Source organism: Raphanus sativus, chromosome 4 (assembly GCF_000801105.2).
Source record: "Raphanus sativus cultivar WK10039 chromosome 4, ASM80110v3, whole genome shotgun sequence".
Lineage (NCBI taxonomy): Eukaryota > Viridiplantae > Streptophyta > Magnoliopsida > Brassicales > Brassicaceae > Raphanus > Raphanus sativus.
The window spans coordinates 24,445,233-24,517,321 of NC_079514.1; the positions used below are offsets into that span (position 1 = coordinate 24,445,233).

Here is a 72,089-nt window from a genome sequence, read left to right on the forward strand (position 1 = left end):
TCAAAATTATTTTTCGCATAAGTATTATAGGAACATTGATATGGATTTATATTTGATTGTCTGACCACTCTTTAGCACCATTCTAGATTACTGATTGCAGATAGTACTAAAGATGCTAAAGTGGATCAACTTGCCATCTATATTCACTAGCTAAGATTGTTTGAAGGAACCAAAGCTGACATTCAACACTAATACGGACTTATTTTCTTGTCTTGGGGATTGGATATCACTTGATCGGAATCCTCCTACAAGTCTGGAAGGTAAAAAGTCTGTGTGTTTCTGGTTCCCTTCCTTCTCTCTCTTCGGCATCTCGAGATCTAAGTTTATGTTATAAAAGATTGAAATGATTTCTTGAGAGGCAGAGGGGTAGGAGTGATTCCTGCGACCCCAGTATTCTAAATCTCAAGGATGATCACACATTGTGGAAACGAGGGTAGGAGTGATTCCTGCGACCCCATTATTCGCTACACTTTGTCAAAAATGTATGAGTTAGAATGCAAATGTCAATGAGATGGACTAGATGACCTATGTGGCATTGAAACCTGTTGAAATTGAAACTAATAAGAGATTCAGAGAATAGAGAAGAGGGGAGAAAGGAATCAGAGAAGACTACCTGTGTGTTCAGATACTTGTTTGAGTTGAATCCATGTGTCCTTTGATCGATACTCCCAAGGTAAAGCTTACACTTTTATTTTATGCTAAGAAATGAGGTTAGTAGAGGGAACGTCAGATAAGAATTGCTAAGTTTTTGACTAGATGAGTTTGGTTGCTAAATCAGGATAAGGCATGATGAACTTCTGTGATTAGGATGTTTAGACATAAATTGCAAACCCATAGAGTGATGACTTCAATATATTGAATCCTTGAGTTCCTGCTATTTCCAAACCTTTCCAAAAACTACTGTTTTTGCTTGAGGACAAGCAAAGGAGTAAGTCTGGGGGAGTTGATATACCATGAATTTTACCCGTTTTTAACCATGGTATACTAGTATTTTATTATATATTTAATCTGTTTTCTAGCCTGTTAGGTATGTTTTCAGGTTCAGGAGCATTTTGTGAGAAAGTGATGTTTTTGGAGCATTTTGGAGTACAGGAGATGATACACCCGAGTTGACCATTCAAGACTAAGTCGGAAGTCAACAAACATTGCGATTATAATCGATCGATACTCATCCCGAGTTGTCGATCGATGTAGCTGAGAAGATCCGCGTACTAGAAGATTATAATCGATCGATACACGTTCAGTGTTGTTGATCGATATCGAGGACGATATGGTTTAGCCGACTACTTCACCAAGACTTCACCAAATTACAAGATTGCCCCTGACGAGTTTTTAACCTAATGGAAATGCTTAAATACTCCTGCTAAGTGTTTTAGACGGAGGAGTTCGAGACCTTGAAGCTTGAAGCTTTTAACAACCCTCAAAGCAGAGAGTGTGAGAGAGAGACTAGAGTTTTATTTGTTTGAGAGAGATTGGAGAGATTTCTCATCTTCTTTTGTATTTCTACTTTATTCTATCAATGCAATTCTTTCATCTATCTATTGTCATGAATTGCTTAGCTATGTCTGAGTAGTCTACTTGTTAGATCTAGGGTTTAAATATGTTTGTGGGATTAGCCCCAAACTATAATTGCTAAGTTGTGATACTCATCAAATGGATTGTACCCTATGCTTGTTTTAGATTAGCTAACTAGAACATAGATCACTAGGATCTTAGATTATCTTGAATTATCCATTTGAGCGATGCATATTTCCCGTTGAGAAGAACGACAGTTCCTCCTTGAGACCTTGTGGTCATATTCGGCTCGCGCCTAGGCAGATCTAGAAACCGTCGATCGATATCCCGACAGGTGAATCGATCGGCGCCGCGAAAGGTGTATCGCTTGATATCTCAAAAGGATATCGACCGACTCTTTTTCTGTGTCATCATGCGAAAGGTGTGGCCAGAGATCTAGATATTTTAACCAGTGATTCATCACATATGTTAAGCGGCTGAGATCTATAGTATCATGCAAGAAACTTATTAAAGCATTTATAGAGATTATAATCTCCATTCCTGAATAGAAACCCTATGTCTAGCACTCTTTATACCATTTAAACAATCCATCTTATTGTTAGTTAGAGCAACTACCTTGCTCATTTTAGGAATTGTTATTTTCATTTCTATCATATAAACCAACCTTGCCTAGGATTGATTAGTAGATTTTATTTAATTGGTTCCCTAGCTCCTCGTGATTCGATCCCTAAGTACTACAGATGTACCTCTTATTTGAGAGAGTAAGCACTACTGGGTAATTTGAGCACTATCAGCTACGAGAGCTGTCGGCGAGATCCTAGTTCTAATACCCGAAGGTGGCTAAACCTAATTGAGTCGCAGCTCGAAAACAAAAACGGAAAGTTGCCTAAAATGCTCTAAGTGCTAGTTTGCTCTGAAAAAGTGATTCCCTATGCCTCTCGCCTTGAACTCCTTATATACTCCCTCCAAGGTCGGTTTACGCTTCCCCCTTTTGCCCTTAAGTCGTCATAGTCGAAAAATGGAAAAATTCCATTTTTTCCGATCTTCATGATTATCTGCGGAAAGTTTCCATTTATCTGCGGAAACTGATGCTTATCCTCCAAGCATAAACCGTCATAAGGTTTATGGGTTTTTATGAAATCGTAAGTGGGCCTCGAATCAAGTTTAGGACCCCTTGGGCCATCTTTTTGATTTGAGACGTTTTTTACGATTTCTCTGATAAAGTTAAGTTTCCGCGGTTTTATTGTAAACCGAACGGACGATCCCATTTGATCGAGAGATCAAGAAATGGTTAGTCGTGGCTTGCAAAGAGTTGTTATACAGAAAGTCGAGAATGCATAGTTTTACGTCGTATCATCATTTAGGAAGACTTCAGACGTTTGGGAAAATGATCGTTGCACGAATGCTCGGTCGTTATAGCGACCGAGCCTGTTCTTGAGCTCGGTCGCTATAGCGACCGAGGTCTATCCGCAGCTCGGTCGCTATAGCGACCGACCTCTATTTGGAGCTCGGTCGCTATAGCGACCGAGCCTTGCTCGGGCTCGGTCGCTATAGGGACCGAGCTTTGTTCGGAGCTCGGTCGCTATAGCGACCGAGCTTTGTTCGGAGCTCGGTCGCTATAGCGACCGAGCCGTATCCGAGGCTCGGTTGCTATAGCGACTGAGCGTGGTCTCGTGATCCGATCGCTATAGCAACCGAGCTCTTATTCGTGACCCGATCGCCATCGCGACCGGGTTTGTGTCGTGGACTGAACTCCATTGTCCAAGCGTCCGAAACCAATGCGAGACTACGATGCTCTTAAAACGCTTGTTTGCGGATGTTTGGACCTTTGATAACATCATACCGCTGATTTAAGAAATCGTTACTTTCTTAAATCGTTGATTTCTTAAGTCGTTGATTAAGAAACCGTTGATTTCCTAAGTCGTTGATTAAGAAATCGTTAATTTCTTAAATTGTTGATTAAGAAATCGTTGTTTTAGAGGCGAACACGAACATACGAAAGTATACGGAAGTCACGGGAATTGATCTAGGTTTGGACAGGCCGAACGCAAAGGAATCTGCCTTGGGACTTCAAAGAGGCCGTTCTCTCAAACCGTCAAGACCCAGAAAATGATAAAGATATCAAATCGAAGCCCTCGCCGAGACGGGTCTGGTTGCCCGGTCGCTATAGAGCTTGTGTATGAGCTCGGTCGCTATAGCGACCGAGCTTCGTATGGTCCTGCGACTGCCAAGCCCCCATCCTCGTGGTTTGACGATCTTTTGTTACCTCCGATGATCGTGTTTTAACGAAAACGTCGTTTAGTCGCGAAACCTTTTGCAAGGAGATGATTTTTAAGAAATCGTTGATTTAAGAAATCGTTGATTTAAGAAATCGTTGATTTAAGAAATCGTTGAGTTAAGAAATCATTGATTTAAGAAATCGGTTATTTTCTTAAACAAGATTTTTCCGCGAGTTTTTCGTATAAGTTTTTCTTTCTTGAAAACGTAGAAATTCTTACGACGTATATTTTTATCGAATGTTTTGATACTAACTTCGCCGTCAGCACGAACCATTGGAGCTTGTTTCGACGCTGTGGACAAATCTATTCAAGAATTTTATCGTAAAAATTAGTTTAAGTAATTTTTACGAGAATTATTTTTTTCGAGGAATATTTCCGAACGTTAATTTCGTTGTGGCCGTTTTTCACCACAACAGTTAGTCCCCCAGCCCGTTAGAACCGTGGATCGTAGATGCGAGATTCTAGCGTGCGATAAGACAAGTTAGTTAAGTTGGCGGAATTAACGGTTGAAAATATCCGTTGAAAGTTGAACGTTCACTCTAAGAAGAGTGGAATCTTATAAGATTGGGGCTGCGCTTGATGAAAGCTGCCTACGTACCCTTTGTCAAAAGGGATCAAGCCATTCGTAGTTCATCTTGGAGCTTAAGATCTTTACGACCTGTTTTCCAGCAAGACTTTATCGTCTAGTTATTTCGAGCACGTTGCTGTCGATGGTATTTAGTATTGGACCTTTGTCGACCGCAAGAGTAGCCTCGGAGGCTGTTTATTTTTGCCAAGTTTGGCCTGTAAAAAATATTTTGCTCAAATCTATAAAATCGTGGTTTTTATTAATCGAGAGAACTTCTTTTTATCGAAGTTAGAGGGACAGGGTGTGAGTTGTCGTCTCATTCCTGCCTCTCCGATGATCACCTTATCCATCGATTGTACAAAGCGAGATTTTTCGCGGTTTACTGATTTAACGAAGGTTCGTGAAAATGATAGACTTAAGTGAAGAGACAAGTTTTGGGATCTCGTATCGGTGTTGATACTATGTCTGTGAGATGTTAAGTACCAGCAAGGTTGGGTTTAGGGCAAGACCTAGGTTTACTCTGGGACTGAGGCTTTGCGATGACAAATTAGCTTTCGTTTTGCCTGTTTGCGATTTTAACCTGACTCGTACCGTTTTAAAATCCGCGAAGTGTTATTGGCTTATATGATTTGTCTGGGTACGTATCGAAGCTACTTCGTTTACGAAGCGCTTAGACGAAATTTCAGTTTTCTTGTATAGCGCGCTATGTTATCTTTGTCGGATGTAAGAGAGCCTACCCTTAGGTGGCTTGTCTGTTTAGGACGTTTAGAGTTTGTTTGTTGTGATAAGCGACAACGAAATGATGCCGTTTTGAAGGCGCACAAAATTTTGGTCGAAAAATGTTTATTCGAGCATGAAGCGACGTCTCGCAGTGCTGCGACTTTATTTTTCTTACGCCATAAGAAGATTTATGGGCTTTCGCTTACGATTTGATTTATACTTTCGTCAAGTGTAAATGGTAGAATCCGAGTAGTCACTTCAGATTTTGATTTTGTCGCTTGGTCCGTATGCTACTTTTTAGCGAGCGTTTTTAGGTGTAAGCGATGAGAGACATGTGTCTGGATGTGATAATCGTTTTGTGGATATTGGATCCATTGTCGTAGCTAAAAAATATTGGATATTGGATCCATTGTCGTACCTCCGATGATCGTGTTTTAACGAAAACGTCGTTTAGTCGCGAAACCTTTTGCAAGGAGATGATTTTTAAGAAATCGTTGATTTAAGAAATCGTTGATTTAAGAAATCGTTGAGTTAAGAAATCGTTGAGTTAAGAAATCGTTGATTTAAGAAATCGTTGATTTTCTTAAACAAGATTTTTCCGCGAGTTTTTCGTATAAGTTTTTCGTATAAGTTTTTCTTTCTTGAAAACGTAGAAATTCTTACGACGTATATTTTTATCGAATGTTTTGATACTACCTTCGCCGTCAACACGAACCATTGGAGTTTGTTTCGACGCTGCGGAAAAATCTATTCAAGAATTTTATAAAAATTAGTTTAAGTAATTTTTACGAGAATTGTTTTTTTCGAGGAATATTTTCGAACGTTAATTTCGTTGTGACCGTTTTTGACCCCAACAAGCCTTCACCAGAGATCTTCACATTTGTGGATTACACTCAGAAAAGCTCTGGTGGCTTGATCAGAGACCTGGAAGTGCAGATTGGTAATGCCATTGTCCCTGTGGATTTTCATTTCCTGGATATCAAGTTAAATTGGAACTCTTCCCTTCTACTTGGAAGAGCATTTCTGGCTACAGTAGGAGCTGTATGTGACTTGAGCACCAACATGATGTGCCTGATTATGATATATCGAGATATCCACTACGACCCTGTCAGACTTGGCAAATCACAAGCCAAAACCGTGGAACAAGAAAATGATCCTGGTATCATTGCAGTTTGTCATTGTGAAGTAGAGTACGAAACAGAGTACTCGGGATCGATCGACGACCTCACTACATCATCGACCGACATCAGCGAGTGAGAAGAGATCGACACCACCCTTGGCCAATCGATCGACAGAGACACACCAGATGATGAACCTGCTTTACCAGATCATTGCTACCCGAATTTCGCTATCCAACCCAACAGCAAACAAGATGATTACTCAGTAATGAGTTGGGCAGACAGCGGATTTCATGAAAGTTTTGCAGTAGATACAGCTATATCTTCCCACAGTGGGGATAACATAGAGGAATATGATGAAGATTTTTGGGAGAAAAGAGCTTGGGAACACTAAATGGAGAATGATAAGTTTGCAAATCGTTTCCCAAGAACAACTTGCCCAAAATCGATCGACATCCATTGCCCACCATCGATAGATTATCTACCACATCCAGCAAAACGACAGCGTCCATCGATCGACATCGCAAGCATCACATCGGTTGATATTAAGTCAGACGACTTAAGGGACAAGATCGGAATTTTACCGATTATGGCAACAGATGGGTATATAATGTTGTCAACATCCACCACGAAAATTCAAACTTCAAAAACACATACCCTGCAGCCTCCAGCAACTCAAAACATCACCATGGAGACCTGCAACAACAACAGCAATCGATCTAACCATGCAGCCAAACGATCCTCATCGATCGCCATCACCACTGCACCATCGATCGATTCTCTCACCCTACCTCAATCTCGTTTTCATAATTCTAGAGATATCAGGAATGCTTCACTAACACCTGATGAATTTGGTATTTACAGAGATAAAGATGGCTTTGCAAGAGCCATGGACGGAAGGATTCTACACATATCCAGAGAGGACATAGCAGACATCCTTCAAGTTGCCAATGGACCAGATAACCTGTTCACACAGCAACGTGGCCATCCAGATATCCTAGCTCACGTCCCAGACAACCACCACGTCACCATGACAGAGGATACAGTTCCTCCACGTTTCCGTCTGCACAGAAACTCTCCATCGATCGATATTGTTTCATCACCATCGATCGACGTTGAGTTGACAACATCGATCGACAACAAAACAGCCAGATGGACCAACAGACGTATTGAGTTTGGATGAGTGCCTTTAATACCAATGGATCCCGAAAATTCAGTTGGGAAGAGAGGGACGAATTTGGTGTCCACAGAGATGAATTTGGACATGCTAGGGGAGTTGATGGTGATATCATCCCTGTCACCAAAGAGCACCTAAGGAAAATCCTGGAGAGAACATCTCTTTTTAAGAGAAGTTGCTTACGCCTTCCAAAACATGCACGCCCTTACCATGCATACAGACCATCACCAATACCCTACAGCAAGAAGGAGATAGATGATATGGTGACTGGTATTTGGGGAGCTAAAGCAAACCTGTAAGAAGATATCCGCACATTGGTGAATGATACCTACCAGCCATTGAATCGCTGCTATAAAGCTCTTCACAGTGATATGGCAGTGCTAAGGATGGAGATTGAGAGCATTAGGAATATGCTTGAGAAGGAAGCTACGCCACCAGTATCGATCGACACAGTACCTACACCATCGATCGATATCGGCCAGACGACATCCAACACCCTACCAGAATGTTCATCACCTAAAAGAGATGAATGGGAGATAGCTTACATTAACACATGGATTGGAGATGTCTACAGCCCTCTCAACAACAATGTCGAATGGTTAAGCAAAAGGATTGATCTTCTACAGCAAGATTTGGAAAAAATTAGCGAGAAAGGTCAACCTCAGAATCATAACGTGACATCGATCGATACTCATAAATCCAGATCGATCGACATCGAGCAACCACCAGCGCAGACTACTTACACTGCAGCAGAAGTTGATCAAATCAAACAAGAGCTATACGCAGCAATGGATGCTATGGAAGAGAGGTTCAACAAGCGATGTGATGACATTGACGACCCTCTCAATGATATAGTGACCAACCTATGCTTGGCCACTGGTCTACTGAAGAATGAAGTACTCGCAATTCAGAGAATTATCGAGTATCAAGGTCAGCATTTGGCATCGATCGACACATCTACCACTGGATCGACCGACAGAGATCACAGAGAAACGACCGACGCACACATTGTAGCATCGATCGACACCGATTCTTTGACAGACCGAGATCAGCTGATTCATGACAAGATCGACGCCTTGCAGCAGGAACTGAAGGAGCTATCAGAATACGCCTACAACACCATCTACAGGAATGAAGGCAGCATTGAACTACTTGAAAGAGGTCTATGGAACATCACATATGCCACCCTCAAGATGGATGAGAAACAGCTCAGAAGTGATGATACAACAAGAAGCTTCATTGCCACATGGTTCAATAAAAGAAGACATGAAGTTGATGCTTGTTGTCCAACAAGTAGCAGTTTCTGCACCAACGAGCTCACACCACCAAAGTCAAGCTAAATGACTATAACAAAGCGCTGAGTGGGAGGCAACCCACTATTAGGTTTTCTTTCAAAGTTTTCTACATTTTTAATATTTATTTTCGCATTGGTTTTTGCAGATTTTTAGATCCAAGTAGAATGATGATCCCATCAACCGACACAACAAAGTCGCATCGCTCGACACGACACAACAATCACTAACGATCGATACGTGTTTTTATTTTGATTACGCCATCGCGGTCAGGTTTAGTCGTTCTTACTTGTTAAATTGAGTACTTATGATTTATGTCTTAACTTAACTCCGGTTGTGGTACTCTGGGACAGTGTAATTTATGTCTGGGGGGAGGTTTACTGATATGTGTCTTTATTTTGATTTTTACTTAAAAGTGTTTTCAAATTATTTTTCAGATAATTACTAAAATTGGGACATTGATATTGATTTATATTTGATTATCTAACCACTCTCTAGCACCATTCTAGATTTACTGATTACAAATAGTACTAAAGATGCTAAAATTGATCAACCTGTCACCTATACACACTTGCCTAGATTGTTTGAAGGAACGAAAGCTGACCTCTAACACTAATACTGACTTTATTTGCTTGTCTTGTGGCTTGGTATACATTGGATCGAAATCCTCCTACAAGTCTGGAAGGTAAAAAGTCTGGGTGTTTCTGGTTCCCTTCATTCTCTCTCTTCGGCATCTCAAAGATCTAAGTTTAAGTTATAGAAGATTGATATGACTTCTTGAAAGGCAGAGGGGTAGGAGTGTCTCCTGCGACCCCATTATTCTAAATCTCAGGGACGATCACACATTGTGGAAGCGAGGGGTAGGTACATTACCTATGACCCCATTATTTGCCCACACTTTGCCAAAAATGTATGAGTCGCAATTGCAATGTCAATGAGATAAAATAGATGACCTGTGTTGGCATCGAAACCTGTTGAAATTGAAACTAATAAGAGATTCAGAGAAGAGAGATGAGGGGAGAAAGGGATCAGAGAAGAATACCTGTATGTTCAGATACTTGTTTGAGTTGAATCTATGTGTCCTTTGATCGATACTCCCAAGGTAAAGCCTGCACTTTTATTTTATGTTAAGAAATGAGGTTAGTAGAGGGGAATGTCAGATAAGATTTGCTAAGTTGTGAACTAGATGAATTTGGTTGCTAAGCTAGGATATTGCTTCTGTGATTAGGATGTTTAGACATGAATTGCGAATCCATAGAGTGATGACTTCAATGTTTGAATTTTGAGTCTCTACTATTTTCAAACCTTTTCCACAGAGTACTGAGTTTTTCTTGAGGACAAGCAAAAGAGTAAGTCTGTGGGAGTTGATATACCATGTATTTCACCCATTTTCTACTATGGTATAATGATATTTTTATTATTTATATAATATGTTTTCTAGCCTATTAGGTATGTTTTCAGGTTCAGGAGTGTTTCATGATAAAGTGATGCTTTTGGAGCATTTTGGAGCACAAGAGATAATACATCCGAGTTGACCATTCAAGACCAAGTCGGAAGTCAACATTCAAAGACGAATCGATCAATACTCACCTAGAGTTGTCGATCGATGTAGCTGTGAAGACCCGCGTACTTGAAGATTATAATCGATCGATACACCTCAAGTGTTGTCGATCGATAGCGAGGACGAAATAGTTTAGCCGACTACTTCACCAAGGCTTCACCAAATTACGAGATTACCCCTGACAAGTTTTTAATCTAATAGAAATGCTTAAATACCCTGATTAAGTGTCTTTGACGGCAGGCAAGTAGAGAGTGTGAAGGAGATAGCTAGAGTATTTGTTGGGGTCAAAATCGGTCAAGACGAAATCGATGTCCCGAAAGTCTCGGAAAAACATGAAAACTGTTAGAGCAACCTCGAGAGACTAATTGTTAATCGAGAAACCTCAGGAAAAATTAAGTTCGAGATTAATCATCTCGAAATCAACTGCTAGAAACATTTTCTACACAAGGAAAAACCTACGGAAAACTAAAAACGCAAAAAACACGCACACGCCGAAGGAACCGAGCAGCCCACTTCCGGACGTGGCCGTGGCCGCCGGGCGGCTAGCCCCGTGCTGGCCGTGGCCGCCGGCGGCTAGCGCCCGTGCTGGCCGTGGCCGCCGGGCGGCTAGCCCCGTGCTGGCCGTGGCCGCCGGCGGCTAGCGCCCGTGCTGGCCGTGGCCGCCGGCGGCTAGCGCCCGTGCTGGCCGTGGCCGCCGGGCGGCTAGCCCCGTGCTGGCCGTGGCCGCCGGCGGCTAGCGCCCGTGCTGGCCGTGGCCGCCGGCGGCTAGCGCCCGTGCTGGCCGTGGCCGCCGGGCGGCTAGCCTCGTGCTGGCCGTAGCCGCCGGCGGCTAGCACCCGTGCTGGCCGTGGCCGGCGGGCGGCTAGCCCCGTGCTGGCCGTGGCCGCCGGCGGCTAGGGCCCGTGCTGGTCGTGGTCGCCGGCGGCTAGCCCCGTGCTGGCTCGGGTCATCGGACGGCTAGTCTTCGTGTGTAAGTTCCAGGCCTCCGGGTCGCCAGAAATCCGTGTTTTGCGACTTTCCGAGATCCCGCAAACAAAACTCCTTTTCCTGCTCCAAGATTCCAAGGAACCCGTAAGAGTCAACGGACAGGAAGACTTCGTATAAAACGGCGATGGTTATCTTAAAACACCATTCACCTCGGCAATGGATCGAAGATCTTCTGAAAAACTCGACATCCAAGTAGGAGCATCCTTTCAAAGGAATCGTAGAAAAACAGCGGAAGTCCGGAAGACGGCCCGAAAGGGACCAAACCCGATCGAACGACTCATTTACGATTTTCTAAAAGGATAGATGCGACGGTTTACAATTATCTTCGCCTGACGAGATAAATGTTAAACTTCCGAAAAGATAAATGTCAACTTTCCGAAAAGATAAATGTCAACTTTCCCGATAAACGCGAAAGCCGACGAAAATGGAAAAAGTCCAGCCCGCGGCAGACTCAGCCCATCAGGGATAGACCGTCATATGGGAGTATATAAGCAAAGCTAGGAGCAGAGGAAGGGGGATCCGAAATCAGAAGAAAGAAACCACTCCAGAGCAACTTAGAACTTAGGCGCTTATTTCCTTTTTAGCGAGCTGCGACTCGACTAGGTTAGATCTAGGTTTCGAGACTAGCGACGATCGACAGCTCTTGTAGCCGAGATCTCGACCTGTTGTCCAACGCTCTCCGCAGATTTGGAAATAAGATTCTTTCTTTTTGCTCTCTTTATTTTACGCATTTATTTCCGAACTAGACTCGTATTAACTTTGTCGTGCGTGGCCCAGTAGATAGCCGGGATCCTCGGGGGAAACTAGGTCAACTTAGTTTTCCTACGTTTTAACTTAACTAAAATCGACAGTGCGAATTTCGGTTCCCACAGTTTGGCGCTAGAAGGAGGGGGATTCACGGCTTTATCTTTCTCGCAACTACGCACGCCCAGTTAAGCATGTCTGTTGACGCGGAAAAAGATAAGCAAACGCACGACGAATCAGCCGTCGATGCCAACGCTGAGAAGACTCCTTCCGGAAACGTATCGACGGTCACTGCCGAGGCAAACACCGCGATGCTGGACCAGGTGAAGGAACTGTTCGCCACCGCCCAGAAACGGTCGGAAGAACAAGAGAAACTAATGGCTTCACTCGCTAAACAGGTCAATACCTTAACAGCGAAAAGCAAACTCCCGCGCGGATCCACCAAGGTGAGGCGTGTCAGGAGGCTCGACTTCGGAACTCCCGGAGACCAAGAAAAAGATGCCCCGAGAAAATCCCCGGAACTCGTCCCTGACGATGCCACTCCGACGGGGCAGAAGAAAACGACAGGCAACCTTCCACCTCCCGCAAGGGACAACGAAGGAGACGACGTCGAAAGGATCAATCTAGATGTCAGCGATCAATCGGATCCGTCCGACGAAGACGCCGACATCCACCATAGAAGGACCCGAAGTCAGTCAGCTCGACTGGCGGCAGCCTTCGAAAAACCCATGACAGAAGAGGAAGAAGACCTCTACTGGTCGGAGCAAGAAAGGTTGGCTGAGGACCAGACTCGGGCCTATCGCCGCCAACGTAGACTCGGCACCAACGAAATCCACGATTTGCGCGAGTACATCGCCAAAACTGCAGCCGAGGTGAAAGCGGTAAAATCGCAGATTCACCACGCGACCAGCACTGCCCCCGAGATCGACCTGCTCCTCGAGGAGTCGAGAAAAACTCCGTTCACCTCTCGAATCACGGAGGCACGAGTCTCAGATCCTGGGAAAATAAAGCTTCCCACCTACGATGGAACCACAGACCCAAAAGCACATCTGCAGTCTTTCCAGATTGCGATGGCAAGGTCTAAACTTCCGGAGCGGGAAAAGGACGTCGGCTGCTGTCTCCTATTCGTCGAGAACCTCAGAGGTGCTGCGCTCGAGTGGTTCTCCCACTTGAAAAGAAACTCCATCGGAAGTTTCCGCCAACTTGCTTCGGCTTTTCTGAAGCAATTCTCCATGTTCATGGACATGGAAACTTCCGACGTAGACCTTTGGAGTCTAATTCAAAGGAAGACGAACCGCTCCGCGACTACATAAGGAGGTTCAAACTCGTGATGTCCAGGGTAACAGGCCTCAGCGACAGAGTCGCCATCGACGCCCTGAGGAAGAACCTCTGGTACAAATCGAAATTCCGAAAGGATTTCTCTGGAAAGGCCACGCACCATCCAGGACACTCTCCACAAGGCAACGGATTTTATCATCATGGAAGAAGAGATGAAAATCCTAGCGCAAAAGCATGGACCGCCGAAAGCGTCCGGCAAGAAGAAAACCTCTCGTAACGACAAATACGTCCATCACGAAGGGGAAGACGTCCAAAGCGAACATAACTACGCCGTTAATTCCGAACAAGGAGGACCTCCGGAAACACCTGGACGCGGAACTCGTACAAGGACAATTCCAGCTGCGAGTTCCATCAGACGAGAGGTCACTCCACCGCCAACTGCAAAGTCCTCGGCGCTAGACTCATTATGAAGCTGCTCGACGGCAAACTAGCAACGGTCAAGAGCATGAAAGACCTGATCCTAGATTCTGACCGTCCGCCGAGGACCGACGGAGCCAATCCCAATAACGCTCCTGGAACTCAATCGGGCGAAAAACGCGAACGGAGACAAGATGGCGAAGGAAACAACAACAACCGCCAAAGGATCAACATGGTCATCGGAGGATCGCATTTTTACCAGGACTCCGTTTCGTCGATCAAAGCCTACGGACGGAAGGCCGAGACAGCCCCGGATGGTGTCCGGAGGACGACGTTCCCAGTCACGCAATCACCTTCGAGGAACAGGATACGACCGGACTCGATAAACCCCACTACGATCCTCTGGTCATCGACTTGGTGATTCAAGATCTCGAAGTCGGCCGCATCCTCATCGACACAGGAAGCACGGTCAATATCATGTTCCGCGACACTCTGCAGAGGATGAACATACCCCTCGGAGAAGTCATCCCAGACCAAGACCACTAACTGGATTCTCGGGCGTCACATCCATGACCCTCGGAAAATCAGACTCCCGGTCATGGCTAAAGAAGTCACGAAGATCGTCGAATTCGCGGTAGTGGATAACCCGGCTATCTATAACGCCATAATGGGAACTCCTTGGATAAATGCCATGAAGGCAGTCCCGTCCACTTACCATCTCGGCGTCAAGTTTCCAACACCAACTGGAACAGCGGTAATCTGGGGAAGCCAAAAACAGTCGCGACTCTGCTTCCTAGCCGAACATAAACTTCGCAGCAATCGGAACGCCCCAGTAGCTAACCCGAAGCGAACCAAGAAGAACCTGAGTACCTCCGAGAACTCAGCAAAAAGCAACTCGGATTTGTCCGAACAGGCCACAACTCAGGATACTGGAAAAATCCTCGAGTCCATCGCCGAAAAAACGAATGATCCAACTCCCGACGCGACCGCCGACTTAGCTGAAACAGTCAAGGCGCCAGAAATCGTGGAGTAATAACAACCGTGATAGAAACAGAACTACGAGATGGCTTGATCCTCGTAAGAGGTACGTAGGCAGCTCGTCGCAACCCGACGAGTTCAGCTATCCCCCTCGCCAAAAAGGGGGGGGAGATGGGGACGGATATCCTTGTACTCCCGCAAAACACTTTTCGCATGTAATCTACATCATAAATTATAAATTCTTTTGATTCAAACGCTTACTCAACGCGTAAACACTAAGGAAAACGAAAATCATATCTTTGAGGAACGCGAGACGTCGTTAGTTCCCGAAAAGTCTTGATTCTCCATTCTCCTCCAAACAGTCCATCCGCGACTCTAAAAACTCCACCAAACAGTCCATCCGCGACTCTAAAATTCGCTTCCGTCGATTGGCCCCGACGGAGAAATATAGAAACGTTTCACTCAATCAAATTCGTAGTCCGGCTTCTAACGGAGTCCTTTTGCATCCGACAAGGATATCATAGCGCGCTATACAAAAAATCCAAATTTTGGTTAGCTCTTCGTAAAGGAAGTAGCTCGACTCGTATCCAAACGAATCATATAAGCCGATAAGCACTTCGCAGATTCTAGAACGGTACGAGTCAGGTCGAAATCGCAAACAAGCAAAACGAAAGCCGATTTGTCATCGCACAGCTTTAGTCCGAAAGTAGACCTAGGTCTTGCCCTAAACCCGGCCTTGCTGGTATCTAAGACATCTCATAGGCATAAGTATCCAGGATACGAGATCCCAAAATTTGCCTCTTATCGCTTACAAACCTAACGTTCGCTACAAAGTGACCTACGGACCTAGCGACAAAAAAAAGAGATTGAATGCGAAGTGACTACACGTATTCAGACCCTCTACACTTGACGAAAGTATAAATCAAAACGCATAGTTTATAAAAAGCATTTATAACAGGGATCCGAAAGCCACCAACGGCCGATCCCGAAAAAATACAAAGTCACACGACCTCCTAAGGGTCGCAACACATACATACAAACGGCCACACTTGGCCTATCACAAATTATAATCAAATGCATAACAGTCGGTTAGAGATATTCCGAACGAAGAGTCGGGCTGGTCGACTTCTTCACCCCTGTCGCCTGCATTTGAACCCTCGCCTACATCCGCCGTATCTTCCGAGACTTGGATAGGATTCCACAGTTCTCGAATCTCCCTTCGATCGGAGGAACAAAAGATTCGGCGTTGGCACATATTCTCATCGAGCCATCCATCGTGGCAAGTTCGCCGGAAAGAGAGAAGTCCTCGCGCTGCATCTTGTTAAGAGTACCGACCAACCACGGCACTCGCGAAAATCACCTACAAAGTCCTGAGCCTCTTTGTACGCTTCGAACTCGGTAGAAAAAATTTCGGCCCTTCGGTTCAGCTCGGCGGCAGCTCTTCTCCGTCCGCTCCTTTCCGCACGAACGAGGGCTCGAGCCTGGACCTTGGCTTGCCGGCGATTCTGCTCCTCCACCTCCAACCGATACTTAGCAAATTCCCTTTCCATTTCCTCTGCTTTGAAACGGGCCAGCCGGGCAGTGCGGAAACTCCCATCGATCGATGCATTCCAAACTCTCACGGCCTGCAGAAAAGCCAAGGTCAAATAAAAAGAAAAGAGGAGTTACTCAAGTTTCAAGAACAAAACCTCGTTGACCAAGCGAGCACCCTCCGCGGTCACCTTGTCCCTCTCCTCGTTGTCCAAAGACTCGTCACGGGAAAAGGACGGAGGGAGTTCATCAAAGAAGTCACCCGGGGAGGAGCATCCTGATTCCCTGAGGTAAAGCCAGGATCGTATCTCGGCGGCGCGCCATCTCCCGACGAGGTCTCAAAAGCGATCCCTTTGTCCTTACGAGGCCTCCGCCTCTGCCTTAAAGGGGCAAAACGTAGGATCTATCATTGACACAGGGCCGCGTACCGCCTCGCGATCGGTGAAGCGCAACCGCCCCTCGAATCCGGTCGAGAGTGAAGGAGTTCCAGGAACAAGGCCTCGACCTAAAAATATCCCTCTTGGTCAAGAGATCGGAAGGAACGTGCGCGAGACACCTGTTCTCTAAAAAAAAAAAAAAAAAAAAAAACACACACGTTCAGTACTCGCCTTTCGGATTCTAAGAAAGGGGATGCGACAATCTTACCTCGTTGGTACAACCAGTCCGTCGGGAATAGATGGAGAAAGCCTTCCTCGACAGACTCTCCATCTATCCTCACAAAAAAGAAACGATCAACGTGATCCTTGGCGTGCGAGGTAACTCCATTGATTACCGAAAAATTGGTCCTCGCCTTCATGGAGTATACTCCGTTGATGCTCGTCGCCTTAGAGTTCCACAACCCTTCGAAATCAGCAGGGCTAAGGTCCATCCCTAACTCATAACTCAGAATCGCGACGCCAAGCCAACTCTCCAAAGCCGGCACGTTCAGCTGGCTGATTGCGATTCCGAAACGGTCGAGGGCCTGAACAATGATTCCAGGGATTGGGAACCACAGTCGGCATTGCGTCAAGAACGCCTCGTAACAAGTAAAGTAACCTTCCGGAGGATGCTCCGAACTCTCATTCCCACGGGGAATGCGAAACACGACTCCCTTCGGAACCTCATAAAACTCTCGAAGAATTCTGAGATACTCGGGGATACTTCGCTCGGCGAGTCAATTTCCTTACGCATCCTCAGAGGTCGCCGGGGAATCGGAATCACGGGAAGGGGAGCATCAGAACCAAAGACAGCGTCGCAGTACGCGTTCCTGTTGATCTCTGAAACCTCGGGCTTCGGAACTTCTTCCTCGGCGTGGAAACTATCCGAAGACGAGTGAGATTGCCTCCTCGAGGATTTTGATCTTGAAGTCATTCTTTTCTTAAAAGTAGAGAGAGAATTTGCAAGAGAGAGATTAACTTAGATTCTTGGGTGAAGTAAGAATGGTAAAAGATTCATAAGTCTTTATAGGCAAAGATTTTACTATTCACCCCGACCTTCGACACGATTTCGTCTCCATACTTTCCTCGCGAACCATACCGCAAGCTAGGACCTACGAACCCTACGGCTCCTAGCTAGCTGGGGGCTAACTGTTGGGGTCAAAATCGGTCAAGACGAAATCGATGTCCGAAAGTCTCGGAAAAACATGAAAAATGTTAGAGCAACCTCGAGAGACTAATTGTTAATCGAGAAACCTCAGGAAAAAATTAAGTTCGAGATTAATCATCTCGAAATCAACTGCTAGAAACATTTTCTACACAAGGAAAAACCTACGGAAAACTAAAAACGCAAAAAACACGCACACGCCGAAGGAACCGAGCAGCCCACTTCCGGACGTGGCCGTGGCCGCCGGGCGGCTAGCCCCGTGCTGGCCGTGGCCGCCGGCGGCTAGCGCCCATGCTGGCCGTGGCCGCCGGGCGGCTAGCCCCGTGCTGGCCGTGGCCGCCGGGCGGCTAGCGCCCGTGCTGGCCGTGGCCGCCGGGCGGCTAGCCCCGTGCTGGCCGTGGCCGCCGGCGGCTAGCGCCCGTGCTGGCCGTGGCCGCCGGGCGGCTAGCCCCGTGGTGGCCGTGGCCGCCGGCGGCTAGCGCCCGTGCTGGCCGTGGCCGCCGGGCGGCTAGCCCGTGCTGGCCGTAGCCGCCGGCGGCTAGCGCCCGTGCTGGCCGTGGCCGCGGGCGGCTAGCCCCGTGCTGGCCGTGGCCGGCGGCGGCTAGGGCCCGTGCTGGTCAAGGTCGCCGGCGGCTAGCCCCGTGCTGGCTCGGGCTAGTCTTCGTGTGTAAGTTCCAGGTCTCCGGGTCGCCAGAAATCCGTGTTTTGCGACTTTCCGAGATCCCGCAAACAAAACTCCTTTTCCTGCTCCAAGATTCCAAGGAACCCGTAAGACGTCAACGGACAGGAAGACTTCGTATAAAACGGCGATGGTTATCTTAAATCACCATTCACCTCGGCAATGGATCGAAGATCTTCCGAAAAACTCGACATCCAAGTAGGAGCATCCTTTCAAAGGAATCGTAGAAAAACAGCGGAAGTCCGGAAGACTGCCCGAAAGGGACCAAACCCGATCGAACGACTCATTTACGATTTTTAAAAGGATAGATGCGACGGTTTACAATTATCTTCGCCTGACGAGATAAATGTTAAACTTCCGAAAAGATAAATGTCAACTTTCCGAAAAGATAAATGTCAACTTTCCCGATAAACGCGAAAGCCGATGAAAATGGAAAAAGTCCAGCCCGCGGCAGACTCAGCCCATCAGGGATAGACCGTCATATGGGAGTATATAAGCAAAGCTAGGAGCAGAGGAAGGGGGATCCGAAATCAGAAGAAAGAAACCACTCCAGAGCAACTTAGAACTTAGGCGCTTATTTCCTTTTTAGCGAGCTGCGACTCGACTAGGTTAGATCTAGGTTTCGAGACTAGCGACGATCGACAGCTCTTGTAGCCGAGATCTCGACCTGTTGTCCAACGCTCTCTGCAGATTTGGAAATAAGATTCTTTCTTTTTGCTCTCTTTATTTTACGCATTTATTTCCGAACTAGACTCGTATTAACTTTGTCGTGCGTGGCCCAGCAGATAGCCGGGATCCTCGGGGGAAACTAGGTCAACTTAGTTTTCCTACGTTTTAACTTAACTAAAATCGACAGTGCGAATTTCGGTTCCCACAGTATTACAGTTTTAGCTTTGTTCTAAGTTCTGAGAGAGATTGGAGAGAGATCATTGAGAGATTTGTTATTGAACTCCATTTGTTTCTATTCTCCATCTAATGCAATTTCTTTACCTATCTTGTGTAATGAATTGCTGAGTTATGTCTGAGTAGTCTACTTGTTAGATCTAGGGTTTAAATAGGTTAGTGGGATTAACCCCAAACTATACTTGCTAAATTGTGATATTCATCAAATGGATTGTACTCTATGCTTGTTCTAGATTAGCTAACTAGAACATAGATCACTAGAATGTTTAGATCTTGAATTATCTATTTGAACTAACTTGTCTCCTGTTGAGAAGAGCGAGAGCCCTCCTTGAGACTTAGTGTTCATTATCGGCTCGCGCCTAGGCATAGCTAGAAGCTGTCGATCGGTATCCCGACTGGAAAAGCGATCGGCGTTGCGAAAGGTGTATCGCTCGATATCCCTATAGGATTATCGATAGACTCTTTTTCTGGTCAACAGACGACAGTTGAGATCAGAGATCTAGTTAGTTAACCAGTGAGACATCAATGATTGTTAAGCGGCTGAGTTCTATAATATCATGCAAACAACTTGTTAGGCATCTATAGACATTATAATCCCCAATACCTGAATAAAAGCCCTATGTCTAGCACTCTTCTTTATCTTATAAACAACCATCATATTGTTAGTACAGCAACTACCTTGCTCAATTAGGATTGTCATTTTACATTTCCATCATAAAAATCAAACTTCACCTAGGATTGATTAATTAATTAGATTTAATTGGTTCTCTAGCTCCTCGTGATTCGATCCCTAAGTACTACAACTGAACCTCTTATTTGAGAGAGTAAAAGCACTCTTTAGAGTAATTTGAGTGGTATCTGCCTTCCATGAACGAAAGTAGTTTGTACCCTACTGTAGCTTCGACCAGTCGATCAATGTGGGGGCAGTGGGAAACTATCCTTCGGGCAAGCTTTATTGAGGTTGGTGAAGTCCATGCAGACTCTCCATTTCCATTCTTCTTTTTGACAACGACTGGGTTCGCGAGCTAGTCAGGGTACTGAACCTCGCGAATAGATCTGATTTTTAATAGCTTGTCGACTTCGTCGTTCTTGGCCTTGGCTCACTCTGGTCCCAATTTTCTTTTTTTTTTGTTTGATCGGTATAAACGTAAGATCGACGTTCAAGTCGTGAGAGGTGATTTCAATGTCGATTCCGGGCATATCAGCGGCAGACCATAGCAGGTCTGGAGGTTCTTTATTAGGAAAGATATCAAGTCGCTCCTAATTTTTGGATGGAGATCGTTTCCGATGTTCACACATTTTTCTGGCGAGTGATCGTCCAAGGCGACTGTGCTTAATAGATCCTTTTCGAATCATCGGGTGGCTTGTTCCTTGCAGAAACATCTTTCGGTATCCCGCCATGTAGCAGGTTCGCGATTGCTTTTGGGTTTTGTAAACAACTTTTACCCCCGTTGGGGAGAGGAACTTATGCATTGGTGGTATATCGAGGGAACGGCCTTCATCTGGTGGAGCCATGGTTACCCTAGGAAGACGTTGAAAGGTGACAGAATGTTGGTTATGAAGAATTAAGTTTCTAGTTCGAGGTCGTGGGTTTTGATGATCATTGTTACGGTCCCTAATGGCTGCACTTTATTCCGTCGAAGCTGAAGAGAGGTGGCGCTTCGTGATTGATAATTAGATCAGGTCGACTTATGCTTTCGAGGGTCTTCTACAAAAGGATGTTCACTGTGCTCCCGGTATCGACGAGGATCCCAGAGACAATTACTCCGCCAAACTCCAGTGTGATGACAAGGGCATCGTCGTGAGGCGTGTCGAGTTTGACAATCTCGTGTTGTGAGAAGGTTATCACGCCTCTGCTTGGCGTCTTCTTCTCAGATCGGCGATTGTTTTCCCCTCCTGGGTGTGGAGCGACGTTTATGGCGTTCTTAAAGGTCGCTGACTGTTTCAATCTCTATTTATCGGTCTCTTTTCTGGATTGATTAGTATCCATAATCGAGCTTAGAAATCTTAGATCGGGTTCCTTGCAAGGAAGTTTTTCGTTTATCTTCTCCAAAGTCGACGCCAAAATGTAGATCCTAAAATCCACACCAACTATTGATAGTGTTTGTGATGTAAACTGGGAATGAAAAGAATGTGGGCAACGATGTCCTTAGAACACAACGATGTAATCGGAAATCGGTTAAAAATGGACTTTTATTGATTAATGAGATCGATTACAATAAATATGAAGAGATCGAAAACTACAATAGAAGTCGATAAAAGAATAGATCTAAAGTGATGTCATGTAAGGTCACAATGTATTGTGTTCTCTCTGAAGGGTTTTTCAAGTGTCTCTTTACTTCGCCTCCTCTCTTCTTTTATAGATTTGTCACTCCGCAATCTCCGTAACTTTCTCCTCGATCTCTGGATCCTCGACAACTTCGTCTCGAGCACGCGTATTTGTTGTGGGCTTTTCCATTTCGTGGCCCATGTCTCATTCTTGGCCTGTTAAGCTATCGGAACAAAATTGGGTCCAACACTATTGTTGAAATAAAAAAACTAACAAATGATAACAATGCAAAAGAAAACACTAGCAAACTAGGGGCTGCTGATATTTATATCGTTAAATCTTCGCAAACTTTAATCTTATCAAAGAATCCAACCAAGCATTGATGGACCCTCATTTTGGTCGTCCAAACATTCATACATAATACAGTGATCACATATTGATGAAGAGAAAATATCCAAACCATTTTAATTAGTTGATATATTATATAATAAAGTTGCCTTTTTCTCTCCTTTGGGGGGAATAATGACACGTGGCACATTTTTAATTTAAACGCTTCGTTTTGTTACGTTTTGGTTTTATAACAGGCCGGATTGATTTGTTTTCTCCAACTAAACTTTGAGCTTCTATGGCCGTCAATGGCTTCCCGATTTCCTAACTGTAACGTCTCATTTATTATTTCTTGGGGCCGACTTTATGCGTAGTTAACCATTCATCCACTACACCGCATTGAATCGGACACATCGATTCTCAGTAAATTGCCACTCTATCAGTCATGCACACCACAACTTCGACGAAATCAAAACAAATATTTTACTCCGATTACTAAGATGGCAAACTCCATCCACCTTGCTGATTTGAGTGCCGGGCGCTGCTCCAACACTGCTGACTATAAATAAGAGCCAGGGTCAGAGTTTAAATCAGGTTGCTCTCTATCTCCCAAGACCAGTTTTTAGTCACAGACAGTTGTACGTAGCTCTCTCACGAGTAACTACTCCTGAGGGCCTCAACATACTAGATGATACAGAAGGTGGAACAAGGAAAGATGCTATACTAATATCGTTTACAGAGAGATTTTCACTAACCTAAGAGCAAGTAAGCTTACGTCTCTATCTGTGATCAAAGATACAGACACCAGATATATGCTACGATGATTGTAATTTTTCTCTCAACTTTCTGTTGTCTGATAATTCAGTTCAAGATTTAAGCGTTCATACTCCTATTTGAATACTTTAAAAACAACTTTGTTTTTAAGAACATGATCTCAGAACATCTCTGTCTCAAAGATCCCCATTTTAATCTCAAACACTTTGTATGCTTGAGGCAGACACTGATACATATGTGTTCCTATAAATCGCACAACTCCATTACAGTAGCAGCTAATACAGAGTCCCAATCTGTTTTCTCACTTTCCTCGAAGTGTATCAGATCTTTGAAGTTAGTTTTGTTTTAAATGCGTGGTTTGGAATGAGCTTCCAGTGTCATGAAATATTGATATCGTTGACGTAAGACAGACGTCTGCGAGTGAGAAATACGGATTAATCAAGTTCCTAATGTTTTTTATTCTCTGTTTTTCCCTTAATTTCCATCAAATTAATAAGTGGTTCGTTGTCTCTTTCTGTAAAAGAGAACAATGCCACAAGTTATGTCTATTTCCTGCTTCAATGAGTTTAGACTGTGTTTCTATATTTTGATTCCAATAAGAAGTCATATGACTAAAATAGCACATATGACAACGCAAAATTAAACAACGCTCCACATATGACTAAAATAGCACAAACATATTTTTCAATAAAAACAACGACTCATTATCTTTGACCATAATCTATAACACATTACAAATTAGGGATGGACGAAAAATCCGGATCTGAAAAACCAAACCGAACCCGATCCAAAATAGTAATACCGAATTCGAACCGAAGTTCATTAAATATCCGAACGGATTCAAAATTTGGTATTTAAAGACCGAAACCGAACCCGATCCAAACCGAAATATTTTGGATACCCGAATGTATTCTAAATGAATATATATACCTAAATATATTAATAATTTTTTAGATTTAGTGTATATTAAAATATCCAAAATATATAAGATACTTTTTATTTTTCTAAAATATTTTAAAAAAAAAAAAAAATATATATATATATATATATATATATATATATATATAGTCAAAAGTAAATGTCTAAAATCGTTAAACTATACTCAAAACACCAAAAATATTTAAATGTTCAAACCAAACTAATTTATATGTTAAGTTTAGGTCTTTTGACATTTGTTATTTAAAATTTATTTATAATATATTATTTTATTTATAGATTTTGAGAAATTAAAAGTATATAATGATTTAACCGAACCAAACCTATCCAAACCGAACCCAAACCGAAATTTAGAAATATTCGAATGAGGTTGAAATCTTAAACCCCAAAAAATCGAAACTCGAATAGATCCGAACCGAACCCAAACAGATACTCGGATGACTATTCCTATTACAGACCTCTAATATATATTGTAAAATGAATTATCGATAAGATGCACAAATATAAAGAACACCTGCGCGTAGCGCTGGCACATCCCTAGTATTAATAATAGGATAAGGATAATCTATACTAATAAAAATGACCCTTTGAAGCTTCAGGCAGCATTCACATCAGTATAAACACATGTAAAAAATATTACATGAATAAGTAAATATACCGTGTAAGAAATATTACATTAAACATCTATCTAAAATATATATAATAAAATAAATAAATATTACAAATAATATATTCGTAATATTGCAATTTGATATAAAGGCAAAACAATTAGAAAAAATAAATATACAATATAAGACCTCGTGATCAAACTACACAGGAAGGAAAGGTTTCTCAGCTAATTAATACTTAAGGAAATGGTTGGGACGTAGAGAAGGTGCACAACCTCATAGCTGACGAGGATATTTCAAAAGTTCTGGCCATCAAATTAGCTTCAGCTGCAAATCAAGATCTACTAGGATGGCAATACAATGATGATGGGATTTATACCGTCAAATCTGGATATTGGCTTAGTACTCATCTCCCTTCTGCTCAGAGGATAGAACAACCTTACGGAAACCAAATATTGAAGAAGAAGATTTGGAAAGTGAAGCTACCATCAAAACTACATCACTTTGGATGGAGACTGTTATCGCAAAGCCTACCTACAGGATCAAATCTCAAAAGGAGACATATTATGCCTGATGCTCAATGCAGACGATGCTGCAATGGGGATGAAACAGAGAAACATTTGCTATTTGACTGTCTCTATGCTCAGCAAATTTGGCGGGCATCAGGGATTCCTAATACAGTACTTCTGGATCCACAAGCAACTCTTGAAGAGAAACTGGAAGCATGTTTACAATGCTGTTCTTCGACACGGCTACAACATCTAACGAATTTACATTTTTGGTTGCTTTGGAGGATTTGGAAAAGTCAAAATTTGCTTATATTTCAGCACAAACAGATTGATGGAAGTCATGTTCTGCAACAAGCAAGGAGAGATGCAAAAGAATGGTTTACTCATTCACCAACAACTCATTTCCATGAAGGACAGAATCGCTCTTCACCAGTCATCGTAACTCAAGATTCAAAATGGCAAAGACCATGTACTGGCTGGCTTAAATGCAATGTGGATGCTTCTTTTGTGAATGCAGAGACACCGAGTAAAGTTGGCTGGATCATTCGAGATGAAAAATGGAGTATATAAAGGCGCAGGTCAAGGGATTGGGAGCTATGTCCACTAAGCTTTGGAAAGTGAAATTCAAGGAATAATAATGGCAATGCAACAATGCTGGTCAAGGGGATACAAAAAGATAATAATGGAAGGAGATTGTAAACAGGCAATTGATTTGCTAAACAAAAAGGGTCTTCATTTCGTAGGATACAATTGGTTACGTGAGGCTTGGTGGTGGAGAGCAAGATTGGAGATGTACGATTCAAATGGACTCGGCGCGAAGCAAATAAAGTGGCAGACACTTTGGCGAAACAAGATATTCCTCATAATGCTTTGTTCTGTTTCTATAATTATGTTCCAAGATCTATTTCTGTGGATCTTCACATGGATTACATTGTATCAAGTTAAGTAATGAAAGTAGCCGTTATAAAAAAAAATATACAATATAAGAAATAAAAATATTACATTAAAAATCTATCATAATATTTCAATTTGATATAAAAGCAAACAAATTAGAATAAATAAATATACAATATAAAAAAAAATATACAAATATAAGAAATGAAAAAATTACATTAAACATCTATCTTAAAATATATACTTATACAACTTTATTACTTCCAAATATTCTTATAAGTAAATATACAATATAGAAAAAATAAATAATAAGTAAATATATATATAACAAATAGAAATATTACATTAAAATATCTATCATAATATTATGATAACTAAATATAAAATATAAGAAAAAATAAATATACAATAAATATACAATATAAAAAATAAAAATATTACATTAAGCATATATCTCAATATTATCATTTGTTATAAAGCAAGAAACTTAGAATAAGTAAGTATATAAAAAATAAATAATAAGTAAATATACAATATAAAAATGATTTAAAGATCAATATGAATAATGTAATAGTAAAATAAATAATAAGTAAATATAAAATATAAAAAATAAAAAATATTACATTAAACATATATCATAATATTATCATTTGATATAAAAGCAAGAGATTGATAATAAGTAAATATACGAAATAAGGAAAAATATACAATATAAAAATGTAAAAACTAAATTAAACATCTATACGAAATTTATAATTAAATAAATAAGAAGCAAATTATACAATATAAGAAACATAAAAAATACATTAAACATCTATCTGAAATGTATAGTAAAATAAAAATAATTAAGTATAGAATATAAAAACTAAAAATATTACATTAACATCTATAGTAATATTACCATTTGATATAAAAGCAAAAAAAAAAAATAGAATAAATAAATAAAATATAAGAAAAATTAAATTATAAGTAAATATGCAATATAAGAAATGAAAACTACATTATACATATATCTGAAAATATATAATCTTTCTGATTTTTTTCTAAGAAAATATGTGTAAATATACAATATGTGTATAGATACGTTTTGATATATGTTACTCCTTGTGCCATTGTTTTCTATTTCCAGAAAAATAAATAAATGGTTAAGTACGAATATCACCTAGGTTAAACACGTGCACAACAACATAATTTAAACATCGCAAAAATGCAATATCAATATTACAATACAATAATATTGACCTAAATATATGAAAACTTTATATTACACAAACTATAAATACAAAGCAATCATGTATTCACATAAACATATCATTCAGAATACAACATTCAAAAGAATAGTTATATAGTAAACAATTGAAAATAAAAATAGCTCTGCACGTAGCACATATTTATTAAGAGTTGAGGCTATAAGTCATTGAGAGCGTCCACATATGATTTTAAACGACCAATCGTATTACGAAAAATCATCATTACAATTTATTTGTTTTTAAAATGTTATTATTTCCAAAATAAATTTAAAACAAAATTAATAATAATATAATATTTCCAAAATATATTTAAAACAAAAGTTTTCAAGCTTTACTTTGAGAAAGAGAGAGATATATTGAAAAGTAAAAAAGAGAAATTTACACAATCGTTGCTTCTGCTTCTTTTTTGGTTTTTGATAATCTTAGAAAATATTTAAATAAGAATGAAGTTATTGCTAGAGTGGCTCACTTTTGGGAAGCACATAAGATCAACAAGGGTGGTTTGCTTACGGATCTCGAGTTATTTCTTATTGATCAATAGGTATGAAGAATTTTATTTAGACATTATCAATCCAAAATTTTAAAAGCAGTACATATTGTTTGACGTAAACTTTTACAGGGGACAACAATCAACGCCTTCATACCAGCTAATCAAATAGGGTGCTATGAAGAGGATTTAAAGGCTGGTGTAGTCTATAAGATTAAGAACTTCTTGGTCATCAACAACAGAACAAGTTACAGGGTGACTCCTCACAAGTTATTAAATCAATTCACTCAGCAAACAGCTTTTGCACCCACATATCATGCTGGCCATGATATTGAGAAGAAAAACTTTAGGATTTGTTTTTATGCTGAGTTCAATGAAACGGTCAACAAGAACAAAGATCAATATGGTAAAAACTTTACTGTTGTCCATATGATTTTATCATCGAGTTCTGATGTCCATCATTGTATTTTAATATATTGTAAACATCAAAAAAAATTAAAAATAAAAATATATTTATTTAATTTAAACAAACAAAGAAAATATCAGTAAATATGAATTCATTACTACATATCCTCAATCTTTTAAATTTAACGTAGAAAATATTAAATTTTATGTTCTAAAATATGTCATCATAAATAAAATGGAAATTTATATTAAAACTTCTAACGTAGTTAAACTAAAATAATAATAAGAAATTTATCATAGAAAATTATATTATTTCTAAATTATTGGTATATATTTAAACAATCATATAAACTAATAATATATCACCAATTTACTAAACCCAGCTAAAATAATATCTTATTTCTTTCTTTCTTTGTAAGACCAATTTATTATTTCGATTTCATTGCGTTTACGAATATTTTTTTTATCAAAAAGATTCTGATAATAGAAATCTATTTATATGAAATACATATTGTTAAAAGTTAATTCTTTATGGGTTTAAAATTGTGTCTATCAATCAAAAGCTAAAAATATTTTAATAATCAATATTAAAGTATTAATTAACACTTTATATTATTTTTCGACACAATTTTTTAAAGCTAATGCAATCATAACCCTTATAGAAGCTAATCAAATATTTTTTTATGAAGAAAATTTATAAGTAGGAGTAGTCTATAAATATTTTCTTATGATCATTAATAATAAAGCAAACTACATGATAATTTCTCATTAATCTTTAATCCAATTCACCAATATAAATATTGGATCCATGTTTATATTGAATTTAGTTAAAAGTTCAATTAAAAATGTTACGGAATATCAGAAATAATTATAGTCTTAACATAAGAAAATGAGAAGAAGATTAGTCAATATGCATTCATCAACACGATAATACAAAATAAAAATACCAATTAACAACCAAAACAATGAAGTCTTACAAAATTTTGAATTTATAAAATGAGTATCAAGATTACAAGGAATATACTATGTAAACGATATACTAATTTTTATTGTAAGTTACCAACTACAAAATCAACTGTCAAATTATGTATTATGTTACAAAAGGTGTTACAAATCATCATGTAGAACTACCAAATACGAAAACATTATTTTTCTTACCATAAACTAATATGTGATATACTTTCTGAAAGTTAAATCATATCTATTTTTTGCATTATACATTCGTATAAACTTCACTACTATATATCATAGTTAATTTAATCATGTAGAAGATAAATCTAATACTCTAGATTCACTATATGATATCTCAATATACAAAATTTTAATTAACATTAGTCAAAATCAGTTATAAGTTTATTCATTTTTATCATATAAAAAAATAATGAATATTAATTATGTTTAGAAAATATTAATTTAGTTTAAATTTTATTTCTAAATATGGGGTTTTTTTTGCCAAAACTAACCTAAAACTTGATTTTAACTCCAAAGCTATACCAAAACTTGAATCAAATGCAAAAGTAATTTAAAGACCTTGTGAAATTACTGTCCAGTCCCTTGTGACCAAACAAAAAAACAGAAGCCTTTTTACGAATATAGCCCCAGTAAGTCGTCTGAGTCGTCTGAGATATATTTCAGTCGTCTGGACGACTGCAATGTAAGTCGTTTGGAACCAGTTTATTTTAAAAATAATTTATAAATTTTGTAAAAAATATTTGGATGAGTAAAAATAAAAATAATATAATTATAAACAGTTTTAAGTTATATAAATTAAGATATGATAAAATTTATTTGTTTTCAACATAGAAGAGTGGAAGTAGTGAATCGTGATATTCTTTGATTTAGGGGTTTAACAAACATATGTTGTAGTATTGAATGTGTAGAAATACCCTTAAGTGATCCCTCTTAAGCCTAATCGGCTCACTAAAGTCAATCACTAGCTTGACTTTAGTGAGCTGATTAGGCTTGAGAGGGATCGCTTAAGGGTATTTTTATACCTTCAGCGATGGTTGTGTCAGCAAAATAAGGCTTGAGGCGCTGACCATTAACAACAAACTCTCCTCCTCTTGTGTCCAGCAACACAACAGCTCCATAAGGTCGGACATCCTTGATGGTGAAGGGTCCAGACCATCTGGATTTAAGCTTTCCAGGGAACAGCTTGACCCTAGAGTTGAAAAGTAAGACCTGATCATTTAGAGCAAAACTTCTGCTGATAATCTGTTTGTCATGGAATGCCTTGGTCTTTGCCTTGTAAATTTTAGAGCTTTCACAGGCCAGATGCCTAATTTTCTCTAACTCATGGATCTGGACTGTTCGCCTCTCCTTGGCGGGTTTGATGTCGAAGTTCAGGAATTTAACAGCCCAACCTGCCTTATACTCTAGTTCCACAGGAAGGTGGCACGCCTTGCCATAGACCAAATGATAGGAAGTGGTCTCTAAAGGTGTCTTGTAAGCTATTTTGCAGGCCCAGAGAGCATCGTCAAGCTTGAGCGACCAGTCTTTACGTGTGGTATTGACTGTTTTCTGCAAGATGTTCTTTATCTCTCTGTTGAAAAATTCAACTTGGCCACTCGTTTGGGGGTGATAAGCGGTTACTACCTTGTGTTTGACTCCGTTCTTCCTTAGCAATCCCTGGAACACCTTGTTTATAAAGTGGGTTCCCCCATCGCTTATGACCACTCTAGGTACTCCAAACTTTGTGAAGATGATGGAGCTGAACATCTTAGTCACCACATGTGCGTCATTAGTTGGGCTGGCAATCGCTTCTACCCACTTGGAGACATAGTCCACCGCAACCAGTATGTACTCATTCTTGTAAGAAGGTGGGAACGGTCCCATGAAGTCGATCCCCCAGCAGTTGAACACCTCCACTTCCAAGATGTAGTTCTGAGGCATTTCATTCTTCTTACTAATACTCCCCATTCTCTGGCATGCATTGCATCGTGATATGAAAGCATGGGCATCCCTGAACATCGTAGGCCACCAAAAATCGTCTTGAAGGACCTTGGAAACTGTTTTAAAAGTGGCAAAGTGAGCATCAGAGGAAGACCCGTGAAAGTGATGAAGGATTTCTGGAATATCAGCCTCTGGAACAGACCTTCTGAAGATCCCATCTTTGCACTGTCAATATAAATACGGCTCATCCCAAAAGTAGTGCCTTGCTTCCCTTACAAATTTCCTCTTCTCATTTTCAGTGAACTTTAAAGGTTCTTTCTCAGCCGCCAGGAAGTTGGCAATCTCAGCAAACCATGGAAGATTCGGATATTGCTTATGATAACTGCAGCGAAAGATTCGTCTACACGGGAACAGTCCCTCCTAACGGAGGATGATTGTTCCTTACTGCACAGACCAATCGCATGACGTATTCCACTGGGTGTTCCTCGTCAAGTGCTGTCTCGTGTGAGACTTTCATCATGGAAAGATGGTCTGCCACGCCGTTATCAACCCCTTTCTTGTCTCATATCTCTAGATCGAATTCTTGGAGTAAAAGAATCCATCTTAAGAGACGCGGTTTAGCATCCTTCTTCGTGAGCAGGTACCTCAAAGCTGCATGGTCTGTATGTACAATCACCTTAGACCCAACCAGGTTGGATCTGAACTTCTCAAATGCGAACACAATGGCAAGTAGCTTCTTTTCTGTAGTTGCATAGCGACACTGAGCTTCATCCATTGTTCTGCTTGCATAGTATATCACGTGCAGCTTCTTGTCCTTCCGCTGCCCAAGAACTGCTCCTACTGCGAAGTCACTTCCGTCTGTCATGATCTCAAAAAGAAGGTCCCAGTCTGGAGGTTGGACAACTGGTGAATTGACTAGAGCTCCCTTGATCGTGTGGAACGCAGCTAAACAGTCACTGTCAAAATCGAACAGGGTCTCTTTACAGAGCAGTCTAGTGAGTGGTCTTGCGATTTTCGAGAAGTCTTGGATGAACCTCCTGTAGAAACCAGCATGCCCCAAGAAGCTTCTAATTCCCTTCACTAAAGTCGGTGGTTGCAGACTCATCATAAACTCGATCTTTGCCTTGTCCACTAGCTTTCTCTGATATCTTAGGTCTCAGAACAATCCCATCTCTGACCATAAAGTGGCATTTCTCCCAGTTCAGCACAAGATGCTTCTCCTCGCACCTCTTCAGAACCCTGCACAAGTTTGACAAACAGACATGAAATTAACTTCCATAGACGCTGAAATCGTCCATGAAAACCTCCATTATGTCTTCGATTAGATCACTAAAGATCGACATCATGCATCGCTGGAAGGTCGATGGAGCATTGCACAGGCCGAAGAGCATCCTTCTGTATGGTATGTTCCGTATGCGCATGTGAACGTCGTCTTCTCGTGATCGTCTGGGTGGATGGGAATCTGAAAGAAACCTGAATAACCATTTAAAAAGTAATAGTAAGGGTGGTTAGCAAATCTTTCGAGCATCTGATCAATGAAATGAAGTGGAAAGTGATCCTTGCGAGATGCAGTATTCAGTTTACGGAAATCAATGCACATGCAATTACCAGTCCATGTTCTAGTAGGGATCAGTTCATTCTTTTTATTTGTTATGACAGTGATTCCTCCTTTCTTAGGTACTACATGAACAGGGCTAACCCACTTACTATCAGAGATGGCATAGATTACACCAACTTCTAAAAGTTTCATTATCTCCTTCTTTACAACATCTTTTAGATTTGGGTTTAACCTCCTCTGATGTTCTACAGAAGTCATCGATTCATCTTCTAGGTGTATTTTATGCATGCACAGATCAGGTGAAATACCAGGTATGTCAGCATTGTTCAAGTCCGCGTTCACAATGATAGGATATGTAGAATTGGGTTCAAGGAATGCGTACCTGAGTCCCTTGGGAAGGTATTTGAGCTCTACCTTTGGGGCTTTCAGTTCGCTCCATGAGTCATCGATCTGTCCTGGCAGAACAGTCGGCTTCAAAGGAGTGGTTGTTCCAATTGGTTTGCTAAGTTCGCTGTTCTCCCCCAGACTTAGATTTGCCACTATATTTTCCATACTTCTCGCTGAATCCAGGACCTTGGCATATGCATCAGCGTCAACATTCTCTAAGTTCTGCTCGGCTTCAGCTCTGACTAGGGTGAGTTTGAGCGGATCATCGGTGAGAATCTCCTCAATCACCCTCTCATGAGGTTCCAGCAGGTCGCTTTCCTCTTGGACTGTGAAGGTCTGTCCATCCAGCATTGGTTTTTTGAGCATATGATTCATCTCAAACTTCATCACAATGTCCCCTAGGTGGAGATCGATGTTTCCTTGCCGAACATCTATGATAGCTTCGACAGTGCATAGAAACGGTCTACCCAGGATCAGGGGATCCTTTGACTCTTCCTCAAGTTCCAGAACCACGAAATCAGCCGGGACAAGTGTGTTTCCAACCAGAACTTGGAGATCCTCAAGAATTCCAACTTGAGACTTCACTGATCGATCCGCAAACACAAGTGACAGCCTGGTAGGTTTGAAATCTGTGTATCCCAGGCGCTTAGCTACAGAGTATGGCATGAGGTTTATGCTTGAAGCCAGATCGACCAGTGAGCATGAGAAGACTGTTCTCCCAATCTGGATAGAGAGAAAAAAATTCTCGGATCCCTTAGTTTCTTGATCCTCTTGTTCTGGAGCACTGCACTGCACTCCTTGGAGACAATCATGAACTCACTGTCATCAGATATTTTTCCAGAAATCAGTCCCTTCATAAAGTTGCGCATGGATGGCATCATCTTGATTGCGTCCAGAGGGAGCTTGACTGTTAAGTCTTTCAGCATATTTCTTCACTTCATCTCCTCCTTATCCTTACGTGTAACCTTAGCTGGAACATGGTAGGGTACCTTCGGTATATACTGACGAGCAGTGTAAGGTTCTAACAACGATGGAACAGCCTCAACATGCTGTTCTGCAGCAGTCGGACCAGCCTCAGTAGGTTGTTCTGTCGCTTCTTCATCTGTAGGTGCAGCTTCAGGCGGTTGATCTGACTCTCTCTGTTTCCCCTTCTCGGCTGCTGTGAATCTTCTGGGTTCCAGATCAGTCAATTGCTTACCACTCCTTAACGCTACTGCATTGCACTCCTTGGGGTTCTTGTCTGTTTTTCCAAAAAGAGTATCTTGCTGTCTCTTAACACTTTCAGTAGTCTAAGAAATCTGAATGTCCATCTGTCTCATATGGCTTGAGACATTATCGTAATTGGCGCTCAGGTCATTAAACATGTGGTTCATTCTGGTATTGATGTCGTTTGTGACCTGATTCAGTGCTTTTCCTTGGATCTGCTGCCCTTGGAGTAGCTGGCTCATCATCATAGCAAGACTCTTCATTTCATCCTGCAGAACAGTTAGAGCAGGTGGAGCAGACTGCTGGTTGGTCGGCTGTTTCTGATTGTGGAACTGAGCATTCTCAGCTGGGCTGAGGACGTAAGTTCTCCCCTGATTGTTATACCCCCTTTGGTATCCACTGTTCTGGTCCTGATTTCCCTAGATGTTTTCTGTGTTACCGTCTGGCTTAGGGTTGTTGAACAGGTGGGGATTGTTCCTCACGTTAGGGTTCGGGTGATAGTTCTTGTACTATCATCCTTGCCCATTCACGTAGCTCACTTCGTGCTGATCTTCAGCTGACTGATCTGCCTCTGATGTAATGTATGTGGTTGCTTTATCCTGAGGGGATTCTTCCATGATGAAGACCTGGTTCTGGTTACTCTTGGTCAGCTGATCGACCTTGGCAGTGAGCTCGTCTATCTTATGATTGTCGATGCTGTTCACCTTCTGGGTGCAATCAGTCTGACGATTGAGGCCATGTTCTCAATTAGTGCGAAAGCGCCTTGAGTCGATTGGGTCACAAAGTCTCCATTACTAGCTGAGTTCAAGGCGTTCCTGTACTCACAGACTACTCCATCGTAGAACACTCCAAGGAGATAGTCTTCTTCAAAACCATGATGTGGGCACTCTCTGAGGTAGACGTTGAATCGATCCCATGCATCGCAGAATGGCTCATCAACTACCTGTTTGAAGGTTGCGATTTTCTGTCTCAGAGCTGCCGTCTTCGATTTCGTGTAGAAGTGGCTCAAGAAAGCAAATCTGACTTGTTCCCAAGTAGTGAGCGATTCAGTCGGTAGGGAATCTAGCCAGCGAGCAAGCTTCCCATCGAGAGAGAAAGGGAACAGGGTACACTTGATTAATCTGGTGGTACTCCATTCGCTATAGTGAATCCACACATCTTTTCAAAGTTCTCAATGTGGTCCATTGGAATTTAAGCGGGAAGTCCATTGAAAATATTCCTTTGCACCAGATTTATCAAGGCTGGCTTGAATACAAAGTCCTGCCTGGTGCACGGTGGAGGGTTGATGGCAGAGCGCGTAGTAGGCAGATTACGCAACAGGTTTCTCTGACCAATCGGAACAACCTCCTCCGGTTGATTCTGCTGGTTAGCAGCATTCAGAGCTACTTGCTCGGCAGCAGCTTATTGTGCTTGGATGATTTGCTGCATCTGCTGTTGCATGAGTGCAAACGCAGCAGTGAGATCATCCTGGTGGCCGTGATCACCCATATTGGTGTTGGTAGGCCTAGGCTGTTGACGGTTCTGTCGTTCTAATCTCACTAGTTCTTCGTTGGTAAGCTGATGTAATGGTCCTTGTGCGTTGCTCCGAGTATCTCTACTGGTCATGCACCTGGGTCATTAGCTGCAACAAAGAAGTAAAAGCGAGTTAGATATCTTAGACTGAATATGAAACCAAAAAATAATGGTAAAAATATATGGTCCCCATCGCAACGGCGCCAAAACTTGATACACTAAAAATGAATCCTTCTACAGTCAAGTTAACAGTTGTGATTGCAGTACTTTAGATTCAATCCAGAGGACCAGTCTACACTTTACTCTTATGAGTTCAATATTAAGCTAAGAAGAAAATTGGGTTTTTGATTTCAAATGGTGGGTGACGTAGAAAACAAGTAAACTAGAGATTGATTCAGTTTAACAAGAAGCTAGCCTAGGGTATTTCATCGGGTGCTGAATTGGAGCCAAACAATTATTCAAGCGCGATGCAGTGCTTTCTAGAACTCGGATCACTCAGCTGGAACAACCCACTGTCGTGGTGGTGATCCCTTTGCAAATCGATCTCACCATCTAACTGTCGTTGAGATGAGAAACGATGGCAAGCCTTAGAGATCAAGTCCGATATGTTCACTTACTACCCTAATATCTACTTTCGCTGATTAAGGATATTAAGCTCATTCAATACAAGTCAATTTATCTCCTATGCGGTTAGCTAGGTAATTAAACTGAAGATCTAACATTAAGTGATCAAGTTAATGCAAGCATCCCCTAAACTATATTTGAGAAGTGATTTTGCCACATGTCATCTCTACAATCATTTTCAGAAAAATAATATGACATGACTACTAAAATTGATGACATGCTTATAGATTAATATGACATGGACAATTACATTTAATGTTAATTTATATTTTAGGTAAACTTTTTAAAATATGGTAACAACTCATATATTACTTTTATTGTCGATTAATATTTTGGAATTTTTTAAAAATATGGTAATAACACATAAATCATCATTAAAATAAATATATTCAACTATGGCATCTAAAATTTTCGAAATATCATTTAATTATTTATTTTAAAATTATATAATTTTCAAAAAAAATGTATACAATTTTTTACAAAATTATAAAATTAAATCGTAAATCATTGGTTTCTTATATATATATCTACAAATTTTATAAGTATTGTTTAATTTTAATTTTTAAAAATTATGCAATTTTTACATGTTTATTTAATATATATAATTAAAATAAATAGATAGAAAAATCTATCTAAGATTAGAATTTTAAATATATACATGCATATTCTTAAATATAATTTAAAATAACCAAAACTGTTTTTATCTTTATTTTTATGTTTAGTTAAATCAAACTTATACTAAAATATTGATAATAAAAATAAAATTTACAATATTAATAAAAAATTAAATATAATTTATATTTATATGTTAAAACATATTTTAAAATTTTTTTACTGCACATGGTGCAGGAAGACACCTAGTTGAGAACAGTATGAATGAAGAAAAAATGAGAATCGCTTATCTATGTTTAGCTCGAGTTTCAACACCCTAAAAACACTAGGCGAGCTAGATCACTACTCGATCATGATGCAAGCAATCAAAGACATAAATCCTGAAAAATACTGCATAAGAACAAGAGTAGAAACAAGGGTTCAGATTATCTTCTCTATGAGAGATGGATTCTTCTCCCTTACAAGATGCAGATCGCAAAAGCTAATAGTTCTCTTGTAAAAACTAGCATAAGAAAATAATAAATTGATAGATGACGCTTTTATATGGAGGCGCCTTTAGGTAGAGAGAGATTAGGGCAACGAGGTAATAATTCCCGAATTAGGAGTTTCCTTATTCGTCAGGAACAACCTTCAAACCGCTTGTTGGGGTCGAAATCGGACAAGGCAAAGTTGGCTTCCAAATTTCCGTTTAAAATTATTTCTTAAGAATTTTTTACGTTTTTTCGGAAAAGGAAAACTTATACGAAAAATTTGCGGAAAAATCTTGTTTTAAGACAACGATTCTTTAAAATGACGATTTCCTAATCAACGATTTAAGAAATCAACGATTTCTTAAAAACAACGATTTCTTAATCAACGACTTAAAAAATCAACGATTTCTTAATCGACGATTTGAGAAATCAACGATTTAAGAAAGTAACGATTTCTTAAAGTCAAACGGAACTTTGTTATCAAAGGACCAAACCTCCGCAAACAAGCATCCTAAGAGAATCGTAGCTTTGCGATAGGTTCAAACACTTGGATAACGGACCTCAGACCACGGCACCAACCCGATCGCGATGGTGACTGGGTCACGGATAAGAGCTCGGTTGCTATAACGAACGGATCACGAGACCAGAGCTCGGTCCCTATAGCGACCGAGCTGTAAGCGAAGCTCGGTTGCTATAGTGACCGAGCTCCGAACCGAGCTCGGTCGCGAACAGAGCTCGGTCGCTATAGCGACCGAGCTGCGGATAGATCTCGGTCGCTATAGCGACCGAGCTGCGAACAAAGTTCGGTCGCTATAGCGATCGAGCGTTCGTGTATCGATCATTCTCCGAAACGTCTGAAGTCTTCCGAAACGACGATACGACGTAAAACTATGCATTCTCGACTATATGTATAGCCGTTCTCCGCAACTCGCGACTATCCGTTTCTTGATCTCTCGATCAAATGGAATCTCCGTTTGGTTTACGATAAAAACCGCCGAAACTTAACCTTATCGGAGAAATCATAAAAACGTCTCAAATCAAAAACACGGCCCAAGGAGGTCCTAAACTTGATTTGAGGCCCACTTACGATTTCTTAAAAACCATAAACCTTATGACGGTTTATGCTTGGAGGATAAGCATCAGTTTCCACGGAAAAAATGGAAACTTTCCGCAGATAATCATTAAGATCGGAAAAATAGAATATTCTCATTTTTTCGACTATGACGGCGTAAGGGCAAAAGGGGGAAGCGTAAACTGACCTTGGAGGGAGTATATAAGGAGTTCAAGGCGAGAGGCATAGAGGCATCACTTTTTCGAGAGCAACTTAGCACTTAGAGCAATTTAGGCAACTTTCCGTTTTTATTTTTCGAGCTGCGACTCAACTAGGTTTAGCCACCTTCGGGTATTAGAACTAGGATCTCGCCGACAGCTCTCGTAGCCGAAGCACGTTGTCATGTTGTTGTCACGCTCATACGGAGATTCGGAATAAAGTCCTTCTTGCTCTCTTTTTACGACTTTTATTTTTATTTTCCGTTATTGTCGTGTTCTGATTGCTTGACGTGTGGTTTCTCAGAAATCCGGGACCTTCTGGGAAATTAGGGTTTTCCTAGTTTCCTTATTTATACGAAATATTGACGGTGCGGATTTCGGTTCCCACAGTTTGGCGCTAGAAGGAGGGAGGGGGGGGGGGTACGGATCAATCTTACTCACGACCAGCTCACGCTCAACCAGACATGACTAACGACGATTCACCGAACTTGCAAACTCCTCTAAACGGAGCACCCAGGGACGCCTTGAACACTCCCGCAGCGGATGTTTCCGCGGCCGACGCACCTGCTAACGCCGCGTCGCTCGACGAGTTCAAAAAGCTGCTTTCCGCCTACAAAAAAAGGTCGGAAGAGCATGATAAACTCGTGGGAACCCTGACCAAACAGGTTCAAACCTTAACGGCAAGGTCCCGCGCAGTTCGCCCTTGCAAAGCCACGAAACTCCGCGGAAGGAGGCTCAAGTTCGCAACCCCACACGATAGGCCTGGAACTTCGCAGGAACGTCCTTCCGGACAAAACCCTAGCGAAACATCCCCTGTCGCGAAAAGCAACTCGGAAAAACCTCTGACATCCGAAAAGGACACACATGAGGATGAAATCGAGCGTATCAACTTGAAGCCCAGCGATGACTCCGACGAAGACGCCGACGTCCATCCAAGAAGAACCCGCAGCCGTTCAGCTCGGAAAATTTCTCCGTTCGACAAACCCATGACGAAAGAAGAGGAAAACCTCTATTGGATCAAACAGGAGGAACTTGCCGAAAGGAAAATCGAGATTACTCGCCGCGAACGCCAACAAGCTCAGAAAACCGCTGGAGAGGATCCCAATATACGCGATTTCCGAGATTACATCACCAAGACCTCCATGGAAGTAAGGGCCGTGAAATCACCGATCCACCACGCCACGAGTGCTGCCCCGGAAATCGACAGGCTGCTCGAGGTGGCTCGTAAAACGCCCTTCACCGCGCGAATCTCCGAGACTAGGGTGTCTAATCCGGGAAAGCTCAAGATACCGATGTATAACGGTACTACTGATCCAAAGGCACATCTCCAGGCGTTCCATATCACTATGGGAAGGGCCAGGCTTAGAGAAAGCGAGAAAGACGCTGGTTACTGTCGCCTGTTCGTCGAAAATCTCGAAGGTGCGGCGCTCGAATGATTCTCCCGGTTGAAGCGAAACTCCATCGGAAGCTTTCGCCATCTCGCATCGGAATTCCTCCTCAAGTACTCTACGTTCATCGATAGAGAAACTTCCTATGTCGATCTCTGGAGCTTAACCCAGGAAGAGGGCGAGACCCTCCGAGAGTTTATAAGCCGTTTCAAACTGATCATGGCGAAGGTCAGCGGAATCAGCGACAAAGTCGCCATCGACGCGCTTAGGAAGGCGCTCTGGTACAAGTCGAAGTTCAGAATGTGGATAACGCTCGAAAAACCTCGCACGATCCAGGACGCCCTCCACAAAGCCTCGGATTACATAATGATCGAAGAGGAGACGAAAGTCCTGTCGCAAAAACATAAACCAACAAGGAACTCTTCAAAAGACGTGGATCCGAAATCAAAGAAGAAAACCTCTCGTAACGACAAGTACGTCCATCACGAGGGGAAGAACTCCAAGGCGCGTACAACTACACGATCAATCCGGAGCAAGGCAGGACTTCGGGAAATACGTGGAACCGTAACCAGAGTTACGACAAAAACGTATACTGCGAGTTCCATCAGACCGAAGGTCACTTCACGGCTAACTACAAAGTCGTAGGGGCAAGGCTGGCCGCGAAGCTGCTTGCTGGAGAACTCTCTGGAGTAACCAGCGTCAAGGACCTAATCCTCGACTCCGACCGTCCGCCAAAAACCAACAAGAATCCTCCCGCAGAGAACTCGTCGCTGAGAAATCAGGCGGGGGATAAGCGCGAGAGAAGACCAGACGATAGGGGAAACGATAACTCCCGAAGGAGGGTCAACATGATCATGAGAGGATCCCAATACTGCAAGGACTCGGTCTTGGCCATCAAGGCCTACCAACGGAAAACCGAGTCGACTGCGAAGTATCCTCCACGGTCGCCTCCTCGAGATGGACGGAACACCTCGATCACATTCACTGAAGAAGAGGCATGCGGAATCGATCAGCCTCACTGCGACCCCTTGGTCGTCGATCTCGTGATAAGAGATCTCGAAGTTGTAAGGATACTCATCGACACCGGAAGTACGGTAAACTTAATCTTCCGCGATACCTTAAGAAGGATGGGCGACGAGCTCGGAGAAGTCACCCCGGTACCAAAACCGCTCACGGGTTTCTCCGGACAAACGTCCATGACCCTTGGATAGATTCAGCTACCCGTCATAGCTAAAAACGTTACCAAGATAGTTGACTTCGCGGTGGTAGATAGCCCGGCTATTTACAACGCGATTGATACACTAAAAATGAATCCTTGCTACTGCCAAGTTAACAGTTGCAATTGTAGTACTTGAGATTCAAATCCAGAGGACCAGTCTACACTCTAGTTCTATAAGTTTTAGAATCAAGCTAAGAAGAGAATATGATTTGGTTGAAATAGGCGATAGTAAACAAGCAAAATAAACACGAGATTGATTCAATTAAACAAGAGCTAGCCTAGGGTATTTCATTGGGTGTTGAATTGGAGCCAAACAATTATTCAAGCGTGATGAAGTGCTTTCTAGAACTCGGATCACTCAGCTGGAACACTCCACTGTCGTGGTAGTGATCGCTTTGCAGATCGATCTCACCACCTAACTGTCGTTGGGATGAGGATCGATTGCAAGCCTTAGAGGACAGGTCCGATCAGTTCACTTACCACCCTAATATCTACTTTCGCTGATTAGGGATACTAAGCTCATTCAATACATGTCAAGTTATCATCCTAAGCGGTTAACTAGGCGATGAACTAGTGATCTAACATCAAGTGATCAGTTTAATGAAAGCAGTAAGAACAGTATGAATGAAGAACAGTTATGGATCGCTTATCTATGTTTAGCTCATGTCTCAACACCCTAAAAACCCTAGGCGAGCAAGGTCACTACTCGATCATGATGCACATAAACAAAGACATAAATCCTGAATAAAATTGCATAAGAACAGAGTATGAAACAATAGGGTTCAGATGATCTTCTCTATGAGAGGATCGATTCTTCTCCCTTACAAGTTGCAGATCGCAAATACTCAGTGTTCTCTTGTAAAAACTAGCGTAAGAAAAAATAGAAAATAGATAGATGGCGTTTTATATGGAGGCGCCAATCAGAAGAAAAGAGATTAGGGCAACAGGGCTTTAATGTTCGTCTGGAACAATCTCCGGATCACTCCGTCTGCTTGTTCCGCTTGGGAGAGAACAGTCTCGGGACTGTTCTCTTGAGTGTTCTCCGCAGGAATGCTCCAAAAGGACTTCTTTTCATCAGGCACCTTCTCTTCTTTCTTCTACTAACTCCAGACCTGTAAAAGGTCAAAAAGGACTAGACTGACACGAATTAGTGACTTGAAACAAATGAAAACATATATACAATGATGTGAAAAACACCATATATCAATTCCCCCAGACTTAAATCCTTGTTTGTCCTCGAACAAGACAAGTACCAAGAACAGGGAGAAAGGTTTGAAAGCGTGGGAACTCGCTTATCCTCAGCAACCATACTCTTACCCCAAATCTCTGAACCATACAAGCTGTAGATTAGGACCACACACACTTACTGAGAACCCCCTGATCGCTGTTCGAAGATCGGCTCCTTACTCTACATCTCAACCTGAAAAGGCAACATTTTCGAGACAAAACTCCTTATGTTCAATTAAGATCAGTGTGAGCTTCTTGTCACAGGCTCTACTCAGAGAGAACGGGCTAGGTATAGAACAGGCTAACTTTTATGGTGGAGTTCAAGAGTGTTTAGGGTTTACCAAGAGCGGGTGCAGGATATCGAACAAAATGGTCGTGAGAGGACGGCTCCATTGAGGTCCACAGTCCTTACTCATCTCTGCTAATCGGACTGCTCTCCGATAGATCGATCATAAGACTGCTCTGCATGATTCAACTTCCCCTTCAGAACACTTCACTGAAACCACCATTACTTTCTCAACTTCCCTAGTGGCATGCATCATAGATTCTTCCCCTTCTCGTCACCAGTAAATCAAAGCAAAAACTGATTTTTTTTTTTTTTAATATATACTGAAATACAAAATGCTGGGGTGACGAGCAAGGAGGTAACAAGTGATGTACATGATGCCACTGGTGATTCATTCTGGTCTGTTCTAGCCACTTACTTCTTCGTTGTTCTCTATGGTATCAGAACAGGCATCTCGGTTGTTCTCTTCGTGCCAGAACAAGCACTCCGGTTGTTCTGCCTGCTTCCACTGTGTGAGCATTGATGAGTAAGAACTGCGTCGATCCTTTCCTCTCCGACCTTTTTGCACATATCTGCACATAAAGTACTAGAAAAGCAAATGCATGAGGGTGGAATAAAAGGTCAGGGTTCAAGGTGGGAACTAGCTAAAGGTGAGCTAGCCACTCAGGAACAGCAAGAGGGATAAAAATCGGATAAGAAGTCCTGAGTGTAGTTCTCATTCTACCCTGATCTAGTGCCCATGACAAGAAGAATTAAAGCCCAGATTAGGTTTAGATAAAGTGGAGTTAAGTCTACCCAGTGTAACCTGATCGGTATAAAACTTCTGGAGTGTCAAATGAGATAAGTCAGGGTGTTCCAGGTCCATGTGTGGGTCTTTCATCACTGCTAAGATCACTGAATAAGAAGGTTAGAGCACGAGGTGGTTAAAGAGCATCACAAAATAAGGTCCTGATTCCCACAATAGTTTTGACTGACTCGATAAAAACATAAAAATGACACAATGACTGACTGACTCAAAGAAGCACAATCGCTGGTTGTGAAAATAAATCAGAGGAAGCTGAAACACACCAAACAGAAGCAAATAACATAAAAAATAAATAGTTCAGATGGATAAGACAAGGGATAGAAATAGTCCTCTCGGACTCAGTCTGAATCGCCGCTACCGGAGTGACCAGCTGTCCTCCTGTTTCTCGGCAGTCTCTCTGCTCTAGTCGATGTTCCCGCGTGTTCCTTGCCTGAGCGCCTTGGTCTCTGTGGCGTACGCTCCTCCTGTGCTCCAATGCAGCCGCCTGTGATCGCCCTGAGTATCCTCTTCATGAGGCTGTTGTTCTTCTTCTGGGAATCAACCATCCAGCGCCTGTAGGCGTGATCATCAGTCACATCGGTGAAGTCCTCCAAGTCATACTCACCATCAGCCGGTGGAGTCACATGCTCCACATCATCCATGTCTTCATCATCGTGCTGAACCGGCGCCTTCGGATCATCGCAGAGATGCTCTTCATCGAGTGAGAACACAATGTTCTCCAAGGATAGGAAGTCTGTGAACCCAGGCATAGGGAGCTTGCAGTACAGAGGGTTCCCTTCTTTATCCTGGAACTTATAGGTGGTCTCGTCGCGCAGGATGTGGCATGCGATCAGGTAAGGAGTATCGATGTACTCTATCGCAGAGATGACCGTGTAAGAGCTGAGGTTGATGTTGAAGTGCTGGAACAAGGGTTTGAGCAGACTGCCGCAACGATCCTTCTTATCATCAGTCTGAACCAGTGTGTCTCTGCGGTCAGCGAACATGGAGATGAGATGATACCCTGGGTTGGTCTTGACTTCCTGGATCGGGGTGATGTTCTCTCTACGTATCTCATCCTCAAGTCCAGTGTAGAGGACCTGGAGCTCTCCATTCGTGATCTTGGAGGTGTACTCCTTCGCGAACAAGACATTGGACACAATCTTGGCGATGATCCGGATAGCAGGGTTCCGGATCTGCGACTGATAGGCCTTGCGAGAGGTGAACTTGCCGGCTGCGATGAGATCCCAAAAGGTGTCTGCCGGTTTGAACTTCTTTTCCACTGAAACCCCCTTTGGCGTGTCTGAAATCTCGAGCAGCGTGTTCAGATCGTTGAGAGAGATGGTGCAGAACTTGCCATCAGCCATGAAGGAGAAGGAGCAGTTCTCGTACGTTGGCGCATTCGGGTTCTGGTAAGTGATCCTGCACGTCGCGAGCACTTGCCTGACCAAGTCTGGGTAGAGAACCTGGGCCTGGTAGCAGATAGGCATGAATCCCATAGCCTGCATCGTGTCGAACACCTCAGTGTCAAGGCCTAGAGCGCCTAGTGTTGGCTGGTGCACGAACCGCGTGGGCAGGATCTCTGCTAGAAGGAGCCTGTTGTATATCGCTGCTGACTCCTTGTCCCATCCCTCAACGTTGAAGTCAAGGAGCATCGGATCATTGAGGTCGATGGGCGCGCCCTCATTCTTGTTCGGCCATGGGTAACCGGGTGGAGCACTCGCGGCTGGAGAAGCAGTGCTCTTGGTGGATCGTGCGTTCCGCATCTTTGGAGGCATCTGCAAGACAAAAACAAAATCCCAATATCAGCACAGTTCGTCGGTTGTTCTAGAAACGATGGAACAATCCAATCTTCTTGTTCTATCCAAGTCCATCGATTACTAGACAACCTACACAAGTCTCAATCTCAACAGTGGGAGTCGCAAAGGCCAAGAATCACAAGCAACAAATCAGTTCCTCTTCTATTGAAAATCAATCATGAATTCAATCCTAGTAGCAAGTATACTATCAAGAGCTACAATCTAGGAGGCATAAAGGAAAAAGAGGATCCAAGAAATCACTCCCAAACCGCGATTTGCATGCGCAAAGAGGGAGATAGTTCTTGTCCGATTACCTTGATTGGAGAGGTGATTCCTGCAAAACAACCCAATCTCAAGAGAATCCCAAAAGGTTAGAACCAAAATCGATGAGAAAGAGAGAGATGAGAGTTCGCGATTTTTAGGGTTCTAAAAGGGGGGGGTGGGTTGTGCGGCGAGAGAGATGAAATGGGGAAGTGGAATGTTTGGGCTTTTTTAAAAACCAACCAAACCGCTTCCCCTTCCCTTTTTTTTATTTTTTTATTTTTTTATTTTTTTATTTTTTTTTTGTTCGAGAACTTACCTGGGAACAATCGGCGGAACAACCGCTGGAGTGCTCTCCTGGAGTGATCTCGAATTTTCTTGATTTTTCAACCTGCAAGTTAGTTCCTAGAAAGATAAAGACAGAAAGAAAACAATATTTACACTCACCAGTGGGTTGCCTCCCACCAAGCGCTTGTTTTCTGTCACTAGCTTGACTTCAATGAGCCGATTAGGCTTGAGGGGGATCGCTTAAGGGTATCTCTACACCTTCAGCGATTGTTGTGTCAGCAAGATATGGTTTGAGACGCTGACCATTGACAACAAATTTTCCTCCTCTTGTGTCCAGCAACACAACAACTCCATAAGGGCGAACCTCCTTAATGGTGAAAGGTCCAGACCATCTAGATTTAAGCTTCCCAGGGAACAGCTTAACCCGTGAATTGAAGAGTAAGACCTGATCGTTCGGAGCAAAGCTTCTGCTGATGATCCGCTTGTCGTGGAATGCCTTGGTCTTTTCCTTGTAGATCTTAGAACTCTCATAGGCCAGATGCCTGATCTCCTCCAACTCGTGGATCTGAATGGTTCGCCTCTCCTTCGCGGGTTTGATGTCGAAGTTGAGTAGTTTTACAGCCCAAGCCGCCTTGTACTCTAGCTCAACAGGTAGGTGGCACGCCTTACCGTAGACCAGATGATAGGGAGTGGTCCCTAAAGGGGTCTTGTAGGCTGTTCTATATGCCCAGAGAGCATCGTCAAGCTTAAGGGACCAATCCTTGCGGGTGGTGTTGACAGTCTTCTGGAGGATGTTCTTGATCTCTCTGTTGGAAACTTCCACTTGACCACTTGTTTGAGTATGATAGGCGGTTGCAACCTTGTGTTTCACACCATTCTTGCTCAGCAATCCTTGGAACAACTTGTTGATAAAGTGAGTTCCACCATCGCTTATAACCACTCTAGGCACTCCAAATCTTGGAAAGATGATGGAGGTGAACATCTTGGTTACAACTCTCGCATCATTAGTTGGACTAGCAATCGCTTCTACCCACTTGGAGACATAGTCCACAGCAACTAGGATGTACTCATTCTTGTGAGAGACTGGGAAAGGTCCCATGAAATCGATCCCCCAGCAATCGAACACTTCAACTTCCAAGATGTAGTTCTGAGGCATCTCGTTTCTCTTACTTATACTCCCCATCCTTTGGCATGAATTGCATCAAGATATGAAGGCGTGAGCATCTCTGAACATAGTGGGCCACCAGAAACCGGCTTGGAGGATCTTGGAAACAGTCTTGAAGGTGGCAAAGTGACCAGCATATGAGGAACCATGGCAGTGGTGAAGGATCCCTGGAATATCAGCCTCTGGAACACATCTCCTGAAGATCCCATCCTTGCCTTGCCGATAGAGATACGGCTCATCCCAGAAGTAGTGCCTTGCCTCCCTTAGAAATTTCCTCTTCTCATTTCCAGTGAACCTCAAAGGCTCTTTCTCAGCTGCCAAGAAGTTGGCAATCTCAGCAAACCATGGCAGGTTCGGGTACTCCTTCTGGATCACTGCAACGAATGCTCCTTCTACGCGGGAACAGTCCTTGAGGGCAGGTGACGACTGCTCCATGTTGCGCAGATCAATCGCATTGACGTACTCCATCGGTTGTTCCACATCAAGAATTGTCTCATCTGACACTTTCATCCTGGAGAGATGATCTGCTACTCCATTATCAACCCCCTTCTTGTCTCTTATCTCTAGATCAAACTCTTGGAGCAGGAGAATCCATCTTAAGAGCCGCGGTTTAGCATCCTTCTTCGTGAGTAGGTACTTGAGAGCCGCGTGGTCCGTGTGCACAATCACCTTTGATCCAACCAGATAGGATCTGAACTTCTCAAAAGCGAACACGATGGCAAGGAGCTCCTTCTCTGTGGTTGCGTATCGGCATTGAGCTTCATCTAAGGTTCTGCTTGCATAGTAGATCACGTGAAGCTTCTCGTCTTTACGCTGTCCAAGGACTGCTCCCACTGCAAAATCACTTGCATCTGTCATTATCTCAAAAGGGAGATCCCAGTCTGGAGGTTGGACAACTGGTGCACTGACTAGGGCTCCCTTGATCGTGTGGAATGCGGCTAAGCAGTCACTGTCAAAGGCAAACTGAGCTTCCTTGCAGAGCAACCGAGTGAGTGGTCTCGCGATCTTAGAGAAGTCCTGGATGAACCTCCTATAGAAACCAGCATGCCCCAAGAAGCTCCTGATTCCCTTCACTGAAGTTGGTGGTTGCAGACTCATCATGACCTCGATCTTGGCCTTGTCCACCTCAATGCCTTTCTCTGATATCTTGTGTCCCAGAACAATCCCGTCTCTGACCATGAAGTGGCATTTCTCCCAGTTCAGCACCAGATGCTTCTCCTCGCATCGCTTCAGTACCCTGCACAAATTTGACAAACAGACATGAAAGGAGCTTCCATAGACGCTGAAATCGTCCATGAAAACCTCCATTATGTCTTCGGTCAGATCAGTAAAAATCGACATCATGCATCGCTGGAAGGTCGCTGGAGCATTGCACAAGCCGAAGGGCATCCTCCTGTATGCATATGTTCCATAAGGGCATGTGAACGTCGTCTTCTCCTGATCATCTGGGTGGATGGGAATCTGAAAGAAACCTGAATAACCATCTAAAAGCAATAGTAAGGGTGGTTAGCCAATCTCTCAAGCATTTGATCAATAAAAGGAAGTGGGAAGTGATCCTTACGAGTCGCAGCATTCAACTTACGAAAATCAATGCACATGCGATGACCAGTAACTGTTCTAGTGGGGATCAATTCATTCTTTTCATTGGTTATCACAGTGATCCCACCTTTCTTAGGTACTACATGCACAGGACTAACCCACTTACTATCAGAGATCGCATAGATCACACGTGCTTCTAGAAGTTTCATTATCTCTTTCTTTACAACATCTTTTAGATTTGGGTTTAACCTCCTCTGATGTTCTACAGAAGTCATCGATTCATCTTCCAGGTGTATTCTATGCATGCACATATCAGTTGAAATGCCAGGTATGTCAGTTAGAGAATAACCCAAAGCCTTACGATATTTTCTCAGCTCACACAAAAGCAGAGCAGTCTCTGCATTGTTCAGGTCAGCATTCACAATGACAGGATAAGTGGAGTTGGGTCCAAGAAATGCATACCTGAGTCCCTTGGGAAGGGATTTGAGCTCTACCTTTGGAGCTTTCAGCTCGCTCCATGAGTCATCGGTCTGAGCTGCCGGAACAGACGGGTTCTGAGGCGCGGTTGTTCCAGTCGCTGTGCTGGACTCACTGTTCTCCCCCAGACTTAGATTCGCCACCATTCTCTCAATACTCCTGGCTGAATCCAGGAATTTGGCATAGGCATCAGCATCAACACTCTCTAAGCTCTGCTCGGCTTCAGCTCTGACTAAGGCGAGTTCAAGTGGATCCTCGGTGAGAATCTCCTCGATCATTCCTTCATGCGGCTCTAGCGGATCACCATCTTCTTGGACAGTGAAAGTTTGTCCATCCAGCATCGGCTTCTTGAGCATCTGATCCATCTCAAACTTCATCACAATATCTCCAAGGTGGAGATCAATCTTCCCTTGTCGGACATCAATGATAGCTCCAACAGTGCAGAGGAATGGTCTGCCTAGGATCAGGAGATCATTGGAGTCTTCCTCGACTTCCAGAACAACGAAATCGGCAGGAACAATTGTGTTTCCAACCAGAACTTGAAGATCTTCGAGGATTCCAACTGGAGACTTCACAGATCGATCAGCAAACACTAGTGACATCCTGGTAGGCTTGAAGTCCGTGTATCCAAGGCGCTTAGCCACTGTATAAGGCATAAGGTTTATGCTTGACCCTAGATCAACCAGTGAGCATGAGAAAAGTGTTCTCCCAATCTGAACCGAGAGGACAAATTTTCCCGGATCACCCAACTTCTTGATCCTTCTGTTCTGGAGCACCGCACTGCACTCCTTAGAGACAATCATGAACTCGCTGTCATCAGATATCTTCCCAGAGATCAATCCCTTTACAAAGCTACGCATGGATGGTATCATCTGGATCGCACTCATCAGAGGGAGTTTGACAGTTAGGTCTTCCAGCATTTTCCTGCACTTCATCTCTTCCTTATCCTTGCGTGTGGCCTTAGCTGGAACAGGGTAGGCACTTTCGGTACATACTGACGAGCAGGAGAAGGTGCTGCAGTCGGTGGAACAACCCCAGCGGGTCGCTCTGCTTCAGTCGGAACAGTCTCAGCAGGTTGTTCTGCATCTTCCTCATCTGTGGGTACAGCCTTAGGTGGCTGATCTGACTCCTTCTGCTTCCCTTTCTCAGCCGATGTGAATCTCCTGGGGTCTAGATCAGGCAGTTGCTTTCCACCCCTCAAACCTACTGCATTGCACTCTTTGGGGTTCTTGTCTGTTTTTCCAGGGAGAGTTCCTTGTTGTCTCTTTACATTCTCGGCAGTCTGAGCAATCTGAATATCCATCTGTCTCATATGGCTTGAGACATTGTCATACTTCACACTCAGGTCATTGAACATATGATTCATCCTGGTGTTGATGTCGTTTGTGACCTGGTTCAGTGCTTTCCCCTGGATCTGCTGTCCTTGGAGCAGTTGGCTCATCATATTGGCGAGGCTCTTCATGTCATCATGCGGAGCAGTCTGAGACGGTTGTGCAGCTTGCTGATTAACCGGCTGTTTCTGGCTGTGGAATTGGGCATTCTGAGCTGGGTTAAGGACAAAGGTTCTTCCCTGGTTGCCATAAGGCCTTTGGTATCCACTGTTCTGACCCTGGTTTCCTTGAGCTTTATCGTCTGGTTTAGGGGCATTGAACAGGTGGGGATTGTTCCTCACGTTAGGGTTCGGGTGATAGTTCTTGAACTGCCATCCTTGCCCATTCACATAACTCACTTCATGCTGATCCTCAGCCGACTGATCTGCCTCTGATGTGCCTTCCGCGGTAGCTTTATCCTGTGGGGATTCTTCCATGATGAAGACTTGGTTCTGGTTGCTCTTAATCAGCTGATCGACCTTGGCAGAGAGCTCATCAATCTTGCTGTTATCAATGCTCTTCACCTTCTGAGTGCGATCAGTCTCGCGGTTATTGTCGGCTGAGCTTGAGGCCATGTTCTCAATCAACTCGAATGCACCTTGAGTAGACTGAGTCATGAAGTCTCCCTTACTGGCTGAGTTCAAAGCGTTCCTGTACTCCCAGCCTACTCCATCGTAGAACACTCCCAGCAGATAGTCTTCCTCAAAACCGTGATGTGGGCACTCTCTGCGGTAGACATTGAATCGCTCCTAAGCATCGCAGAACGGCTCGTCCACCAGCTGTTTGAAGGTCACGATCTTCTGTCTCAGAGCTGCCGTCTTCGATTTCGTGTAAAAGTGGCTTAAGAAAGCCTCTCGGACTTGTTCCCAAGTGGTGAGTGATCCGGTGGGTAGTGAATCAAGCCAGCGAGCAGCTTTCCCATCGAGAGAGAAAGGGAACAGAGTACACTTGATGTAATCGGGTGGTACTCCATTCGCCTTAGTGAAACCACACATCTTCTCAAAGTGCTCGATGTGGTCCATCGGTATCTCAGCAGGAAGCCCATTGAAGATCTTCCTTTGCACTAGACTTATCAAGGCTGGCTTGATCTCGAAGTCTTGCCTAGTGCACGATGGAGGGGTTATGGCAGATCGCGTAGCAGGCAGATTACGCAGTAAGTTTCTCTGGCCGATCTGGACCACTTCCTCCTGTTGGTTCTGCTGGTTCGCAGCATTCAGAGCAGCTTGCTCGGTAGCAGCTTGCTGCGCTTGGATCGTCTGCTGCATCTGCAGCATCTGCTGTTGCATGAGTGCAAACGCAGCAGTGAGATCATCTAGATGATCACCCATGTTGGTGTTCGTTGATCTCGGCTGTTGACGGTTCTGTCGTTCCAATCTCGCTAGTTCCTCGTTGGTAAGCTGATGCAATGGTCCTTGTGCGTTGCTCCGAGTATGTCTACTGGTCATGCACCTGGATCATCAGCTGAAACAAAGAAAATAACACGAGTTAGATATCTTAGACTAGATATGAAACCGAAAATTAGAGGTAAAAAATCTGGTCCCCGGCAACGGCGCCAAAACTTGATACACTAAAAATGAATCCTTGCTACTGCCAAGTTAACAGTTGCAATTGTAGTACTTGAGATTCAAATCCAGAGGACCAGTCTACACTCTAGTTCTATAAGTTTTAGAATCAAGCTAAGAAGAGAATATGATTTGGTTGAAATAGGCGATAGTAAACAAGCAAAATAAACACGAGATTGATTCAATTAAACAAGAGCTAGCCTAGGGTATTTCATTGGGTGTTGAATTGGAGCCAAACAATTATTCAAGCGTGATGAAGTGCTTTCTAGAACTCGGATCACTCAGCTGGAACACTCCACTGTCGTGGCAGTGATCGCTTTGCAGATCGATCTCACCACCTAACTGTCGTTGGGATGAGGATCGATTGCAAGCCTTAGAGGACAGGTCCGATCAGTTCACTTACCACCCTAATATCTACTTTCGCTGATTAGGGATACTAAGCTCATTCAATACATGTCAAGTTATCATCCTAAGCGGTTAACTAGGCGATGAACTAGTGATCTAACATCAAGTGATCAGTTTAATGAAAGCAGTAAGAACAGTATGAATGAAGAACAGTTATGGATCGCTTATCTATGTTTAGCTCATGTCTCAACACCCTAAAAACCCTAGGCGAGCAAGGTCACTACTCGATCATGATGCACATAAACAAAGACATAAATCCTGAATAAAATTGCATAAGAACAGAGTATGAAACAATAGGGTTCAGATGATCTTCTCTATGAGAGGATCGATTCTTCTCTCTTACAAGTTGCAGATCGCAAATACTTAGTGTTCTCTTGTAAAAACTAGCGTAAGAAAAAATAGAAAATAGATAGATGGCGTTTTATATGGAGGCGCCAATCAGAAGAAAAGAGATTAGGGCAACAGGGCTTTAATGTTCGTCTGGAACAATCTCCGGATCACTCCGTCTGCTTGTTCCGCTTGGGAGAGAACAGTCTCGGGACTGTTCTCTTGAGTGTTCTCCGCAGGAATGCTCCAAAAGGACTTCTTTTCATCAGGCACCTTCTCTTCTTTCTTCTACTAACTCCAGACTTGTAAAAGGTCAAAAAGGACTAGACTGACACGAATTAGTGACTTGAAACAAATGAAAACATATATACAATGATGTGAAAAACACCATATATCAGCGATCATGGGAACTCCATGGCTAAACACCATGAAAGCTGTTCCCTCGACCTATCACTTGGGCGTCAAATTCCCAACCAGGACTGGAGTCGCCGCAATCTGGGGCTGTCAAAAACAGTCGCGACTTTGCTTCTTAGCAGAGCATAAGTTAAGGCAGATCACGATAACCTTCACGGTTAAACGCAAGCGAACTCAGCCTTCCGCCGAGGACGCCCCGACAAAGGGCACAGCGACATCTCCCGCAGAAGCAGATACGGAGATCGGAACCATCCCCAACTCCAAAGACAACGTCACAACTCAGCGGGAAGAGGAAAATCCCGAGGTGGACGTCGACCCCGCGACTAAAGCGGTCAACAAAAAACCAACCGACGAGTAAACACACTCGCGGCATAAACAGAACTACGAGATGGCTTGATCTTCGAAAGAGGTACGTAGGCAGCTCGTCGAAACCCGGCGAGTTCAGCTATCCCGCTCGCCAAAAAGGGGGGGGAGTGGGTGCGTATACTCGTATACTCCCACACAAAAAAACCGCATTTGTATTCGAAATTTTCGAAACTTTTTCAATAAAATTCACTTTCTCAATCTGTTGATTCCTAACACATAAACACTCCGGAAAACAAAAAACGTATCCTCAAGAAAACGCGAGACGTCGCAGTTTTACTGAAGATATTTAGTTCGTATCATCCGTCAAAATAGTCCATCTACGACTTTAAAATTTTTATCAAAATAGTCCTTCCGCGACTTTAAACATTTTATCAAAAAGTAACAAGCCCGTCGATTGGCCCCGACGGGCAAACACAGAAATGTTTCACTTAAACAAATTCGTAGTCAGATCTTTTCACAAGATCCTCTTACATCCGACCAGGATACCATAGCGCGCTATACAAGAAAACCGAAATTTTGTCCAGCACTTCGCAAAGGAAGTAGCTCGGTTCGTACCTAGACAAATCATATAAGCTGATAACACTTCGCGGATTTTAAAACGGTACAAATCAGGTCAAAATCACAAACAGGCAAAACGGAAGCCGATCAGTCATCGCATAGCCTTGAAGCTGAGAGTAGACCTAGGTCTTGCCCTAAGCCCAGTCTTGCTGGCACTTAACATCTCACGGAGATAGTATCAAATACGAGATCCCAAAATATGTCTCTTATCGCTTACACCTAAAACGCTCGCTAAAAAGTAGCATACGGACCAAGCGACGAATTAAGAGTTAGAATACCAAATGACTACTCGCATTCTGCCCTCTACACTTGGCGAAAGTTTAAATCAGATCATAAAACGTAAATCACCGAAAACTTACTTATGATTTATATAAAAGCCGCACAAAGGCGGCAGGGATTCGAAGCCTTAAAAGGCCAGTTCCGAAAGACATAAAATTACGCAACCTACTACGGTCGCGGCATAAACAGATAAAACGGCCACACTTGGCCACGGAAATTCAAAGATAAGGGAACAACATTTTCCCGATGAATTCAGTAGAGGATAAAGTCGTCCAACGACGAAGTTCCGAACTCCGTCGGATAAGTCACCTCATCATCACCTCCCTCCGCTTTGATCGCAACCTCCACCGTGTCGGGAGAAACTGGGATCGGCTCCCAGAGTCCCCAGATCCTTTCCTCGATAGGGGGAACAAGCGACTCGGCGCGAACGTTGTCCTTCATGCCGCCCTGCATAAGGCTTAACTCCTCTTTGTAAACATAATCCCTCTGCTGAGTCCTCGTGAGAGCTCCAACCGATCCGCGACACTCGCGAAAATCGCCTACCGCAGCATCGGCCGCCCGGAGATTGTAATACTCCTCCTGGAATCGCGTCGCCCGATTCTGCATCTCGGTGGCCATCTCCCGCTTGGCCTGCCTCGTCGCTCGGCGAATCGCTCTAGCATGGTCGGCCTCCGCCCTTAAATTCTGTTCTAAGGTCTCCTCCTGGAGTCACGCCAAATCATTTGCGTTCTTCTCCGCTTTGAAGCGCCAAATCCTCGACTCTCTCTAGCTATCCACCAACGTTGAGCCGAGATTGTTCATCGCCTGCAAAATTCGTGAAACAAAACTTTTATTTTTTACAAAGATAAAAAATACGATCGAATAATAAGGAAAATACAAGAAGAAGTAAAGACTGACCCCGTTTACCACGCGAGAAGTCTCCGCCAGTACTTTAGGCCTCTCCGTTTCTTCCACAAAGGGGGACGGATTAGGATGATCAGGAAGACCAGAAAAGAAGTCATCAAAATTGGGCATTGGCGCATCACTCGAACCACTCCCATCACCAAAGCCAAGAGACGGATCCCATCCCGGGAGAGGAGAATCGTCAACGGGAAAGTCGTGATCCTCGACCTCGATGTCTTTATCCTTAGACGGCAACCCAGGCGATCTCTCAACCGGGACGTATTCCGCCGGGACACGTTCCGGGAGGTGTTCGACGGGAGCAAAATCTATATCACCTTCCGCCTCAAAATAGGAGTGAACCATTCGGATCGCCTTCCGAACCCTCCGACGGGTAAAACTGGTCCACCAATGATCGCCGCTCCTAAGCGCGTCTCTCACCTCCATAATGCCACTAGGCCATGGATGGACCACACTGATGTACGAAAGGGGATTTGGAACCGTCCGGAACATCGGAATAAACTCCTCCGCGACGGACGCAGCGTTAAGTCGGACGTAGAAGAAAAATTGTCTCCAATTGTTAAAATTGGAAACAGTTCCCCTTACTACCAGCATTATGGTACGAGGAGTCAGTCGCCAGGAGGCAGACTCCTTGTTGTATTGCACCCGCAGAAGTGCCTCAAAATGTTCGGTAGTGAGGGATAGGCCGCGCTCGTAACTCAGAATCACGAGACCGATAAGGATCTCGAAACTCGTAGGGCTCAGCTGGTTTAACGAAACCTGAAAATGGTCCAGTACACGGACAATAATCTCAGGAATCGGAAACCAAAGACGGCAGCGCGTCAAAACGACCTCGTAGCACGTGAAGTAGCCTTCTGGGGGATGGTCGGCGCTTTCTCCGACCTTAGGAATCCGGAACTCAACCGCGTCCGGGACACCGGCAAACTTCCGAAGCGTCTCGAGGATAAGATCGGTGGTCTTGCTCGGTAGGTGGGCCCCCAGTTTCCGAGATCGCAAAATCAGAAATTTTTCTTCTCCGGGACGTTTGATACGATCACTGTTTGCTTTCCAATACGCATCACGTTCAGCCGCATTCGGAGGGAGCTCGAACTCGGCTTTCGGGACGAGGAGCTCTTCATCCAGATTGCAATCGGGAGAAGAAGTCACGGGAGTCTTTTTCTTAGAAGTTTTCTTTCCGCTTCGAAACAACTTTGACATTTTGGTGAAGGATTTTCTTTCTCAGAAAAAAATTTCTTTTCATGAGAGGATTCTTCAAAGAAAGTCTTATGAAAGATGGGTGAGTAAAAATGAAATAGTTACCCCCTCTTTAATAAACTTCAGGATTTACTATTCAATTTCGGACTTTTGGATACCAACTTGGCCTAAAAACTCGCATAAACTCGCCAAACCATACGACATAATCTCGTCAACCCACGATTCTACCGCACTGGGGGGCTAACTGTTGGGTCGAAATCGGATAAGGCAAAGTTGGCTTCCAAATTTCTGTTTAAAATTATTTACTTAAGAATTTTTTACGGTTTTGCGGAAAAATCTTGTTTTAAGACAACGATTCTTTAAAACGACGATTTCCTAATCAACGATTTAAGAAATCAACGATTTCTTAAAAACAACGATTTCTTAATCAACGACTTAAGAAATCAACGATTTCTTAATCAACGACTTGAGAAATCAACGATTTAAGAAAGTAACAATTTCTTAAAGTCAAACGGAACTTTGTTATCAAAGGACCAAACCTCCGCAAACAAGCATCCTAAGAGAATCGTAGCTTTGCGATAGGTTCAAACACTTGGATAACGGACCTCAGACCACGGCACCAACCCGATCACGATGGCGATCGGGTCACGGATAAGAGCTCGGCTGCTATAGCGATCACGAGACCACGCTCGGTCGCTATAGCGACCGAGCTCCGAACAGATCTCGGTCGCTATAGCGACCGAGCTGCGGACAAAGTTCGGTCGCTATAGCGATCGAGCGTTCGTGTATCGATCATTCTCCGAAACGTCCGAAGTCTTCCGAAACGACGATACGACGTAAAACTATGCATTCTCGACTATCCGTATAGCCGTTCTCCGCAACTCGCGACTATCCGTTTCTTGATCTCTCGATTAAATGGAATCGTCCATTTGGTTTACGATAAAAACCGCAGAAACTTAACCTTATCGGAGAAATCGTAAAAACGTCTCAAATCAAAAACACGGCCCAAGGAGGTCCTAAACTTGATTCGAGGCCCACTTACGATTTCTTAAAAACCCATAAACCTTATGACGGTTTATGCTTGGAGGATAAGCATCAGTTTCCGCGGAAAAAATGGAAACTTTCCGCAGATAATCATGAAGATCGGAAAAATGGAATATTCCCATTTTTTCGACTATGACGGCTTAAGGGCAAAAGGGGGAAGCGTAAACCGACCTTGGAGGGAGTATATAAGGGGTTCAAGGCGAGAGGCATAGAGGCATCACTTTTTCCAGAGCAACTTAGCACTTAGAGCAATTTAGGCAACTTTCCGTTTTAATTTTTCGAGCTGCGACTCAACTAGGTTTAGCCACCTTCGGGTATTAGAACTAGGATCTCGCCGACAGCTCTCGTAGCCGAAGCACGTTGTCCTGTTGTTGTCACGCTCATACGCAGATTCGGAATAAAATCCTTCTTTCTCTCTTTTTACGATTTTTATTTTTATTTTCCGTTATTGTCGTGTTCTGATTGCTTGACGTGTGGTTTCTCAGAATTCCGGGACCTTCTGGGAAATTAGGGTTTTCCTAGTTTCCTTATTTATACGAAATATTGACGGTGCGAATTTCGGTTCCCACACCGCTCCGCTTGGCTGTTCCGCATGAGAACAATATCGGGACTGTTCTCCTTAGGTGTTCTCCGCATGATTACTCCAAAAGGACATCTTTTCTTCATGCACCTTCTCTTCACTCTTCTACCAACTCCAGACCTGCAAAGGATCAAAAAGGACTAGACTGACACGGGTTAGAGACATAAACCAAGTGAAAAACATATACACAATGATGTGAAAAACACCATATATCACATGGCTAAAATCGGGTCAAATTCATGGTTTATCAACTCCCCCAAACTTACCCTTTTGCTTGTCCTCAAGCAAAACCAACTGGTAGTCTCTCTGGAAAAGGTTTTGAAAACGGCATGGACTCAAAAAGTTTTAGAATCTCAGTCATATCTTCCTCGTAGTGCAAGACTAGTCATAGTCATCTTAACTCCAAAAGTACATTATACCATATCCTAGTATAGCAACCAAGTTCTCCTAGTCAACAACTCAACCAATCATGTTTGACAGTCCCCTCTACTAATCTCATTTCTTGCATAAAATAAAAGTGAAGGCTTTACCTTAGGAGTATCGATCACAGGATGCAAGGATGCTCAAACAAATATCTAGACCTGCAGGTAAAAAGAAGTTCATTTCCTTTCTCTCTCAGTTCAAGTCTACTGCATTGCAGATTCATTAACCAAGATTGGACAGACTTTCATGAATAAAGCTTTAATAGTTTTAGCAACCAAATCCTGTTCACTTCTTTTTGACCTATATCCTAGGATTTTTATGAAGCAAGCCTTAATGGTTGTAGCAATCAAGTCCTGTTCAAATCCTTTACTTATAGAATTCTTATGAATCAAGCCTTAATGGTTGTTGCCATCAAGTCATCTCCGAATTCTTTTCGTAAATATTAGCTATATATATATATATATATCTATATTTTTTTCTTTTTCTTTTTTTGTTTTTTATGTTATTTTTTATCTTATATAGAAAACTATCTAATCTAAAATTTCGAAATAGAGAGATATATATCTACACAAGGCTTTACCTTCCAGACTTGTTTGAAGAATCCGATCCCATGTATGCCAAGCCCCAAGACAAACAATTCAAGTCAATATTAGGTTGGAGGTCAGCTTTGGTTCCTTCAAACACTCTCAGTAAGTGCAAATATAGTTTACAGATTGATCCACTTTAGTATCTATCGTACTTCTGTAATCAGTAAATCTAAGATTGGTCTAGAAAGTGGTTAAATGACAAGTAATAAATCAAACTAGATCATTGTCTCCTTCTTGACTCAATAAAATTTTTTTGAAAACATTTTATATAAGACCCATAATAATAGATAATCATTAGTAATCCCCTCAGACTTAAATTACACTGTCCCCAGTGTAAAAACAGTCGGAGTTTATAAAACTATATAATATAAATGCGAAATTGAACAAGTTAGAACGTTATACCTGACCGATACCGTATCGATCGATTAGTTGAATGCGTGTCGGTCGATGGCTTTGTAGTGTCGTCGATCGATGTTGACTTGGTCGCGCCGGTCGATAGAGATGGAAAACGTCTACTCGGATCTTTTTTTTATAAACCCTGCATAAATATAAAGACAAAAAATAAATACTAGTAATGAATAATAATAAGTAGTATTACCTAATAGTGGGTTACCTCCCACTGAGCGCTTTGTTATAGTCATTTAGCTTGACTTTGGAGGTTGAATGGCTTAGTGTTGGTGAAAGCTTTTGTCGGATGGATGGTGTATCAGTATCGATCGATGTTGTTGCTTCGATGTCGATCGATGTCGTAGTGTCCTCGCCGATCGATGCAAGTGTTCGCATGTCGGTCGATTTGGATGGTGAAGGGTGAGTTGCAAGTTGTCTTTGAATAGCCTTGATCTCCTTGTACATCCCCTCTGTCCATGAGTGCAAAGTATTGATGCTGCTGTCGAAGGGAAAGTAGATGTCATCAAACTTCTTGTAGTATTCATCTTCTGAATATCTTGAGGCTTCATAGATCTCATCTATCATCTTTTCAACTTCTTCCTTGGTGTAGGTAGCTTCTCCTTGTTGAGCGTATAGATCCTCTGATGTATCTGTCCAGCTTCTCTTCTTTCTCTGATAGGTATCATAAGCTCTAACTCCATACTTTGGCTTGTAATGGAATTCAGTATTCCATCCATTGTTCCGGTTTGTATCCATATCGATCGATGTGTTATTATCGGTGTCAATCGATGGAGGTTGCTTATGCTGCTTCTCCTTCTTATTGCGAAGAAAATCCAATTCTTTTTGCAATAATTCACCTCTCTTGGTTGCCCAGTTAAGGTTGTTGTCGAGGCTGCAATAGAATACATTAAGTTTCTTCTTTAGAGCATCTTCTTCCCATTGGTTGTCCATCTTGATTCTGTTGAATATCTCCTCTCTGATAGAAGTGTATGGTGCTGGATTCTTGTCGCCGATCGATGCTACATTGTTTCTGCCGATCGATGCATGTTGAATCTCGTTTGTTGCTTGCTGATTATCGATCGATGTACGAGTCCGTGTATCGATCGATGGAGACGTCTTCTGGTGAAAATCGAGTTGTCTCTGAATCATGTCCGTCTCCTGCTGAAAAGCATCCATTCGTGTGGCTAGTGCATCCATATCATCACTCATAGGGTAGTAGGAGCTACCAATTCTTTCTTAAAAAGAATGTAACTTGTCTTCCAATATTGTAAAGCATATATCGATCAATTTCCTGAAGCTGGTATCGGTCGATGTGTTGTGTGGTACGTCGGTCGATGGCATGCATAGCATGTCGGTCGACGGTATCCATCTGTCATCGGCCAATGTCGATGGCATAGGTATCCATGCTTTCCATGCTGGAGTTTCTCCATAGAATTTCTGCTTCATTATGATGTTAATGTCATCTGCAAGGAACTCCATAGACTTGGTCAACCATGTAACCTTGTCATTGAGTGGATGGTAGACACTGTCGAGCCTCCACTTGAAATCATTAAGTGAGTCTACTTCCATGATGTGGGCTTTTGTGAGCTTGTTGTCCATCTCTTCTCTGCTGTAAGGAGCTGATGGTGTAGCTTGGGTAAACTCTTTTCTAGCTCGTTCTTTGCCTTCTGGATCCCTGAAAATACCAAACTCATCAGGTGTTAGATATCCATAATCTAACTTATTATCATTATGTAGGTCGGACGGTAAGGGTTGAGTATCGATCGATGCTGAGGAATGCACATCGATCGATTTCGTGTTGTGTTGTCGATGGCGAAGATTGCAAGTGAAGTGTTCTCCATATAGCTTAGGGTTGGAAGGTGGCTGATGCATCTTGTCTGCTTCTAGGGTTTGTGATATTGATTCTACCCCGTGACTCCTTTTATAGTAGTAATCACCAACCAAATTTCCAATTTTGAGATTTCCATTTTTCTCAATGTCGGTTTGACTCGTATCGATTGATGTGTTGTGCTGTGTATCGATCGATTCTTGTGTACGCTCCCCTCGTGTTGAACGGATAACGATCGATGTAGAAGGTCTAGCGTCGATCAATTCTGGTAGTATGGTTCCATGTAATGGAGATCCATCTTCAGTGAGAGCTCCTTGATGCTCTACGGCTCTTTTCTCCTCGTGGTTCCCATTGAACTCTTTCACAAGTTGGGAAGGTGTAGTAGCTTCTAAGGAAAAGATTGGATAGCAGTGTGCTGGCCAATCATCTCTTTCCTTTGAATATGTTGTATCGATCGATGCATAGTAGCTGGTGTCTATCGATTTGCCTTTGTTTGCTCTAGAGATCGAATTGAGATTGGTCCCTTCCTAGTAGGGTGCTGAATGTGGTCTTGTTGGGATGAATGGGTGGGAACCATATTAGGTAGGCTCTTCATCCGTGCGATGGAATGAATATGGTATATCTATGTTGTGATCCTCATCATACTCTTCTTCTCTGCGATGGAATGAGTATTCAACATCATATTCATCATCTCTTGTTTCCACTGCGAATGTAGGCTGGTAGTCGTCTTCTTTCCAACTCCAATTTGAATAGTCACCTGGAAAATAATCCACTTCGTACATAGGTGTACTATCATTTGATGTGGAGTGAAAACTGTCGCTCGTATCGATCGATGTGATGACTGATTGGTCGATCGATGAATGAATGATCAATGGTATCGATCAATGTCTCCATGTGGGTGTCAATCGATTCCGAGTATTCTGTCTCATACTCGTCTGCACAGTATCATGTTGCTACGAGTTTTGGATCATCTGTAGGCTCTTTGAGGGACGTCTGTGGCTTGACAACTTTGACTGAATCATAGTGAATCTTCCGTTTGATGAGTGTCAAACACATCTGGTTGGTCAGAAAGTTGCAAACGGCTCCCACAGTAGCTAAGAGTGCTCTTCCAAGTAGTAGAGAAGAATTCCAATTTAACTTAGTGTCTAGGACATGAAAGTCAATTAGAATTAGGACATTACCAATCTGCATCTCAAGGTCTCTAATGATTCCTCATGAGTTCCTTCTAGAACAATCCACAAAGTAGAATGATTCTTTGGAAGGTTCTACCTTTAGACCTAGTTGGTCTGTCATAACCTTAGGTAGGATGCTCACTGATGCTCATGTATCACACAATGCATGTGGGAATTAAATACCTTGCACTAGGCATGAAATTATGAATTCTTCAGGGTCGCTCTTCTTCAATTTGATCCTCTTTTTCATCTCCTCTCTGATCTGATGAAACATCCTCTCAATATCAGCTTCTGTCACCCTTGTTTTTCTGAAGAACATCCACAATCTGTGTGTGAAGTATGCTTCTTCAAACGGTCTCTCTGCTGGGATCCTTAGAACTCTCTTCTTGAAGTTTTTCAACTCCTTTGCATTAGACTTTCTTTTATAGTGCTTGAGAACCTTCTCTTTCCTTTTCCTTAAGGTTCTCTTTGCACTTTCATTTTCTATCTTCATAGGCTCTAATGTATCCTCAATCTCTTCTGGTGGGTTCTCTGTAGGTTTGGGTCGGGGCCTGAGTGCATTAAGTAGGGTTACATCTATCTTTGGTAACCACACTCGGCATGTTGTGGGTGCATATCGATCAATGTCAGGTTGATCATGTCGATTGATGCGGGTCTCGGTCTGTCGATTGATTTCTTCCTCTTGAGATCGATCGCTGAAAGGGGGGAGTGGGTGAGGGTGTCTAGCTGCAAACTCCGCGTGAGTCATAATCTGGACTGATTTGCTCGTAGCAGTGTAGACCTCGTGAACTATGTCGATCGATGTGGTGATTCAAACATCGATCGATAGTCATCATCCCATGTCGATCGATGACTATCGTCTGGTGTCGGTCGATACCAGTGAGAACTACAGATACTTATGGAGCTCTCTATTTCAAAGTCCCCTTCTTGAAGTTTCTCATGCTTATCCACTTGCCAGAAATCATCTACTGTGATGGCATTCACATGGTGTCTCATGATCTCTTCCTCTCTCCATTTGATTAAGGCTTTTTGCCTCCTAATAGCCTCTCTTGTTTGAATCACCTCTGTCTCTAACTTCTTCACATGAGTGCTCAAGGTGTCAAACTTTGCATTCAGGCTATTGTATGCAGCATCTATCTTTCCATTGAAATCCACAGTAAGCTTGTGATGACCCTTTAGAACTGAATCAAACATTGCTTCAATTTTGCTTTCCTGAGTAGATGGTGGTGGATTCTGATAGAAAGAATTTTTGAGATTATTGTCGTTGCTGTAGTTGCTGTTGCTGAAGGGTTTATGATATTGTGAATTCTGATCGTAGTTGCTTCTCTGACTGTTGACATAGAAGTTCATGTTTCCACTATGGTTTCCATACCTCTGAAATCTTGTTCCTCCATTGTAATTCACTTCTTCCTCTTAATATCTCTCCTCATTAGTCTCTATAGCTTCTACATCTTCTGCAAAGCTAACCTGCTTCCTAAGAAGCTTGTTGAAACTGTCCAATTTGACTCTCACATTGCCCATCTGCTCCTTCCCAAGGGCATTGGCCGATTTTTTTCTCTCGTAATCAGTGTTCTTGGTGCTGTTGCTAGTTGCTAGTTGCCAAGTTTTCAATAAGTCTCACAGCCTCTTCTGGGTTCCTGGTGTTGAAGTTTCTTTCACTAGCCGTGTCTAGAGCTGTCTGATAGGTCAGATCTAAACCTCTGAAGAAAGTGCTGAGCAGCTGCACTTCGTTGAATATGTGGTGTTGACAATCTCTCTGATAAGACTTGAAGCGAACCCAACAATGTCTGAAAGGCTCTGTAGGCTTCTGCATGAATGTAGCAATTTTGGTCCTTAAATCCTCTACACGCACCTCATCAAAGAAATTAATCAAGAATGCGTTCTTGATATCATCCCAGGATGTAAGAGATCCTGGTGGTAGTTGCTTAAGCCATTGCAAAGCTTCTCTAGTAAGACAGTACTTGAAGAGCTTGCAAAGTAGGTAGTCAGCTGGGACTCCATTGGCTTTGATAGCAGATATGAGATCTTCGTACCTCTATAGATTGTCCATAGGATGCTCGTTGGATGCCCAACTGTAGGGTGTATGTCCTAAAAGTGTGTAGTACTAAGGCTTCACCTCAAAATCAGCCCTCTGTATATGTCTGCAGGACGAATGGCAGATCTGTTGGCATAGTATTGATCTGGACGGTTGTAGTCAGCTAATGATCTGTTTCAGATGGCTTCCTCTACGGCTTGAGAAGCGGCTGCAGCAGCCTCAGCTTCTAGATCAAGGATTGCAGCCCCCTGATCATTAATCTTCGGACCTGCTGCATTACGCAGGTGACCTTCTTGGTCACGCAGGTTACCTTTGTCGTCTCGCATAAGTATCAAAGTTGCGACCATGTTCTGTGGCTCAGTACCGATCGATATGCGGTATGCGGTAGCAGTCGATGTCGGATGAATGATGTTGGTCGATGGGTACTGAAAATTATCAGTCGATGTGGATGGAAGGGCATCGGTCGATGTCAGATGTATGATATCGGTCGATGTTGGTGAGCGAGTATTGGTCGATGGTATCTGAAACTCGGTAGACGGTTGTTGATGAAAATCAGTCGATGCACAAGCGGTGGTATCGATCGATTTAGAAGGACTCTGTTTGCGGATTGAGCGTTCCAAAGCAGCTGGATCAGTAGACAATAGTTCTTTGTTCTTGTTGCTTCTGGTTATGCTAGGCATGCACCTGAAAAGTCAAGAAAAGAAAATTTTTATCAGTCTCAAGTAGTAAAGTAGGGAAACCTAGACTTAAATAAAATCTAATGGCGATCAAAGCTCCCCGGCAACGGCGCCAAATTTGTTACGTGCTCAAATTACCCTAGAGCAACCTTACTCTCATCAAAAGAGGTCAGGTTGTAGTACTTAGGGATCAAATCCAAAGGGAGCTAGGGAACACTAGATCTTATTGTAACTAAGCTAAGTTGAAGATTCCAAATGAGTAAATAGCAAGTAAACTTAAAACTGGTGAACAAGACAATTTCTCAATTGATTGATTTGGGTTTAACAGCTATGATGAAGGCGTTAGACTTAGGATTTCTATTCAGGTTATCATGATTATAATAGTATGAATGTTTATGTGAGATGCTTGCATGATATTAAAGAACCCAGCGGTAACAATAATCGTTTCAATGTCGTTTTCTGGGTTATCTATTACTAGATCCAATGATTCACTACATGTGCAGGTCATAATCAGGAAGGCATCGATCGATGTTCTATCAAACATATCGATCGACATAAACTTGCGTCAATCGATCGATATCTCTATAAGAGAATCGATCGATGTGTCTCTAGTAAGCTTTAAGTGCGGGTTAATAACAGTTCACTAGGAGTTTGCTAGACCATGCTGTCGCTTGCGCCTAGCAAATCCTAGCTCAGAGAAGATAGATCCAAGGATAATGTCAACTGTCATCATGTATAGGTTAGCTATTCCTATACAAGCATTAAGAACAATATTCTAAGATGAATATCACAACTCAAGTATTCATATTTGGGGCTAATCCCTCAAAATCTATTTGAATCCTAAATCTAACAAAGGTGTTTACTCAGACATAGCTAAGTAAAATATCATAACAATTAAATAAAACTGCATAGAATAGATAGATGAATAGAAACAATGGTGTTCAAGAAAGCTCCCAATAGTAACTTTCTCTCTCTCTTACAACTTTTGTGTAAAAATCTGTCTAAAATTGTGATGTAAAAACCGTGTCTGCCTCCTAACACTTAGGCAAGACATAAATAAAAAATATTAGGTTTAAACTCGTCAGGAGTATCTTGGTAAATGGATGGAATCTTGGGCTTCAAGTCGGCTGTGACCAAACTGGGATTCTGAGTGTTTATTGTCGATCGATATCACTGAGTGTGTATCGATCGATATCTCTCGCTCCGTGTCGACCTCGAGTGGTCGATATCATCTCGGGTGAAATCTCTAAAGTGCTCCAAAATGCTTCAAAATCGCAATCTTTCCTCCAATTGCTCATGAACCTGTACATATGCTATCTAGAGTCCAAAATGCGTTAAATATATCCTAAAACTCTTATATACCATGGTTAAAATCGGATCAAATTCATGGTATATCAATAATATATATTGCATATAACTTAAATGTGGTTTTAGATATAATTTTAAGGAACCTCATCAAACATATATTAAATGTTAAGAGATATAAATATAATTCCATTGTGAATATAAAATAAATAATATAAGAATCATTTCTTACTTATATAAAATATGTATACATATAAATTATTATTTTCTAATTTTAATGGGACCATATATTTACATTGACTTTCCAAAAAAAAATATTATCGTATTATTTTATCGATTTGTGTCGAATTTTGAACCGGTCAGTGTTGGAACCAGAAAATTTTTTTAACTGATAGATTGTTAATTTATCGGATATTAATTTATATATGTTTTACTGTATATATAATAGATAGATAATAAATGGTAAACAAACTAAAGACTACAATTTTATAGACAAACATAAGTAGATTATTAGTGTGATTAGGCCAAAATAAAATAATAAATCACTGTAAAAACAGTTAAAGTAACAATAACATCTGAAAACATTTGCATTTTATAAAGATAAAAGAATGAACTTTTAAAACAGTTAAAGTAAATCATTGTCATTTAAATCATGAACTTTCAAATTTGGTTGAAAAAAGCATGAATTTTCCTTTGGACCATTTAAAGCACCAACTTATTTTGACTTAGCCATTTTAAACATCAATTTAATTTGACTAAACCATATTAAACACCACGTTAACTCGGGTAATGTAATGATTAAACGGAGTTAATGACCATCTCTAATCTCCGTTAAGTCCAAAACATTTCAAAAATCCTATCTGGGTGGAATCGAACCCGTGACCAAGGACATAGTCGTTGGAAGGCTAAACCAATAGACCACTTGCATTATTTTTAACTTGATTGACTACTAATAGTTATTATTATGAAACCTTCAAATAATCTTCTTAAACCATAAATCTTTAAATGATTTTTTAAATATTAAAACTTGTAAATAGCTTATTAATTATTCAAAATTTTGTGAGTATTATTAAAAATATTGAAACTTATAATAATTATCAAGATATTTATAATATTAAGTTTCATTTATAAGTATATTAAAAATACTACTTATAAATAACTAAATGATACTAAATTATTTTTAATTAATAATAATACAAAATTATTTTTAATTATGATTTTTAATTAAAAATATTTTAGTATTATTAAAAATTATAATTAATAATAACTTGTCCGATTTATAATAATAATTAACTAAATTGTTTAGTTACTAGTAATACTAAATGATTTTTAATTATAATTTTTAATTACTAATAATACAAAATGATTTTTAATTATGATTTTTCTTTTTCGTTAAATATCTTTTAGTACTATTATAAATTATAATTAAAAATTATAATTAAAAATCATTTAGTATTGCTAGTAATTAAAAATATAATTAAAATCATTTATTATCATATAGTTATTTACAAGAACTATTTTTAATAATACTTATAAATAAAACTTAATATTTAATAAGCTATTTACAAGTTTTAATATTTATAAAATCATTTATAGATTTAGGGTGGAAGAAGATGATTTAGAGGTTACATAATAATAACTTTTACTTGTCACTCAAGTTAAGTAAAATGCAAGTAGTCTAGTGGTTTAGCCTTCCAACGACTGTGTCATTGGTCACGGGTTCGATTCTACCCAGTTGTTATTTTTCGAAAGATTTTAAAACGATGTCGTTTTGAACTTAACGGAGATTGGAGACGGCCATTAACTCCGTTTAATCATTCCGTTACCCGAGTTAATGTGGTGTTTAATATGGTTTAGTCAAATTAAATTGATGTTTAAAATGGCTAGTCAAACTAAGTTGGGGCTTTAAATGGTCTAAGAGAAAGTTCATGCTTTTTTTCAACCAAATTTGAAAGTTCGTGATTTAAATGACAATTTTCCCATATATTTACATTGACTTTCCAAAAAAAAATATTATCGTATTATTTTATCGATTTGTGTCGAATTTTGAACCGGTCAGTGTTGGAACCAGAAAAATTTATTAACTTATAGATTGTTAATTTATCGGATATTAATTTATAGATGTTTTACTGTATATATAATAGATAGATAATAAATGGTAAACAAACTAAAGACTACAATTTTATAGACAAATATAAGTAGATTATTAGTGTGATTAGGCCAAAATAAAATAGTAAATCACTGTAAACATCTGAAAACATTTGCAATTTATAAAGATAAAAGAAATTCTAATATCATTTAAATTACATAGATTATTAGTGTGATTATAAGTAATTATGATGTTATAAGCCATTTAGATTGTCTATATCAGATTTAAAACCATCAATCAAAACATGTCAAATTGTAAAGAAAAAATATGTTTCTAAAATGCCAAAATTTTCAATAATAGACTTTATATATGAAATTTGAGGCTATAATTCATTAAGGGTGTTCACATAAGATTTAAAACAATCAATCAAAATATGACAATTAATTATTATAATTTATTATTTTAAAAATGTTAATATGTTAAAAAGAACAAAAAACGAAATTATTATATTATATATAAGTAAACTAATAAAAATAATTAAAACTTTACAAGTTAATTATAAATACTAAATTTTATAATAAATAGAAAGTTCAAAGCAAAAGAGTAATAATAAAAGTATTACAGTAGCAATTTTGTATATAAATCTAAAGTACATTTTATACAAAAATAAAATGGTAAATTAATGTTAAAAAGGTTAAACTAAATAAAATTTTAAACTTTTTCAATGTATAAAATAAGAAACTTCATAATAGCATTTAAATTACATAAAGTATTATTGTTCTTATAAATAATTGTCAAAATTTCATCATACACTACAAAAAAAGTTCACATTGATAGCACATTGTTATAGCACGTTTTACTGAACTGCTGTCGTAGATGAGGTTACAATTTTTGTACTCTATAATAGCATTAGATAAGCGCTATCATAGAGTGAAAAATAAAATAGCACTTAATTAGTGCTATTTTAAAAATTAATTGACTGGAAAGATAAAGTTACTGATCCCGCCAATACTTAGCGAAAAGTTATACTTAAGCGCCAAAAATAATATTTAAGCGGCTTCAGTATCACTATCAAAAACGTATAATAGCATTTTTCTAACGCTAAGAAAAGCTATGTGAACCCTAAACCCTAAACATAGTTTTAAACCCTTAAAACTCTAACTTTTTCATATTATAACTTCAAATCTTAAAATTAAATTCAAAATCTAATATTTTTATCTTAAACTTTAATTTCCTAAACACAAATATAAAGACTTCAATTAAACTCTTTTATATCTGAACACAATTTGTAATTTTCAAAATTCTTTAATTAATTTTATAACTTTAAATTCATTTTAACATTTATAACCCCAAAACTAAAAAAAAAATTCTAAACCGTATATCTAAACTCCACACTTTATTCCCCAAATACACTTCAAACCCTATGTTTCATATCTTAAATTCCTACCTTAAACTATGAATCCAAAACATACCCTAAATCATATACCTTAAATGCATACTAAAAACCTTAGAACTCTAATTTTTAAATACCCAAATCTTATTGCTGTAGTATATGTAAAATTAACATTCAAACTTAATATTTAAAACTTTCAAGCCTTATACCCCAAATTCAAACCCTAAACCAAACACTTCAAACCTTTTATCATAAAACACTAAACTTTATTTCTAAATCTTATATCATAAAACAATAAATTTATTTTAAATTTCAAATCTCATATATTCTAACCCTAATTATTTTCTAACTCTTACTAACAAAAGTAACAAAATATTTAAAACAGGATAAAAATAGAAAGCTTGCTTCTGATTGGTCAAAGCACAAAGGGAAGGATTGGCTTTGATTAGTCATCCACCGTTGATATGAAAAATCGTACGGCCACTAAATAGTCAATTCTTTTTATTTTCCTCCTCTTCTTTAATCATTTCAATATACAAATAATATGATAAAGTGAAATGTTGAGATTGGTTAATATCTGATGACAAAGATAGCTATTTTTAACCATTGATTATTTTGATCCAATGGATGTAATTCAATTTGCTCCTTGTCCAATCATTTTCTTTTGGTCTTCCTCTCACTCTCACGTTTCTCTCTGCTCCTCTCTCTATTGAGATTTCATTTCATCATTCTACTCTTCTTCTTTCTTCACCATAGCAATCCTCATTCTACAAACACAAACCATTATCACTGTCACCTCCGCCCGAAGCCACCATCACATCCGCCACCTCCTCCTCCTTGTTCTCCACCTTCGCGGACCACAATCGCATCCTCCTCCTCCTTGTTCCTCAACCACAAGTGACCATCTTCTACACTACCACCACTACTTCTGCCTCAATCGCATCCTCCTTCTCCTTCTTCCTCTACCACTACCATTACTCTTTTACCTTCTCAAATCTCAAAGATTTTTGTTTCACATTTTTTTCAGATCTAGATTCGTGAATGGAGATGACGCTGGTGAGACTGGAGATGACGACGACAGAGGTCTCAAACAAACGTAAATAGGCATACGAATCTGGGAGGAGGCACGGAAGCTGCAGATGAAGACGTCTCCGGTCAAGGCTGGAAGAGGAGGAGGCACAAGGCTCATGAAGGAGGCGAGGCGGCAGCTGCGTCGAAGGAGGCGCACGGAAGCTGTAGTGGGGGAGACCCTGAGGCTGGAAGCAGAGACGACGGCGTCTCCGGTCAAGGATGGAGAAGGCCAGGCGCACTGGTTGAGGAGGCACACATGGAAGAAGCGCACATGGAGAAGGGCGGCTGGAGTTTTTTTTTTAAGGGTTTTCCGGTTTAGTGTAAACCGAATTGGATAAACCGTTGTGGTTTACTTTATTTTTTATTTTTCTGGTTTAGTTTTGTAAACCGAAATTTATTTATCAAAATATTTTATTTTATTTTTAATTATAAAAAATGGGTTCAATTTTAATTATTTTAATTTAGTTTATTTATTTATTTTAGAATGACCTATCATGGCACGAAATATGAACTATTATTTAATTTAATAATAACATTCAAATATTGCTATTGTATCTCTATTTTTTGTAGCGTTACGAAAATGGTATCGTAGAAGGGGTACCTATGATTGCTGCCGCATACATAGCATTTGGTAAAACGCTATCAAACCTCTAACATAGCATAAAACCCGCGCTAACAATGGACATATTTCTTGTAGTGATATCATTAAATAATTTATTATATACAAAAACTGTGGTTATAAACCTGGATTGTCTACATCAGATTTAAAACCACTAACCAAAAAATGACTTATTATTACAAAATTTTATTTTTTCTAAAATGTCAAAATTTCAAAATATCAAAACACTAAAAAGTATTTACTATTTTCTAAATTGTCAAAATTTTCAAATTTAAAATCAGTGCAATTTTTTATAATTTTCTATTATTTGAAAAGTTCTAGAAACAATTCTTTCAAAATGAAAAATAATTCCATATAATTTTGCTGAACAAAAATAATAAAACTTACTTTTAAGAAACTAAATGGATATATATACTAACTTGAAAATTATCATAAAATAATAATATTTTAAAATTAATAAAAATAAAAATCAAAGGTATGAGTATTCAATATATTAAAATTTTAAGCTACATAATATTGAAAACTACATATAATTGTCAACAGATTTAATACCACCAGTCAAAATATGACAGCTTATTACAAAAATTTACCTTATTCTAAAACAAAATAAAAATCCAAAATATTTACTTTTCAAAATAATAGAATGCCATAAAGTTAAAGTAACTAAAAACTCTTTAGATACTACTTTTGAAATTTAACATATAAATATTTTTTAAAAAATACAAACTTTAATGACAAAAGCTGTAAAATTTAAATAC

General features: G+C 41.3%; 2 protein-coding genes, 1 long non-coding RNA gene and 1 other non-coding gene across 4 annotated transcripts; 3 read left to right on the forward strand and 1 right to left on the reverse strand.

The window, feature by feature from the left end:
- Window positions 1–29,742: 29,742 nt before the first annotated feature.
- On the reverse strand, window positions 29,743–31,543 carry LOC130511225 (uncharacterized). The gene is made up of 2 exons (XM_057008118.1): window positions 31,355–31,543; window positions 29,743–30,903 (listed from the first exon to the last, which is right to left on the reverse strand). Exons 1-2 carry the CDS (start codon window positions 31,541–31,543, stop codon window positions 29,743–29,745), a joined length of 1,350 nt encoding a protein of 449 aa, XP_056864098.1.
- Window positions 31,544–34,698: 3,155 nt separating this feature from the next.
- LOC130512118 (small nucleolar RNA R71) lies at window positions 34,699–34,805 on the forward strand. Its single transcript, XR_008945679.1, has one exon. It is a non-coding gene; the product is annotated as a small nucleolar RNA R71 (small nucleolar RNA).
- Window positions 34,806–39,923: 5,118 nt separating this feature from the next.
- Window positions 39,924–40,915, forward strand: LOC130511226 (uncharacterized). Its single transcript, XM_057008119.1, has 2 exons — window positions 39,924–40,167; window positions 40,209–40,915. The coding sequence occupies exons 1-2, from the start codon at window positions 39,924–39,926 to the stop codon at window positions 40,913–40,915; spliced, it is 951 nt and encodes a 316-aa protein (XP_056864099.1).
- A 29,066-nt stretch (window positions 40,916–69,981) lies between these two features.
- Window positions 69,982–71,131, forward strand: LOC108832311 (uncharacterized). Its single transcript, XR_001946499.2, has 2 exons — window positions 69,982–70,538; window positions 70,669–71,131. It is a non-coding gene; the product is annotated as an uncharacterized LOC108832311 (long non-coding RNA).
- The last annotated feature ends 958 nt before the right edge of the window (window positions 71,132–72,089 follow it).

Bases quoted from the DNA above. Each gene is read 5' to 3' on its own strand.
- LOC130511226 (XM_057008119.1), top strand. From the start codon at position 39,924: ATGGCGAAGGTCAGCGGAATCAGCGACAAAGTCGCCATCGACGCGCTT. The intron at 40,168-40,208 runs GTAACGACAAGT...AAGAACTCCAAG, and splicing joins ATCAAAGAAGAAAACCTCTC to GCGCGTACAACTACACGATC.
- LOC130511225 (XM_057008118.1), bottom strand. From the start codon at position 31,543: ATGACAGACGGAAGTGACTTCGCAGTAGGAGCAGTTCTTGGGCAGCGG. The intron at 30,904-31,354 runs GTGATTGTACAT...TTATATTGACAG, and splicing joins CCAACCTGGTTGGGTCTAAG to TGCAAAGATGGGATCTTCAG.